This window comes from Triturus cristatus, chromosome 1_1 (genome assembly GCF_964204655.1).
Source record: "Triturus cristatus chromosome 1_1, aTriCri1.1, whole genome shotgun sequence".
Taxonomy (NCBI): domain Eukaryota; kingdom Metazoa; phylum Chordata; class Amphibia; order Caudata; family Salamandridae; genus Triturus; species Triturus cristatus.
Window position 1 is genome coordinate 589398806 of NC_140579.1, and position 72089 is coordinate 589470894.

Below are 72089 nucleotides of genomic sequence, written 5' to 3' on the forward strand. Positions count from 1 at the left end.
CAATAGTTCCTTTTGCATTTGTCACCCCGAGTGGGACGGGTATGCTCAGACGTGAGTCCCGTGCTCTCCATGCCACTGGAACCAAGCTACCCTGGCTGAAGAAGGGTGAAACCCCGAAACCGGTCCTAGGATGCTTGTTTCAAGTCCGGGGGGGACCTGGCCTGGCAGATCGGGCTGGACTGTTCCCATTGGGCACAGGGTCAAGACTGATTTGCATATGGCTGGGTCCAAACTGGAATGGCATGGTGAGCAAAAAAACGATGGAATTAGGCCCAGATCTCTGTACTGGGGTGAATGTATGACATTGTTCTGCATTCTGTCCATCAATAGTTCTTTTTGCATTTGTCACCCCGAGTGGGACGGGTATGCTCAGACGTGAGTCCCGTGCTCTCCATGCCACTGGAATTAAGCTACCCTGGCTGAAGAGGGGTGAAACCCCGAAACCGGTCCTAGGATGCTTGTTTCCAGTCCAGGGAGGACCTGGCCTGGCAGTTCGGGCTGGACTGTTCCCATTGGGCACAGGGTCAAGACTGATTTGCATATGGCTTGGTCCAAACTGGAATGGCATGGTGAGCAAAAAAACAATGGAATTAGGCCCAGATCTCAGTACTGGGGTGAATGTATGACATTGTTCTGCATTCTGTCCATCAATAGTTCTTTTTGCATTTGTCACCCCGAGTGGGACGGGTATGCTCAGACGTGAGTCCCGTGCTCTCCATGCCACTGGAATCAAGCTACCCTGGCTGAAGAGGGGTGAAACCCCGAAACCGGTCCTAGGATGCTTGTTTCCAGTCCAGGGAGGACCTGGCCTGACAGTTCGGGCTGGACTGTTCCCATTGGGCACAGGGTCAAGACTGATTTGCATTTGGCTGTGTACAAACTGGAATGGCATAATGAGCAAAAAAAGGATGGAATTAGGCCCAGATCTGTGTACTGGGGTGAATGTATGACATTGTTCTGCATTATGTCCATCAATAGTTCTTTTTGCATTTGTCACCACGAGTGGGACGGGTATGCTCAAACGTGAGTCCCGTGCTCTCCATGCCACTGCAATCAAGCTACCCTGGCTGAAGAGGGCTGAAACCCCGAAACCGGTCCTAGGATGCTTGTTTCCAGTCCAGGGAGGACCTGGCCTGGCAGTTCGGGCTGGACTGTTCCCATTGGGCACAGGGTCAAGACTGATTTGCATTTGGCTGTGTACAAACTGGAATGGCATAGTGAGCAAAAAAAGGATGGAATTAGGCCCAGATCTCTGTACTGGGGTCAATGTATGACATTGTTCTGCATTCTGTCCATCAATAGTTCCTTTTGCATTTGTAACCCCGAGTGGGACGGGTATGCTCAGACGCGAGTCCCATGCTCTCCATGCCACTGGAATCAAGCTACCCTGGCTGAAGAGGGGTGAAACACCAAAACCGGTCCTAGGATGCTTGTTTCCAGACCGGGGGGGACCTGGCCTGGCAGATCGGGCTGGACTGTTCCCATTGGGCACAGGGTCAAGACTGATTTGCATATGGCTGGGTCCAAACTGGAATGGCATGGTGAGCAAAAAAACAATGGAATTAGGCCCAGATCTCTGTACTGGGGTGAATGTATGACATTGTTCTGCATTCTGTCCATCAATAGTTCTTTTTGCATTTGTCACCCCGAGTGGGACGGGTATGCTCAGACGTGAGTCCCGTGCTCTCCATGCCACTGGAATCAAGCTACCCTGGCTGAAGAAGGGTGAAACCCCAAAACCGGTCCTAGGATGCTTGTTTCCAGTCCAGGGAGGACCTGGCCTGGCAGTTTGGGCTGGACTGTTCCCATTGGGCACAGGGTCAAGACTGATTTGCATATGGCTGGGTCCAAACTGGAATGGCATGGTGAGCAAAAATACGATGGAATTAGGCCCAGATCTCTGTACTGGGGTGAATGTATGACATTGTTCTGCATTCTGTCCATCAATAGTTCTTTTTGCATTTGTCATCCCGAGTGGGACGGGTATGCACAGACGTCAGTCCCATGCTCTCCATGCCACTGTAATCAAGCCACATTGGCCGAAGAGGGCTGAAACCCCGAAACCGGACCTAGGTTGCTTGTTTCCAGTCCAGGGAGGACCTTACCTGGCAGTACAGGCTGGACTGTTCCCATTGGGCACAGGGTCAAGACTGATTTGCATATGGCTGGGTCCATACTGGAATGGCATGGTGAGCAAAAATACGATGGAATTAGGCCCAGATCTCTGTACTGGGGTGAATGTATGACATTGCTCTGCATTCTGTCCATCAATAGTTCTTTTTGCATTTGTCACACCGAGTGGGACAGGTATGCTCAGACGTCAGTCCCATGCTCTCCATGCCACTGGAATCAAGCCACACTGGCCGAAGAGGGGTGAAACCCAGAAACCGGACCTAGGTTGCATGTTTCCAGTCCAGGGAGAACCTGACCTGGCAGTTCAGGCTGGACTGTTCCCATTGGGCACAGGGTCAAGACTGATTTGCATATGGCTGGGTCCAAACTGGAATGGCATGGTGAGCAAAAATACGATGGAATTAAGCCCAGATCTCTGTACTGGGGTGAATGTATGACATTATTCTGCATTCTGTCCATCAATAGTTCTTTTTGCATTTGTCACCCCGAGTGGGACGGGTATGCTCAGACGGGAGTCCCATGCTCTCCATGCCACTGGAATCAAGCTACCCTGGCTGAAGAGGGGTGAAACCCCAAACCCGGTCCTAGGATGCTTGTTTCCACTCCAGGGAGGACCTGACCTGGCAGTTTGGGCTGGACTGTTCCCATTGGGCACAGGGTCAAGACTGATTTGCATATGGCTGGGTCCAAACTGGAATGGCATGGTGAGCAAAAATACGATGGAATTAGGCCCAGATCTCTGTACTGGGGTGAATGTATGACATTGTTCTGCATTCTGTCCATCAATAGTTCCTTTTGCATTTGTCACCCCGAGTGGGACGGGTATGCTCAAACGTGAGTCGTGTGCTCTCCATGCCACTGGAACCAAGCTACCCTGGCTGAAGAAGGGTGAAACCCCGAAACCGGTCCTAGGATGCTTGTTTCAAGTCCGGGGGGGACCTGGCCTGGCAGATCGGGCTGGACTGTTCCCATTGGGCACAGGGTCAAGACTGATTTGCATATGGCTGGGTCCAAACTGGAATGGCATGGTGAGTAAAAAAACAATGGAATTAGGCCCAGATCTCTGTACTGGGGTGAATGTATGACATTGTTCTGCATTCTGTCCATCAATAGTTCTTTTTGCATTTGTCACCCCGAGTGGGACGGGTATGCTCAGACGTGAGTCCCGTGCTCTCCATGCCACTGGAATCAAGCTACCCTGGCTGAAGAAGGGTGAAACCACGAAACCGGTCCTAGGATGCTTGTTTCCAGTCCAGGGAGGACCTGGCCTGGCAGTTCGGGCTGGACTGTTCCCATTGGGCACAGGGTCAAGACTGATTTGCATATGGCTGGATCCAAACTGGAGTGGCATGGCGAGCAAAAAAACGATGGAATTAGGCCCAGATCTCTGTACTGGGGTGAATGTATGACATTGTTCTGCATTCTGTCCATCAATAGTTCTTTTGCATTTGTCACCCCGAGTGGGATGGGTATGCTCAGACGTCAGTCCCATGCTCTCCATGCCACTGGAATCAAACCACACTGGCCGAAGAGGGGTGAAACCCCGAAACTGGACCTAGGTTGCTTGTTTCCAGTCCAGGGAGGACCTGACCTGGCAGTTCGGGCTGGACTGTTCCCATTGGGCACAGGGTCAAGACTGATTTGCATATGGCTGGGTCCAAACTGGAATGGCATGATGAGCAAAAATAAGATGGAATTAGGCCCAGATCTCTGTGCTGGGGTGAATTTATGACATTGTTCTGCATTCTGTCCATCAATAGTTCTTTTTGCATTTGTCACCCCGAGTGGGACGGGTATGCTCAGACGTGAGTCCCGTGCTCTCCATGCCACTGGAATCAAGCTACCCTGGCTGAAGAGGGGTGAAACCCCAAAACCGGTCCAAGGATGCTTGTTTCCAGTGCAGGGAGGACCTGACCTGGCAGTTCGGGCTGGACTGTTCCCATTGGGCACAGGGTCAAGACTGATTTGCATATGGCTGGGTCCAAACTGGAATGGCATGGTGAGCAAAAAAACGATGGAATTAGGCCCAGATCTCTGTACTGGGGTGAATGTATGACATTGTTCTGCATTCTGTCCATCAATAGTTCTTTTGCATTTGTCACCCCGAGTGGGACGGGTATGCTCAGACGTCAGTCCCATGCTCTCCATGCCACTGGGCTCAAGCCACACTGGCCGAAGAGGGGTGAAACCCTGAAACCGGACCTAGGTTGCTTGTTTCCACTACAGGGAGGACCTGGCCTGGCAGTTCGGGCTGGACTGTTCCCATTGGGCACAGGGTCAAGACTGATTTGCATTTGGCTGTGTACAAACTGGAATGGCATAATGAGCAAAAAAGGATGGAATTAGGCCCAGATCTGTGTACTGGGGTGAATGTAGGACATTGTTCTGCATTATGTCCATCAATAGTTCTTTTTGCATTTGTCACCACGAGTGGGACGGGTATGCTCAAACGTGAGTCCCGTGCTCTCCATGCCACTGCAATCAAGCTACCCTGGCTGAAGAGAGCTGAAACCCCAAAACCGGTCCTAGGATGCTTGTTTCCAGTCCAGGGAGGACCTGGCCTGGCAGTTCGGGCTGGACTGTTCCCATTGGGCACAGGGTCAAGACTGATTTGCATTTGGCTGTGTACAAACTGGAATGGCATAGTGAGCAAAAAAAGGATGGAATTAGGCCCAGATCTCTGTACTGGGGTCAATGTATGACATTGTTCTGCATTCTGTCCATCAATAGTTCCTTTTGCATTTGTAACCCCGAGTGGGACGGGTATGCTCAGACGCGAGTCCCATGCTCTCCATGCCACTGGAATCAAGCTACCCTGGCTGAAGAGGGGTGAAACACCAAAACCGGTCCTAGGATGCTTGTTTCCAGTCCGGGGGGGACCTGGCCTGGCATATCGGGCTGGACTGTTCCCATTGGGCACAGGGTCAAGACTGATTTGCATATGGCTGGGTCCAAACTGGAATGGCATGGTGAGCAAAAAAACAATGGAATTAGGCCCAGATCTCTGTACTGGGGTGAATGTATGACATTGTTCTGCATTCTGTCCATCAATAGTTCTTTTTGCATTTGTCACCCCGAGTGGGACGGGTATGCTCAGACGTGAGTCCCGTGCTCTCCATGCCACTGGAATCAATCTACCCTGGCTGAAGAAGGGTGAAACCCCAAAACCGGTCCTAGGATGCTTGTTTCCAGTCCAGGGAGGACCTGGCCTGGCAGTTTGGGCTGGACTGTTCCCATTGGGCACAGGGTCAAGACTGATTTGCATATGGCTGGGTCCAAACTGGAATGGCATGGTGAGCAAAAATACGATGGAATTAGGCCCAGATCTCTGTACTGGGGTGAATGTATGACATTGTTCTGCATTCTGTCCATCAATAGTTCTTTTTGCATTTGTCATCCCGAGTGGGACGGGTATGCTCAGACGTCAGTCCCATGCTCTCCATGCCACTGGAATCAAGCCACATTGGCCGAAGAGGGCTGAAACCCCGAAACCGGACCTAGGTTGCTTGTTTCCAGTCCAGGGAGGACCTTACCTGGCAGTTCAGGCTGGACTGTTCCCATTGGGCACAGGGTCAAGACTGATTTGCATATGGCTGGGTCCAAACTGGAATGGCATGGTGAGCAAAAATACGATGGAATTAGGCCCAGATCTCTGTACTGGGGTGAATGTATGACATTGTTCTGTATTCTGTCCATCAATAGTTCTTTTTGCATTTGTCACCCCGAGTGGGACAGGTATGCTCAGACGTCAGTCCCATGCTCTCCATGCCACTGGAATCAAGCCACACTGGCCGAAGAGGGGTGAAACCCAGAAACCGGACCTAGGTTGCATGTTTCCAGTCCAGGGAGGACCTGACCTGGCACTTCAGGCTGGACTGTTCCCATTGGGCACAGGGTCAAGACTGATTTGCATATGGCTGGGTCCAAACTGGAATGGCATGGTGAGCAAAAATACGATGGAATTAAGCCCAGATCTCTGTACTGGGGTGAATGTATGACATTGTTCTGCATTCTGTCCATCAATAGTTCTTTTTGCATTTGTCACCCCGAGTTGGACGGGTATGCTCAGACGGGAGTCCCATGCTCTCCATGCCACTGGAATCAAGCTACCCTGGCTGAAGAGGGGTGAAACCCCAAAACCGGTCCTAGGATGCTTGTTTCCACTCCAGGGAGGACCTGGCCTGGCAGTTTGGGCTGGACTGTTCCCATTGGGCACAGGGTCAAGACTGATTTGCATATGGCTGGGTCCAAACTGGAATGGCATGGTGAGCAAAAATACGATGGAATTAGGCCCAGATCTCTGTACTGGGGTGAATGTATGACATTGTTCTGCATTCTGTCCATCAATAGTTCCTTTTGCATTTGTCACCCCGAGTGGGACGGGTATGCTCAGACGTGAGTCGCGTGCTCTCCATGCCACTGGAACCAAGCTACCCTGGCTGAAGAAGGGTGAAACCCCGAAACCGGTCCTAGGATGCTTGTCTCAAGTCCGGGGGGGACCTGGCCTGGCAGATCGGGCTGGACTGTTCCCATTGGGCACAGGGTCAAGACTGATTTGCATATGGCTGGGTCCAAACTGGAATGGCATGGTGAGTAAAAAAACGATGGAATTAGGCCCAGATCTCTGTACTGGGGTGAATGTATGACATTGTTCTGCATTCTGTCCATCAATAGTTCTTTTTGCATTTGTCACCCCGAGTGGGACGGGTATGCTCAGACGTGAGTCCCGTGCTCTCCATGCCACTGGAATCAAGCTACCCTGGCTGAAGAAGGGTGAAACCCCGAAACCGGTCCTAGGATGCTTGTTTCCAGTCCAGGGAGGACCTGGCCTGGCAGTTCGGGCTGGACTGCTCCCATTGGGCCGAGGGTCAAGACTGATTTGCATATGGCTGGATCCAAACTGGAGTGGCATGGCGAGCAAAAAAACGATGGAATTAGGCCCAGATCTCTGTACTGGGGTGAATGTATGACATTGTTCTGCATTCTGTCCATCAATAGTTCTTTTTGCATTTGTCACCCCGAGTGGGACGGGTATGCTCAGACGGGAGTACCATGCTCTCCATGCCACTGGAATCAAGCTACCCTGGCGGAAGAGGGGTGAAACCCCAAAACCGGTCCTAGGATGCTTGTTTCCAGTCCAGGGAGGACCTGGCCTGGCAGTTTGGGCTGGACTGTTCCCATTGGGCACAGGGTCAAGACTGGAATGGCATGGTGAGCAAAAAAACAATGGAATTAGGCCCAGATCTCTGTACTGGGTTGAATGTATGACATTGTTCTGCATTCTGTCCATCAATAGATCTTTTTGCATTTCTCACCCCGAGTGGGACGGGTATGCTCAGACGTGAGCCCCGTGCTCTCCATGCCACTGGAATCAAACTACCATGGCTGACGAAGGGTGAAACCCCGAAACCGGTCCTAGGATGCTTGTTTCCAGTCCGAGGGGGACCTGGCCTGGCAGATCGAGCTGGACTGTTCCCATTGGGCACAGGGTCAAGACTGATTTGCATATGGCTGGGCCCAAACTGGAATGGCATGGTGAGCAAAAATACGATGGAATTAAGCCCAGATCTCTGTACTGGGGTGAATGTATGACATTGTTCTGCATTCTGTCCATCAATAGTTCTTTTTGCATTTGTCACCCCGAGTGGGACGGGTATGCTCAAACGTGACTCCCGTGTTCTCCATGCCACTGGAATCAAGCTACCCTGGCTGAAGAGGTCTGAAACCCCGAAACCGGTCCTAGGATGCTTGTTTCCAGTCCAGGGAGGACCTGGCCTGGCAGTTCAGGCTGGACTGTTCCCATTGGGCACAGGGTCAAGACAGATTTGCATATGGCTGTGTCCAAACTGGAATGGCATGGTGAGCAAAAAACCGATGGAATTAGGCCCTGATCTCTGTACTGGGGTGAATTTTTGACATTGTTCTGCATTCTGTCCATCAATAGTTCTTTTTGCATTTGTCACCCCGAGTGGGACGGGTATGCTCAGACGTGAGTCTTGTGCTCTCCATGCCACTGGAATTAAGCTACCCTGGCTGAAGATGGGTGAAACCCCGAAACCGGTCCTAGGATGCTTGTTTCCAGTCCAGGGAGGACCTGGCCTGGCAGTTCGGGCTGGACTGTTCCCATTGGGCACAGGGTCAAGACTGATTTGCATATGGCTTGGTCCAAACTGGAATGGCATGGTGAGCAAAAAAACGATGGAATTAGGCCCAGATCTCTGTACTGGGGTGAATGTATGACATTGTTCTGCATTCTGTCCATCAATAGTTCCTTTTGCATTTGTCACCCCGAGTGGGACGGGTATGCTCAGACGTGAGTCCCGTGCTCTCCATGCCACTGGAACCAAGCTACCCTGGCTGAAGAAGGGTGAAACCCCGAAACCGGTCCTAGGATGCTTGTTTCAAGTCCGGGGGGGACCTGGCCTGGCAGATCGGGCTGGACTGTTCCCATTGGGCACAGGGTCAAGACTGATTTGCATATGGCTGGGTCCAAACTGGAATGGCATGGTGAGCAAAAAAACGATGGAATTAGGCCCAGATCTCTGTTCTGGGGTGAATGTATGACATTGTTCTGCATTCTGTCCATCAATAGTTCTTTTTGCATTTGTCAACCCGAGTGGGACGGGTATGCTCAGACGTGAGTCCCGTGCTCTCCATGCCACTGGAATCAAGCTACCCTGGCTGAAGAGGGGTGAAACCCCGAAACCGGTCCTAGGATGCTTGTTTCCAGTCCAGGGAGGACCTGGCCTGGCAGTTCGGGCTGGACTGTTCCCATTGGGCACAGGGTCAAGACTGATTTGCATTTGGCTGTGTACAAACTGGAATGGCACAATGAGCAAAAAAGGATGGAATTAGGCCCAGATCTGTGTACTGGGGTGAATGTATGACATTGTTCTGCATTATGTCCATCAATAGTTCTTTTTGCATTTGTCACCCCGAGTGGGACGGGTATGCTCAAACGTGAGTCCCGTGCTCTCCATGCCACTGCAATCAAGCTACCCTGGCTGAAGAGGGCTGAAACCCCGAAACCGGTCCTAGGATGCTTGTTTCCAGTCCAGGGAGGACCTGGCCTGGCAGTTCTGGCTGGACTGTTCCCATTGGGCACAGGGTCAAGACTGATTTGCATTTGGCTGTGTACAAACTGGAATGGCATAGTGAGCAAAAAAAGGATGGAATTAGGCCCAGATCTCTGTACTGGGGTCAATGTATGACATTGTTCTGCATTCTGTCCATCAATAGTTCCTTTTGCATTTGTAACCCCGAGTGGGACAGGTATGCTCAGACGCGAGTCCCATGCTCTCCATGCCACTGGAATCAAGCTACCCTGGCTGAAGAGGGGTGAAACACCAAAACCGGTCCTAGGATGCTTGTTTCCAGTCCGGGGGGGACCTGGCCTGGCAGATCGGGCTGGACTGTTCCCATTGGGCACAGGGTCAAGACTGATTTGCATATGGCTGGGTCCAAACTGGAATGGCATGGTGAGCAAAAAAACAATGGAATTAGGCCCAGATCTCTGTACTGGGGTGAATGTATGACATTGTTCTGCATTCTGTCCATCAATAGTTCTTTTTGCATTTGTCACCCCGAGTGGGACGGGTATGCTCAGACGTGAGTCCCGTGCTCTCCATGCCACTGGAATCAAGCTACCCTGGCTGAAGAAGGGTGAAACCCCAAAACCGGTCCTAGGATGCTTGTTTCCAGTCCAGGGAGGACCTGGCCTGGCAGTTTGGGCTGGACTGTTCCCATTGGGCACAGGGTCAAGACTGATTTGCATATGGCTGGGTCCAAACTGGAATGGCATGGTGAGCAAAAATACGGTGGAATTAGGCCCAGATCTCTGTACTGGGGTGAATGTATGACATTGTTCTGCATTCTGTCCATCAATAGTTCTTTTTGCATTTGTCATCCCGAGTGGGACGGGTATGCTCAGACGTGAGTCCCGTGCTCTCCATACCACTGGAATCAAGCTACCCTGGCTGAAGAGGGGTGAAACTCAGAAACCGGTCCTAGGATGCTTGTTTCCAGTCCAGGGAGGACCTGGCCTGGCAGTTTGGGTTGGACTGCTCCCATTGGGCACAGTGTCAAGACTGATTTGCATATGGCTTGGTCCAAACTGGAATGGCATAGTGAGCAAAAAAAGGATGGAATTAGGCCCAGATCTCTGTACTGGGGTCAATGTATGACATTGTTCTGCATTCTGTCCAGCAATAGTTCCTTTTGCATTTGTAACCCCGAGTGGGACGGGTATGCTCAGACGCGAGACCCATGCTCTCCATGCCACTGGAATCAAGCTACCCTGGCTGAAGAGGGGTGAAACACCAAAACCGGTCCTAGGATGCTTGTTTCCAGTCCGGGGGGGACCTGGCCTGGCAGATCGGTCTGGACTGTTCCCATTGGGCACAGGGTCAAGACTGATTTGCATATGGCTGGGTCCAAACTGGAATGGCATGGTGAGCAAAAAAACAATGGAATTAGGCCCAGATCTCTGTACTGGGGTGAATGTATGACATTGTTCTGCATTCTGTCCATCAATAGTTCTTTTTGCATTTGTCACCCCGAGTGGGACGGGTATGCTCAGACGTGAGTCCCGTGCTCTCCATGCCACTGGAATCAAGCTACCCTGGCTGAAGAAGGGTGAAACCCCGAAACCGGTCCTAGGATGCTTGTTTCCAGTCCGGTGGGGACCTGGCCTGGCAGATCGGGCTGGACTGTTCCCATTGGACACCGGGTCAAGACTGATTTGCATATGGCTGGGTCCAAACTGCAATGGCATGGTGAGCAAAAATACGATGGAATTAGGCCCAGATCTCTGTACTGGGGTGAATGTATGACATTGTTCTGCATTCTGTCCATCAATAGGTCTTTTTGCATTTGTCATCCCGAGTGGGACGGGTATGCTCAGACGTGAGTCCCGTGCTCTCCATGACACTAGAAATAAGCTACCCTGGCTGAAGAGGGGTGAAACCCCGAAACCGGTCCTAGGATGCTTGTTTCCAGTCCAGGGATGACCTGGCCTGGCAGTTCGGGCTGGACTGTTCCCATTGGGCACAGGGTCAAGACTGATTTGCATATAGCTGGGTCCATACTGGAATGGCATAGTGAGAAACAAAACAATGGAATTAGGCCCAGATCTCTGTACTGGGGTGAATGTATGACATTGTTCTGCATTCTGTCCAACAATAGTTCTTTTTGCATTTGTCACCCCGAGTGGAACGGGTATGCTCAGACGTGAGTCCCGTGCTCTCTATGCCACTGGAATCAAGCTACCCTGGCTGAAGAGGGGTAAAACCCCGATACCGGTCCTAGGATGCTTGTTTCCAGTCCAGGGAGGACCTGGCCTGGCAATTCGGGCTGGACTGTTCCCATTGGGCAAAGGGTCAAGACTGATTTGCATATAGCTAGGTCCATACTGGAATGGCATAGTGAGAAACAAAACAATGGAATTAGGCCCAGATCTCTGTACTGGGGTGAATGTATGACATTGTTCTGTATTCTGTCCAACAATAGTTCTTTTTGCATTTGTCACCCCGAGTGGAACGGGTATGCTCAGACGTGAGTCCCATGCTCTCCATGCCACTGGAATCAAGCTAACCAGGCTGAAGATGGGTGAAACCCCGAAACTGGTCCTAGGATGCTTGTTTCCAGTCCAGGGAGGACCTGGCCTGGCAGTTTGGGCTGGACTGTTCCCATTGGGCACAGGGTCAAGACTGATTTGCATTTGGCTGTGTACAAACTGGAATGGCATAGTGAGCAAAAAAAAGATGGAATTAGGCCCAGAGCTCTGTACTGGGGTGAATGTATGACATTGTTCTGCATTCTGTCCATCAATAGTTCTTTTTGCATTTGTCACCCCGAATGGGACGGGTATGCTCAGACGTGAGTCCCGTGCTCTCCATGCCACTGGAATCAAGCTACCCTGGCTAAAGAGGGGTGAAACCCCGAAACCGGTCCTAGGATGCTTGTTTCCAGTCCAGGGATGACCTGGCCTGGCAGTTCGGGCTGGACTGTTCCCATTGGGCACAGGGTAAGACTGATTTGCATATGGCTGGGTCCAAACTGGAATGGCATGGTGAGCAAAAAAACGATGGAATTAGGCCCAGATCTCTGTACTGGGGTGAATGTATGACATTGTTCTGCATTCGGTCCATCAATAGTTCTTTTTGCATTTGTCACCCAGAGTGGAAAGGGTATGCTCAGACGTGAGTCCCGTGCTCTCTATGCCACTGGAATCAAGCTACCCTGGCTGAAGAGGGTTGAAACCCCGAAACCGGTCCTAGGATGCTTGTTTCCAGTCCGGAGGGGACCTGGCCTGGCAGATCGGGCTGGACTGTTCCCATTGGGCACAGGGTCAAGACTGATTTGCATATGGCTGGGTCCAAACTGGAATGGCATGGTGAGCAAAAAAACAATGGAATTAGGCCCAGATCTCTGTACTGGGGTGAATGTATGACATTGTTCTGCATTCTGTCCATCAATAGTTCTTTTTGCATTTGTCACCCCGAGTGGGACGGGTATGCTCAGACGTGAGTCCCGTGCTCTCCATGCCACTGGAATCAAGCTACCCTGGCTGAACAAGGGTGAAACCCCGAAACCGGTCCTAGGATGCTTGTTTCCAGTCCGGGGGGGACCTGGCCTGGCAGATCGGGCTGGACTGTTCCCATTGGACACCGGGTCAAGACTGATTTGCATATGGCTGGGTCCAAACTGGAATGGCACGGTGAGCAAAAAAACGATGGAATTAGGCCCAGATCTCTGTACTGGGGTGAATGTATGACATTGTTCTGCATTCTGTCCATCAATAGTTCTTTTTGCATTTGTCACCCCGAGTGGGACGGGTATGCTCAGACGTGAGTCCCGTGCTCTCTATGCCACTGGAATCAAGCTACCCTGGCTGAAGAGGGGTGAAACCCCGAAACCGGTCCTAGGATGCTTGTTTCCAGTCCAGGGAGGACCTGGCCTGGCAGTTTGGGTTGGACTGTTCCCATTGGGCACAGGTTCAAGACTGATTTGCATATGGCTTGGTCCAAACTGGAATGGCATGGTGAGCAAAAAAACGATGGAATTAGGCCCAGATCTCTGTACTGGGGTGAATGTATGACATTGTTCTGCATTCTGTCCATCAATAGTTCCTTTTGCATTTGTCACCCCGAGTGGGACGGGTATGCTCAGACGTGAGTCCCGTGCTCTCCATGCCACTGGAACCAAGCTACCCTGGCTGAAGAAGGGTGAAACCCCGAAACCGGTCCTAGGATGCTTGTTTCAAGTCCGGGGGGACCTGGCCTGGCAGATCGGGCTGGACTGTTCCCATTGGGCACAGGGTCAAGACTGATTTGCATATGGCTGGGTCCAAACTGGAATGGCATGGTGAGCAAAAAAACGATGGAATTAGGCCCAGATCTCTGTACTGGGGTGAATGTATGACATTGTTCTGCATTCTGTCCATCAATAGTTCTTTTTGCATTTGTCACCCCGAGTGGGACGGGTATGCTCAGACGTGAGTCCCGTGCTCTCCATGCCACTGGAATTAAGCTACCCTGGCTGAAGAGGGGTGAAACCCCGAAACCGGTCCTAGGATGCTTGTTTCCAGTCCAGGGAGGACCTGGCCTGGCAGTTCGGGCTGGACTGTTCCCATTGGGCACAGGGTCAAGACTGATTTGCATATGGCTTGGTCCAAACTGGAATGGCATGTGAGCAAAAAAACGATGGAATTAGGCCCAGATCTCTGTACTGGGGTGAATGTATGACATTGTTCTGCATTCTGTCCATCAATAGTTCTTTTTGCATTTGTCACCCCGAGTGGGACGGGTATGCTCAGACGTGAGTCCCGTGCTCTCCATGCCACTGGAATCAAGCTACCCTGGCTGAAGAGGGGTGAAACCCCGAAACCGGTCCTAGGATGCTTGTTTCCAGTCCAGGGAGGACCTGGCCTGGCAGTTCGGGCTGGACTGTTCCCATTGGGCACAGGGTCAAGACTGATTTGCATTTGGCTGTGTACAAACTGGAATGGCATAATGAGCAAAAAAAGGATGGAATTAGGCCCAGATCTGTGTACTGGGGTGAATGTATGACATTGTTCTGCATTATGTCCATCAATAGTTCTTTTTGCATTTGTCACCCCGAGTGGGACGGGTATGCTCAAACGTGAGTCCCGTGCTCTCCATGCCACTGCAATCAAGCTACCCTGGCTGAAGAGGGCTGAAACCCCGAAACCGGTCCTAGGATGCTTGTTTCCAGTCCAGGGAGGACCTGGCCTGGCAGTTCGGGCTGGACTGTTCCCATTGGGCACAGGGTCAAGACTGATTTGCATTTGGGTGTGTACAAACTGGAATGGCATAGTGAGCAAAAAAAGGATGGAATTAGGCCCAGATCTCTGTACTGGGGTCAATGTATGACATTGTTCTGCATTCTGTCCATCAATAGTTCCTTTTGCATTTGTAACCCCGAGTGGGACGGGTATGCTCAGACGCGAGTCCCATGCTCTCCATGCCACTGGAATCAAGCTACCCTGGCTGAAGAGGGGTGAAACACCAAAACCGGTCCTAGGATGCTTGTTTCCAGTCCGGGGGGGACCTGGCCTGGCAGATCGGGCTGGACTGTTCCCATTGGGCACAGGGTCAAGACTGATTTGCATATGGCTGGGTCCAAACTGGAATGGCATGGTGAGCAAAAAAACAATGGAATTAGGCCCAGATCTCTGTACTGGGGTGAATGTATGACATTGTTCTGCATTCTGTCCATCAATAGTTCTTTTTGCATTTGTCATCCCGAGTGGGACGGGTATGCTCAGACGTCAGTCCCATGCTCTCCATGCCACTGGAATCAAGCCACATTGGCCGAAGAGGGCTGAAACCCCGAAACCGGACCTAGGTTGCTTGTTTCCAGTCCAGGGAGAACCTTACCTGGCAGTTCAGGCTGGACTGTTCCCATTGGGCACAGGGTCAAGACTGATTTGCATATGGCTGGGTCCAAACTGGAATGGCATGGTGAGCAAAAATACGATGGAATTAGGCCCAGATCTCTGTACTGGGGTGAATGTATGACATTGTTCTGCATTCTGTCCATCAATAGTTCTTTTTGCATTTGTCACCCCGAGTGGGACAGGTATGCTCAGACGTCAGTCCCATGCTCTCCATGCCACTGGAATCAAGCCACACTGGCCGAAGAGGGGTGAAACCCAGAAACTGGACCTAGGTTGCATGTTTCCAGTCCAGGGAGGACCTGACCTGGCAGTTCAGGCTGGACTGTTCCCATTGGGCACAGGGTCAAGACTGATTTGCATATGGCTGGGTCCAAACTGGAATGGCATGGTGAGCAAAAATACGATGGAATTAAGCCCAGATCTCTGTACTGGGGTGAATGTATGACATTGTTCTGCATTCTGTCCATCAATAGTTCTTTTTGCATTTGTCACCCCGAGTGGGACGGGTATGCTCAGACGGGAATCCCATGCTCTCCATGCCACTGGAATCAAGCTACCCTGGCTGAAGAGGGGTGAAACCCCAAAAACGGTCCTAGGATGCTTGTTTCCACTCCAGGGAGGACCTGGCCTGGCAGTTTGGGCTGGACTGTTCCCATTGGGCACAGGGTCAAGACTGATTTGCATATGGCTGGGTCCAAACTGGAATGGCATGGTGAGCAAAAAAACAATGGAATAAGGCCCAGATCTCTGTACTGGGGTGAATGTATGACATTGTTCTGCATTCTGTCCATCAATAGTTCTTTTTGCATTTGTCATCCCGAGTGGGACGGGTATGCTCAGACGTGAGTCCCGTGCTCTCCATGCCACTAGAAATAAGCTACCCTGGCTGAAGAGGGGTGAAACCCCGAAACCGGTCCTAGGATGCTTGTTTCCAGTCCAGGGATGACCTGGCCTGGCAGTTCGGGCTGGACTGTTCCCATTGGGCACAGGGTCAAGACTGATTTGCATATGGCTGGGTCCAAACTGGAATGGCATGGTGAGCAAAAAAACAATGGAATTAGGCCCAGATCTCTGTACTGGGGTGAATGTATGACATTGTTCTGCATTCTGTCCATCAATAGTTCTTTTTGCATTTGTCACCCCGAGTGGGATGGGTATGCTCAGACGTGAGTCCCGTGCTCTCCATGCCACTGGAATCCTGCTACCCTGGCTGAAGAGGGGTGAAACCCCGAAACCGGTCCTAGGATGCTTGTGTCCAGTCCAGGGAGGACCTGGCCTGGCAGTTCGGGCTGGACTGTTCCCATTGGGCAAAGGGTCAAGACTGATTTGCATATAGCTGGGTCCATACTGGAATGGCACAGTGAGAAACAAAACAATGGAATTAGGCCCAGATCTCTGTACTGGGGTGAATGTATGACATTGTTCTGCATTCTGTCCAACAATAGTTCTTTTTGCATTTGTCACCCCGAGTAGAACGGGTATGCTCAGACGTGAGTCCTGTGCTCTTTTTGCCACTGGAATCAAGCTACCCTGGCTGAAGAGGGGTGAAACCCCGAAACCGGTCCTAGGATGCTTGTTTCCAGTCCAGGGAGGACCTGGCCTGGCAGTTTGGGCTGTACTGTTCCCATTGGGCACAGGGTCAAGACTGATTTGCATTTGGCTGTGTACAAACTGGAATGGCATAGTGAGCAAAAAAACGGATGGAATTAGGCCCAGATCTCTGTACTGGGGTGAATGTACGACATTGTTCTGCATTATGACCATCAATAGTTCCTTTTGCATTCGTCACCCCGAGTGGGATGGGTATGCTCAGACGTGAGTCCCATGCTCTCCATGCCACTGGAATCAAGCTAACCAGGCTGAAGAGGGGTGAAACCCCGAAACTGGTCCTAGGATGCTTGTTTCTAGTCCAGGGAGGACCTGGCCTGGCAGTTTGGGCTGGACTGTTCCCATTGGGCACAGGGTCAAGACTGATTTGCATTTGGCTGTGTACAAACTGGAATGGCATAGTGAGCAAAAAAACAATGGAATTAGGCCCAGATCTCTGTACTGGGGTGAATCTATGAAATTGTTCTGCATTCTGTCCATCAATAGTTCTTTTTGCATTTGTCACCCCGAGTGGGACGGGTATGCTCAGACGTGAGTCCCGTGCTCTCCATGCCACTGGAATCAAGCTACCCTGGCTAAAGAGGGGTGAAACCCCGAAACCGGTCCTAGGATGCTTGTTTCCAGTCCAGGGATGACCTGGCCTGACAGTTCGGGCTGGACTGTTCCCATTGGGCACAGGGTCAAGACTGATTTGCATATGGCTGGGTCCAAACTGGAATGGCATGGTGAGCAAAAAAACGATGGAATTAGGCCCAGATCTCTGTACTGGGGTGAATGTATGACATTGTTCTGCATTCTGTCCATCAATAGTTCTTTTTGCATTTGTCACCCAGAGTGGAAAGGGTATGCTCAGACGTGAGTCCCGTGCTCTCTATGCCACTGGAATCAAGCTACCCTGGCTGAAGAGGGGTGAAACCCCGAAACCGGTCCTAGGATGCTTGTTTCTAGTCCGGAGGGGACCTGGCCTGGCAGATCGGGCTGGACTGTTCCCATTGGGCACAGGGTCAAGACTGATTTGCATATGGCTGGGTCCAAACTGGAATGGCATGGTGAGCAAAAAAACAATGGAATTAGGCCCAGATCTCTGTACTGGGGTGAATGTATGACATTGTTCTGCATTCTGTCCATCAATAGTTCTTTTTGCATTCGTCACCCCGAGTGGGACGGGTATGCTCAGACGTGAGTCCCGTGCTCTCCATGCCACTGGAATCAAGCTACCCTGGCTGAACAAGGGTGAAACCCCGAAACCGGTCCTAGGATGCTTGTTTCCAGTCCGGGGGGGACCTGGCCTGGCAGATCGGGCTGGACTGTTCCCATTGGACACCGGGTCAAGACTGATTTGCATATGGCTGGGTCCAAACTGGAATGGCACGGTGAGCAAAAAAACTATGGAATTAGGCCCAGATCTCTGTACTGGGGTGAATGTATGACATTGTTCTGCATTCTGTCCATCAATAGTTCTTTTTGCATTTGTCACCCCGAGTGGGACGGGTATGCTCAGACGTGAGTCCCGTGCTCTCCATCCCACTGGAATTAAGCTACCCTGGCTGAAGAGGGGTGAAACCCCGAAACCGGTCCTAGGATGCTTGTTTCCAGTCCAGGGAGGACTTGGCCTGGCAGTTCGGGCTGGATTGTTCACCTTTGGGCACAGGGTCAAGACTGATTTGCATATGGCTTGGTCCAAACTGGAATGGCATGGTGAGCAAAAAAACGATGGAATTAGGCCCAGATCTCTGTACTGGGGTGAATGTATGACATTGTTCTGCATTCTGTCCCATCAATAGTTCTTTTTGCATTTGTCACCCCGAGTGGGACGGGTATGCTCAGACGGGAGTCCCATGCTCTGCATGCCACTGGAATCAAGCTACCCTGGCTGAAGAGGGGAGAAACCCCGAAACCGGTCCTAGGATGCTTGTTTCCAGTCCAGGGAGGACCTGGCCTGGCAGTTCAGGCTGGACTGTTCCCATTGGGCACAGGGTCAAGACTGATTTGCATATGGCTCTGTCCAAACTGGAATGGCATGGTGAGCAAAAAAACGATGGAATTAGGCTCAGATCTATGTACTGGGGTGAATAAATGACATTGTTCTGCATTCTGTCCATCAATAGTTCTTTTTGCATTTGTCACCCAGAGTGGAACGGGTATGCTCAGGCGTGAGTCTCGTGCTCCCCATGCCACTGGAATTAAGCTACCCTGGCGGAAGAGGGGTGAAACCCCAAAACTGGTCCTAGGATGCTTGTTTCTAGTCCAGGGAGGACCTGGCCTGGCAGTTTGGGCTGGACTGTTCCCATTGGGCACAGGGTCAAGACTGATTTGCATATGGCTGGGTCCAAACTGAAATGGCATGGTGAGCAAAAATACGATGGAATTAGGCCCAGATCTCTGTACTGGGGTGAATGTATAACATTGTTCTGCATTCTGTCCATCAATAGTTCTTTTTGCATTTGTCATCCCGAGTGGGACGGGTATGCTCAGACGTGAGTCCCGTGCTCTCCATGCCACTGGAATCAAGCTACCCTGGCTGAAGAGGGGTGAAACCCTGAAACCGGTCCTAGGATGCTTGTTTCCAGTCCAGGGAGGACCTGGCCTGGCAGTTTGGGTTGGACTGTTCCCATTGGGCACAGGTTCAAGACTGATTTGCATATGGCTTGGTCCAAACTGGAATGGCATGGTGAGCAAAAAAACGATGGAATTAGGCCCAGATCTCTGTACTGGGGTGAATGTATGACATTGTTCTGCATTCTGTCCATCAATAGTTCCTTTTGCATTTGTCACCCCGAGTGGGACGGGTATGCTCAGACGTGAGTCCCGTGCTCTCCATGCCACTGGAACCAAGCTACCCTGGCTGAAGAAGGGTGAAACCCCGAAACCGGTCCTAGGATGCTTGTTTCAAGTCCGGGGGGGACCTGGCCTGGCAGATCGGGCTGGACAGTTCCCATTGGGCACAGGGTCAAGACTGATTTGCATATGGCTGGGTCCAAACTGGAATGGCATGTTGAGCAAAAAAACGATGGAATTAGGCCCAGATCTCTGTACTGGGGTGAATGTATGACATTGTTCTGCATTCTGTCCATCAATAGTTCTTTTTGCATTTGTCACCCCGAGTGGGACGGGTATGCTCAGACGTGAGTCCCGTGCTCTCCATGCCACTGGAATTAAGCTACCCTGGCTGAAGAGGGGTGAAACCCCGAAACCGGTCCTAGGATGCTTGTTTCCAGTCCAGGGAGGACCTGGCCTGGCAGTTCGGGCTGGACTGTTCCCATTGGGCACAGGGTCAAGACTGATTTGCATATGGCTTGGTCCAAACTGGAATGGCATGGTGAGCAAAAAAACGATGGAATTAGGCCCAGATCTCAGTACTGGGGTGAATGTATGACATTGTTCTGCATTCTGTCCATCAATAGTTCTTTTTGCATTTGTCACCCCGAGTGGGGCGGGTATGCTCAGACGTGAGTCCCGTGCTCTCCATGCCACTGGAATCAAGCTACCCTGGCTGAAGAGGGGTGAAACCCCGAAACCGGTCCTAGGATGCTTGTTTCCAGTCCAGGGAGGACCTGGCCTGACAGTTCGGGCTGGACTGTTCCCATTGGGCACAGGGTCAAGACTGATTTGCATTTGGCTGTGTACAAACTGGAATGGCATAATGAGCAAAAAAAGGATGGAATTAGGCCCAGATCTGTGTACTGGGGTGAATGTATGACATTGTTCTGCATTATGTCCATCAATAGTTCTTTTTGCATTTGTCACCACGAGTGGGACGGGTATGCTCAAACGTGAGTCCCGTGCTCTCCATGCCACTGCAATCAAGCTACCCTGGCTGAAGAGGGCTGAAACCCCGAAACCGGTCCTAGGATGCTTGTTTCCAGTCCAGGGAGGACCTGGCCTGGCAGTTCGGGCTGGACTGTTCCCATTGGGCACAGGGTCAAGACTGATTTGCATTTGGCTGTGTACAAACTGGAATGGCATAGTGAGCAAAAAAAGGATGGAATTAGGCCCAGATCTCTGTACTGGGGTCAATGTATGACATTGTTCTGCATTCTGTCCATCAATAGTTCCTTTTGCATTTGTAACCCCGAGTGGGACGGGTATGCTCAGACGCGAGTCCCATGCTCTCCATGCCACTGGAATCAAGCTACCCTGGCTGAAGAGGGGTGAAACACCAAAACCGGTCCTAGGATGCTTGTTTCCAGTCCGGGGGGGACCTGGCCTGGCAGATCGGGCTGGACTGTTCCCATTGGGCACAGGGTCAAGACTGATTTGCATATGGCTGGGTCCAAACTGGAATGGCATGGTGAGCAAAAAAACAATGGAATTAGGCCCAGATCTCTGTACTGGGGTGAATGTATGACATTGTTCTGCATTCTGTCCATCAATAGTTCTTTTTGCATTTGTCACCCCGAGTGGGACGGGTATGCTCAGACGTGAGTCCCGTGCTCTCCATGCCACTGGAATCAAGCTACCCTGACTGAAGAAGGGTGAAACCCCAAAACCGGTCCTAGGATGCTTGTTTCCAGTCCAGGGAGGACCTGGCCTGGCAGTTTGGGCTGGACTAATTTGCATATGGCTGGGTCCAAACTGGAATGGCATGGTGAGCAAAAATACGATGGAATTAGGCCCAGATCTCTGTACTGGGGTGAATGTATGACATTGTTCTGCATTCTGTCCATCAATAGTTCTTTTTGCATTTGTCATCCCGAGTTGGACGGGTATGCTCAGACGTCAGTCCCATGCTCTCCATGCCACTGGAATCAAGCCACATTGGCCGAAGAGGGCTGAAACCCCGAAACCGGACCTAGGTTGCTTGTTTCCAGTCCAGGGAGGAACTTACCTGGCAGTTCAGGCTGGACTGTTCCCATTGGGCACAGGGTCAAGACTGATTTGCATATGGCTGGGTCCAAACTGGAATGGCATGGTGAGCAAAAATACGATGGAATTAGGCCCAGATCTCTGTACTGGGGTGAATGTATGACATTGTTCTGCATTCTGTCCATCAATAGTTCTTTTTGCATTTGTCACACCGAGTGGGACAGGTATGCTCAGACGTCAGTCCCATGCACTCCATGCCACTGGAATCAAGCCACACTGGCCGAAGAGGGGTGAAACCCAGAAACCGGACCTAGGTTGCATGTTTCCAGTCCAGGGAGAACCTGACCTGGCAGTTCAGGCTGGACTGTTCCCATTGGGCACAGGGTCAAGACTGATTTGCATATGGCTGGGTCCAAACTGGAATGGCATGGTGAGCAAAAATACGATGGAATTAAGCCCAGATCTCTGTACTGGGGTGAATGTATGACATTGTTCTGCATTCTGTCCATCAATAGTTCTTTTTGCATTTGTCACCCCGAGTGGGACGGGTATGCTCAGACGGGAGTCCCATGCTCTCCATGCCACTGGAATAAAGCTACCCTGGCTGAAGAGGGGTGAAACCCCAAAACCGGTCCTAGGATGCTTGTTTCCACTCCAGGGAGGACCTGACCTGGCAGTTTGGGCTGGACTGTTCCCATTGGGCACAGGGTCAAGACTGATTTGCATATGGCTGGGTCCAAACTGGAATGGCATGGTGAGCAAAAAAAGGATGGAATTAGGCCCAGATCTCTGTACTGGGGTGAATGTATGACATTGTTCTGCATTCTGTCCATCAATAGTTCCTTTTGCATTTGTCACCCCGAGTGGGACGGGTATGCTCAGACGTGAGTCGCGTGCTCTCCATGCCACTGGAACCAAGCTACCCTGGCTGAAGAAGGGTGAAACCCCGAAACCGGTCCTAGGATGCTTGTTTCAAGTCCGGGGGGGACCTGGCCTGGCAGATCGGGCTGGACTGTTCCCATTGGGCACAGGGTCAAGACTGATTTGCATATGGCTGGGTCCAAACTGGAATGGCATGGTGAGTAAAAAAACGATGGAATTAGGCCCAGATCTCTGTACTGGGGTGAATGTATGACATTGTTCTGCATTCTGTCCATCAATAGTTCTTTTTGCATTTGTCACCCCGAGTGGGACGGGTATGCTCAGACGTGAGTCTCGTGCTCTCCATGCAACTGGAATCAAGCTACCCTGGCTGAAGAAGGGTGAAACCCCGAAACCGGTCCTAGGATGCTTGTTTCCAGTCCAGGGAGGACCTGGCCTGGCAGTTCGGGCTCGACTGTTCCCATTGGGCACAGGGTCAAGACTGATTTGCATATGGCTGGATCCAAACTGGAGTGGCATGGCGAGCAAAAAAATGATGGAATTAGGCCCAGATCTCTGTACTGGGGTGAATGTATGACATTGTTCTGCATTCTGTCCATCAATAGTTCTTTTGCATTTGTCACCCCGAGTGGGACGGGTATGCTCAGACGTCAGTCCCATGCTCTCCATGCCACTGGAATCAAACCACACTGGCCGAAGAGGGGTGAAACCCCGAAACTGGACCTAGGTTGCTTGTTTCCAGTCCAGGGAGGACCTGACCTGGCAGTTCGGGCTGGACTGTTCCCATTGGGCACAGGGTCAAGACTGATTTGCATATGGCTGGGTCCAAACTGGAATGGCATGATGAGCAAAAATAAGATGGAATTAGGCCCAGATCTCTGTACTGGGGTGAATTTATGACATTGTTCTGCATTCTGTCCATCAATAGTTCTTTTTGCGTTTGTCACCCCGAGTGGGACGGGTATGCTCAGACGTGAGTCCCGTGCTCTCCATGCCACTGGAATCAAGCTACCCTGGCTGAAGAGGGGTGAAACCCCGAAACCGGTCCAAGGATGCTTGTTTCCAGTGCAGGGAGGACCTGACCTGGCAGTTCGGGCTGGACTGTTCCCATTGGGCACAGGGTCAAGACTGATTTGCATATGGCTGGGTCCAAACTGGAATGGCATGGTGAGCAAAAAAACGATGGAATTAGGCCCAGATCTCTGTACTGGGGTGAATGTATGACATTGTTCTGCATTCTGTCCATCAATAGTTCTTTGGCATTTGTCACCCCGAGTGGGACGGGTATGCTCAGACGTCAGGCCCATGCTCTCCATGCCACTGGAATCAAGCCACACTGGCCGAAGAGGGGTGAAACCCTGAAACCGGACCTAGGTTGCTTGTTTCCACTACAGGGAGGACCTGGCCTGGCAGTTCGGGCTGGACTGTTCCCATTGGGCACAGGGTCAAGACTGCTTTGCATTTGGCTGTGTACAAACTGGATTGGCATAATGAGCAAAAAAAGGATGGAATTAGGCCCAGATCTGTGTACTGGGGTGAATGTATGACATTGTTCTGCATTATGTCCATCAATAGTTCTTTTTGCATTTGTCACCACGAGTGGGACGGGTATGCTCAAACGTGAGTCCCGTGCTCTCCATGCCACTGCAATCAAGCTACCCTGGCTGAAGAGGGCTGAAACCCCAAAACCGGTCCTAGGATGCTTGTTTCCAGTCCAGGGAGGACCTGGCCTGGCAGTTCGGGCTGGACTGTTCCCATTGGGCACAGGGTCAAGACTGATTTGCATTTGGCTGTGTACAAACTGGAATGGCATAGTGAGCAAAAAAAGGATGGAATTAGGCCCAGATCTCTGTACTGGGGTCAATGTATGACATTGTTCTGCATTCTGTCCATCAATAGTTCCTTTTGCATTTGTAACCCCGAGTGGGACGGGTATGCTCAGACGCGAGTCCCATGCTCTCCATGCCACTGGAATCAAGCTACCCTGGCTGAAGAGGGGTGAAACACCAAAACCGGTCCTAGGATGCTTGTTTCCAGTCCAGGGAGGACCTGGCCTGGCAGTTTGGGCTGGACTGTTCCCATTGGGCACAGGGTCAAGACTGATTTGCATATGGCTGGGTCCAAACTGGAATGGCATGGTGAGCAAAAATACGATGGAATTAGGCCCAGATCTCTGTACTGGGGTGAATGTATGACATTGTTCTGCATTCTGTCCATCAATAGTTCTTTTTGCATTTGTCATCCCGAGTGGGACGGGTATGCTCAGACGTCAGTCCCATGCTCTCCATGCCACTGGAATCAAGCCACATTGGCCGAAGAGGGCTGAAACCCCGAAACCAGACCTAGGTTGCTTGTTTCCAGTCCAGGGAGGACCTTACCTGGCAGTTCAGGCTGGACTGTTCCCATTGGGCACAGGGTCAAGACTGATTTGCATATGGCTGGGTCCAAACTGGAATGGCATGGTGAGCAAAAATACGATGGAATTAGGCCCAGATCTCTGTACTGGGGTGAATGTATGACATTGTTCTGCATTCTGTCCATCAATAGTTCTTTTTGCATTTGTCACCCCGAGTGGGACAGGTATGCTCAGACGTCAGTCCCATGCTCTCCATGCCACTGGAATCAAGCCATACTGGCCGAAGAGGGGTGAAACCCAGAAACCGGACCTAGGTTGCATGTTTCCAGTCCAGGGAGGACCTGACCTGGCAGTTCAGGCTGGACTGTTCCCATTGGGCACAGGGTCAAGACTGATTTGCATATGGCTGGGTCCAAACTGGAATGGCATGGTGAGCAAAAATACGATGGAATTAAGCCCAGATCTCTGTACTGGGGTGAATGTATGACATTGTTCTGCATTCTGTCCATCAATAGTTCTTTTTGCATTTGTCACCCCGAGTGGGACGGGTATGCTCAGACGGGAGTCCCATGCTCTCCATGCCACTGGAATCAAGCTACCCTGGCTGAAGAGGGGTGAAACCCCAAAACCGGTCCTAGGATGCTTGTTTCCACTCCAGGGAGGACCTGGCCTGGCAGTTTGGGCTGGACTGTTCCCATTGGGCACAGGGTCAAGACTGATTTGCATATGGCTGGGTCCAAACTGGAATGGCATGGTGAGCAAAAATACGATGAAATTAGGCCCAGATCTCTGTACTGGGGTGAATGTATGACATTGTTCTGCATTCTGTCCATCAATAGTTCCTTTTGCATTTGTCACCCCGAGTGGGACGGGTATGCTCAGACGTGAGTCGCGTGCTCTCCATGCCACTGGAACCAAGCTACCCTGGCTGAAGAAGGGTGAAACCCCGAAACCGGTCCTAGGATGCTTGTTTCAAGTCCGGGGGGGACCTGGCCTGGCAGATCGGGCTGGACTGTTCCCATTGGGCACAGGGTCAAGACTGATTTGCATATGGCTGGGTCCAAACTGGAATGGCATGTTGAGCAAAAAAACGATGGAATTAGGCCCAGATCTCTGTACTGGGGTGAATGTATGACATTGTTCTGCATTCTGTCCATCAATAGTTCTTTTTGCATTTGTCACCCCGAGTGGGACGGGTATGCTCAGACGTGAGTCCCGTGCTCTCCATGCCACTGGAATTAAGCTACCCTGGCTGAAGAGGGGTGAAACCCCGAAACCGGTCCTAGGATGCTTGTTTCCAGTCCAGGGAGGACCTGGCCTGGCAGTTCGGGCTGGACTGTTCCCATTGGGCACAGGGTCAAGACTGATTTGCATATGGCTTGGTCCAAACTGGAATGGCATGGTGAGCAAAAAAACGATGGAATTAGGCCCAGATCTCAGTACTGGGGTGAATGTATGACATTGTTCTGCATTCTGTCCATCAATAGTTCTTTTTGCATTTGTCACCCCGAGTGGGACGGGTATGCTCAGACGTGAGTCCCGTGCTCTCCATGCCACTGGAATCAAGCTACCCTGGCTGAAGAGGGGTGAAACCCCGAAACCGGTCCTAGGATGCTTGTTTCCAGTCCAGGGAGGACCTGGCCTGACAGTTCGGGCTGGACTGTTCCCATTGGGCACAGGGTCAAGACTGATTTGCATTTGGCTGTGTACAAACTGCAATGGCATAATGAGCAAAAAAAGGATGGAATTAGGCCCAGATCTGTGTACTGGGGTGAATGTATGACATTGTTCTGCATTATGTCCATCAATAGTTCTTTTTGCATTTGTCACCACGAGTGGGACGGGTATGCTCAAACGTGAGACCCGTGCTCTCCATGCCACTGCAATCAAGCTACCCTGGCTGAAGAGGGCTGAAACCCCGAAACCGGTCCTAGGATGCTTGTTTCCAGTCCAGGGAGGACCTGGCCTGGCAGTTCGGGCTGGACTGTTCCCATTGGGCACAGGGTCAAGACTGATTTGCATTTGGCTGTGTACAAACTGGAATGGCATAGTGAGCAAAAAAAGGATGGAATTAGGCCCAGATCTCTGTACTGGGGTCAATGTATGACATTGTTCTGCATTCTGTCCATCAATAGTTCCTTTTGCATTTGTAACCCCGAGTGGGACGGGTATGCTCAGACGCGAGTCCCATGCTCTCCATGCCACTGGAATCAAGCTACCCTGGCTGAAGAGGGGTGAAACACCAAAACCGGTCCTAGGATGCTTGTTTCCAGTCCGGGGGGGACCTGGCCTGGCAGATCGGGCTGGACTGTTCCCATTGGGCACAGGGTCAAGACTGATTTGCATATGGCTGGGTCCAAACTGGAATGGCATGGTGAGCAAAAAAACAATGGAATTAGGCCCAGATCTCTGTACTGGGGTGAATGTATGACATTGTTCTGCATTCTGTCCATCAATAGTTCTTTTTGCATTTGTCACCCCGAGTGGGACGGGTATGCTCAGACGTGAGTCCCGTGCTCTCCATGCCACTGGAATCAAGCTACCCTGACTGAAGAAGGGTGAAACCCCAAAACCGGTCCTAGGATGCTTGTTTCCAGTCCAGGGAGGACCTGGCCTGGCAGTTTGGGCTGGACTGATTTGCATATGGCTGGGTCCAAACTGGAATGGCATGGTGAGCAAAAATACGATGGAATTAGGCCCAGATCTCTGTACTGGGGTGAATGTATGACATTGTTCTGCATTCTGTCCATCAATAGTTCTTTTTGCATTTGTCATCCCGAGTTGGACGGGTATGCTCAGACGTCAGTCCCATGCTCTCCATGCCACTGGAATCAAGCCACATTGGCCGAAGAGGGCTGAAACCCCGAAACCGGACCTAGGTTGCTTGTTTCCAGTCCAGGGAGGACCTTACCTGGCAGTTCAGGCTGGACTGTTCCCATTGGGCACAGGGTCAAGACTGATTTGCATATGGCTGGGTCCAAACTGGAATGGCATGGTGAGCAAAAATACAATGGAATTAGGCCCAGATCTCTGTACTGGGGTGAATGTATGACATTGTTCTGCATTCTGTCCATCAATAGTTCTTTTTGCATTTGTCACACCGAGTGGGACAGGTATGCTCAGACGTCAGTCCCATGCACTCCATGCCACTGGAATCAAGCCACACTGGCCGAAGAGGGGTGAAACCCAGAAACCGGACCTAGGTTGCATGTTTCCAGTCCAGGGAGAACCTGACCTGGCAGTTCAGGCTGGACTGTTCCCATTGGGCACAGGGTCAAGACTGATTTGCATATGGCTGGGTCCAAACTGGAATGGCATGGTGAGCAAAAATACGATGGAATTAAGCCCAGATCTCTGTACTGGGGTGAATGTATGACATTGTTCTGCATTCTGTCCATCAATAGTTCTTTTTGCATTTGTCACCCCGAGTGGGACGGGTATGCTCAGACGGGAGTCCCATGCTCTCCATGCCACTGGAATCAAGCTACCCTCGCTGAAGAGGGGTGAAACCCCAAAACCGGTCCTAGGATGCTTGTTTCCACTCCAGGGAGGACCTGACCTGGCAGTTTGGGCTGGACTGTTCCCATTGGGCACAGGGTCAAGACTGATTTGCATATGGCTGGGTCCAAACTGGAATGGCATGGTGAGCAAAAATACGATGGAATTAGGCCCAGATCTCTGTACTGGGGTGAATGTATGACATTGTTCTGCATTCTGTCCATCAATAGTTCCTTTTGCATTTGTCACCCCGAGTGGGACGGGTATGCTCAGACGTGAGTCGCGTGCTCTCCATGCCACTGGAACCAAGCTACCCTGGCTGAAGAAGGGTGAAACCCCGAAACCGGTCCTAGGATGCTTGTTTCAAGTCCGGGGGGGACCTGGCCTGGCAGATCGGGCTGGACTGTTCCCATTGGGCACAGGGTCAAGACTGATTTGCAAATGGCTGGGTCCAAACTGGAATGGCATGGTGAGTAAAAAAACGATGGAATTAGGCCCAGATCTCTGTACTGGGGTGAATGTATGACATTGTTCTGCATTCTGTCCATCAATAGTTCTTTTTGCATTTGTCACCCCGAGTGGGACGGGTATGCTCAGACGTGAGTCTCGTGCTCTCCATGCAACTGGAATCAAGCTACCCTGGCTGAAGAAGGGTGAAACCCCGAAACCGGTCCTAGGATGCTTGTTTCCAGTCCAGGGAGGACCTGGCCTGGCAGTTCGGGCTCGACTGTTCCCATTGGGCACAGGGTCAAGACTGATTTGCATATGGCTGGATCCAAACTGGAGTGGCATGGCGAGCAAAAAAATTATGGAATTAGGCCCAGATCTCTGTACTGGGGTGAATGTATGACATTGTTCTGCATTCTGTCCATCAATAGTTCTTTTGCATTTGTCACCCCGAGTGGGACGGGTATGCTCAGACGTCAGTCCCATGCTCTCCATGCCACTGGAATCAAACCACACTGGCCGAAGAGGGGTGAAACCCCGAAACTGGACCTAGGTTGCTTGTTTCCAGTCCAGGGAGGACCTGACCTGGCAGTTCGGGCTGGACTGTTCCCATTGGGCACAGGGTCAAGACTGATTTGCATATGGCTGGGTCCAAACTGGAATGGCATGATGAGCAAAAATAAGATGGAATTAAGCCCAGATCTCTGTACTGGGGTGAATTTATGACATTGTTCTGCATTCTGTCCATCAATAGTTCTTTTTGCATTTGTCACCCCGAGTGGGACGGGTATGCTCAGACGTGAGTCCCGTGCTCTCCATGCCACTGGAATCAAGCTACCCTGGCTGAAGAGGGGTGAAACCCCGAAACCGGTCCAAGGATGCTTGTTTCCTGTGCAGGTAGGACCTGACCTGGCAGTTCGGGCTGGACTGTTCCCATTGGGCACAGGGTCAAGACTGATTTGCATATGGCTGGGTCCAAACTGGAATGGCATGGTGAGCAAAAAAACGATGGAATTAGGCCCAGATCTCTGTACTGGGGTGAATGTATGACATTGTTCTGCATTCTGTCCATCAATAGTTCTTTTGCATTTGTCACCCCGAGTGGGACGGGTATGCTCAGACGTCAGGCCCATGCTCTCCATGCCACTGGAATCAAGCCACACTGGCCGAAGAGGGGTGAAACCCTGAAACCGGACCTAGGTTGCTTGTTTCCACTACAGGGAGGACCTGGCCTGGCAGTTCGGGCTGGACTGTTCCCATTGGGCACAGGGTCAAGACTGATTTGCATTTGGCTGTGTACAAACTGGAATGGCATAATGAGCAAAAAAAGGATGGAATTAGGCCCAGATCTGTGTACTGGGGTGAATGTATGACATTGTTCTGCATTATGTCCATCAATAGTTCTTTTTGCATTTGTCACCACGAGTGGGACGGGTATGCTCAAACGTGAGTCCCGTGCTCTCCATGCCACTGCAATCAAGCTACCCTGGCTGAAGAGGGCTGAAACCCCAAAACCGGTCCTAGGATGCTTGTTTCCAGTCCAGGGAGGACCTGGCCTGGCAGTTCGGGCTGGACTGTTCCCATTGGGCACAGGGTCAAGACTGATTTGCATTCGGCTGTGTACAAACTGGAATGGCATAGTGAGCAAAAAAAAGATGGAATTAGGCCCAGATCTCTGTACTGGGGTCAATGTATGACATTGTTCTGCATTCTGTCCATCAATAGTTCCTTTTGCATTTGTAACCCCGAGTGGGACGGGTATGCTCAGACGCGAGTCCCATGCTCTCCATGCCACTGGAATCAAGCTACCCTGGCTGAAGAGGGGTGAAACACCAAAACCGGTCCTAGGATGCTTGTTTCCAGTCCAGGGAGGACCTGGCCTGGCAGTTTGGGCTGGACTGTTCCCATTGGGCACAGGGTCAAGACTGATTTGCATATGGCTGGGTCCAAACTGGAATGGCATGGTGAGCAAAAATACGATGGAATTAGGCCCAGATCTCTGTACTGGGGTGAATGTATGACATTGTTCTGCATTCTGTCCATCAATAGTTCTTTTTGCATTTGTCATCCCGAGTGGGACGGGTATGCTCAGACGTCAGTCCCATGCTCTCCATGCCACTGGAATCAAGCCACATTGGCCGAAGAGGGCTGACACCCCGAAACCGGACCTAGGTTGCTTGTTTCCAGTCCAGGGAGGACCTTACCTGGCAGTTCAGGCTGGACTGTTCCCATTGGGCACAGGGTCAAGACTGATTTGCATATGGCTGGGTCCAAACTGGAATGGCGAGCAAAAATACGATGGAATTAGGCCCAGATCTCTGTACTGGGGTGAATGTATGACATTGTTCTGCATTCTGTCCATCAATAGTTCTTTTTGCATTTGTCACCCCGAGTGGGACAGGTATGCTCAGACGTCAGTCCCATGCTCTCCATGCCACTGGAATCAAGCCACACTGGCCGAAGAGGGGTGAAACCCAGAAACCGGACCTAGGTTGCATGTTTCCAGTCAAGGGAGGACCTGACCTGGCAGTTCAGGCTGGACTGTTCCCATTGGGCACAGGGTCAAGACTGATTTGCATATGGCTGGGTCCAAACTGGAATGGCATGGTGAGCAAAAATACGATGGAATTAAGCCCAGATCTCTGTACTGGGGTGAATGTATGACATTGTTCTGCATTCTGTCCATCAATAGTTCTTTTTGCATTTGTCACCCCGAGTGGGACGGGTATGCTCAGACGGGAGTCCCATGCTCTCCATGCCACTGGAATCAAGCTACCCTGGCTGAAGAGGAGTGAAACCCCAAAACCGGTCCTAGGATGCTTGTTTCCACTCCAGGGAGGACCTGGCCTGGCAGTTTGGGCTGGACTGTTCCCATTGGGCACAGGGTCAAGACTGATTTGCATATGGCTGGGTCCAAACTGGAATGGCATGGTGAGCAAAAATACGATGAAATTAGGCCCAGATCTCTGTACTGGGGTGAATGTATGACATTGTTCTGCATTCTGTCCATCAATAGTTCCTTTTGCATTTGTCACCCCGAGTGGGACGGGTATGCTCAGACGTGAGTCGCGTGCTCTCCATGCCACTGGAACCAAGCTACCCTGGCTGAAGAAGGGTGAAACCCCGAAACCGGTCCTAGGATGCTTGTTTCAAGTCCGGGGGGGACCTGGCCTGGCAGATCGGGCTGGACTGTTCCCATTGGGCACAGGGTCAAGACTGATTTGCATATGGCTGGGTCCAAACTGGAATGGCATGGTGAGTAAAAAAACGATGGAATTAGGCCCAGATCTCTGTACTGGGGTGAATGTATGACATTGTTCTGCATTCTGTCCATCAATAGTTCTTTTTGCATTTGTCACCCCGAGTGGGACGGGTATGCTCAGAGGTGAGTCCCGTGCTCTCCATGCCACTGGAATCAAGCTACCCTGGCTGAAGAAGGGTGAAACCCCGAAACCGGTCCTAGGATGCTTGTTTCCAGTCCAGGGAGGACCTGGCCTGGCAGTTCGGGCTGGACTGTTCCCATTGGGCCGAGGGTCAAGACTGATTTACATATGGCTGGATCCAAACTGGAGTGGCATGGCGAGCAAAAAAACGATGGAATTAGGCCCAGATCTCTGTACTGGGGTGAATGTATGACATTGTTCTGCATTCTGTCCATCAATAGTTCTTTTGCATTTGTCACCCCGAGTGGGACGGGTATGCTCAGACGTCAGTCCCATGCTCTCCATGCCACTGGAATCAAACCACACTGGCCGAAGAGGGGTGAAACCCCGAAACTGGACCTAGGTTGCTTGTTTCCAGTCCAGGGAGGACCTGACCTGGCAGTTCGGGCTGGACTGTTCCCATTGGGCACAGGGTCAAGACTTATTTGCATATGGCTGGGTCCAAACTGGAATGGCATGATGAGCAAAAATAAGATGGAATGAGGCCCAGATCTCTGTACTGGGGTGAATTTATGACATTGTTCTGCATTCTGTCCATCAATAGTTCTTTTTGCATTTGTCACCCCGAGTGGGACGGGTATGCTCAGACGTGAGTCCCGTGCTCTCCATGCCACTGGAATCAAGCTACCCTGGCTGAAGAGGGGTGAAACCCCGAAACCGGTCCAAGGATGCTTGTTTCCAGTGCAGGGAGGAACTGGCCTGGCAGTTCGGGTTGGACTGTTCCCATTGGGCACAGGGTCAAGACTGATTTGCATATGGCTGGGTCCAAACTGGAATGGCATGGTGAGCAAAAAAACGATGGAATTAGGCCCAGATCTCTGTACTGAGGTGAATGTATGACATTGTTCTGCATTCTGTCCATCAATAGTTCTTTTTGCATTTGTCACCCCGAGTGGGACGGGTATGCTCAGACGTGAGTCCCGTGCTCTCCATGCCACTGGAATCAAGCTACCCTGGCTGAAGAGGGGTGAAACCCCGAAACCAGTCCTAGGATGCTTGTTTCCAGTCCAGGGAGGACCTGGCCTGGCAGTTCGGGCTGGACTGTTCCCATCGGGCACAGGGTCAAGACTGATTTGCATATGGCTGGGTCCAAACTGGAATGGCATGGTGAGTAAAAAAACGATGGAATTAGGCCCAGATCTCTGTACTGGGGTGAATGTATGACATTGTTCTGCATTCTGTCCATCAATAGTTCTTTTTGCATTTGTCACCCCGAGTGGGACGGGTATGCTCAGACGTGAGTCCCGTGCTCTCCATGCCACTGGAATCAAGCTACCCTGGCTGAAGAAGGGTGAAACCCCGAAACCGGTCCTAGGATGCTTGTTTCCAGTCCAGGGAGGACCTGGCCTGGCAGTTCGGGCTGGACTGTTCCCATTGGGCCGAGGGTGAAGACTGATTTGCATATGGCTGGATCCAAACTGGAGTGGCATGGCGAGCAAAAAAACGATGGAATTAGGCCCAGATCTCTGTACTGGGGTGAATGTATGACATTGTTCTGCATTCTGTCCATCAATAGTTCTTTTGCATTTGTCACCCCGAGTGGGACGGGTATGCTCAGACGTCAGTCCCATGCTCTCCATGCCACTGGAATCAAACCACACTGGCCGAAGAGGGGTGAAACCCCGAAACTGGACCTAGGTTGCTTGTTTCCAGTCCAGGGAGGACCTGACCTGGCAGTTCGGGCTGGACTGTTCCCATTGGGCACAGGGTCAAGACTGATTTGCATATGGCTGGGTCCAAACTGGAATGGCATGATGAGCAAAAATAAGATGGAATTAGGCCCAGATCTCTGTACTGGGGTGAATTTATGACATTGTTCTGCATTCTGTCCATCAATAGTTCTTTTTGCATTTGTCACCCCGAGTGGGACGGGTATGCTCAGACGTGAGTCCCGTGCTCTCCATGCCACTGGAATCAAGCTACCCTGGCTGAAGAGGGGTGAAACCCCGAAACCGGTCCAAGGATGCTTGTTTCCAGTGCAGGGAGGAACTGGCCTGGCAGTTCGGGTTGGACTGTTCCCATTGGGCACAGGGTCAAGACTGATTTGCATATGGCTGGGTCCAAACTGGAATGGCATGGTGAGCAAAAAAACGATGGAATTAGGCCCAGATCTCTGTACTGGGGTGAATGTATGACATTGTTCTGCATTCTGTCCATCAATAGTTCTTTTGCATTTGTCACCCCGAGTGGGACGGGTATGCTCCGACGTCAGTCCCATGCTCTCCATGCCACTGGAATCAAGCCACACTGGCCGAAGAGGGGTGAAACCCTGAAACCGGACCTAGGTTGCTTGTTTCCAGTCCAGGGAGGACCTGACCTGGCAGTTCGGGCTGGACTGTTCCCATTGGGCACAGGGTCAAGACTGATTTGCAGATGGCTGGGTCCAAACTGGAATGGCATGGTGAGCAAAAAAACGATGGAATTAGGCCCAGATCTCTGTACTGGGGTGAATGTATGACATTGTTCTGCATTCTGTCCATCAATAGTTCTTTTTGCATTTGTCACCCTGAGTGGGACGGGTATGCTCAGACGTGAGTCCCGTGCTCTCCATGCCACTGGAATCAAGCTACCCTGGCTGAAGAGGGGTGAAACCCTGAAACCGGTCCTAGGATGCTTGTTTCCAGTCCAGGGAGGACCTGGCCTGGCAGTTCGGGCTGGACTGTTCCCATCGGGCACAGGGTCAAGACTGATTTGCATATGGCTGGGTCCAAACTGGAATGGCATGATGAGCAAAAAAACGATGGTATCAGGCCCTGATCTCTGTACTGGGGTGAATGTATGACATTGTTCTGCATTCTGTCCATCAATAGTTCTTTTTGCATTTGTCACCCCGAGTGGGACAGGTATGCTCAGAAGTGAGTCCAGTGCTCTCCATGCCACTGGAATCAAGCTACCCTGGCTGAAGAGGGGTGAAACCCCGAAACCGGTCCTAGGATGCTTGTTTCCAGTCCAGGGATGACCTGGCCTCGCAGTTCGGGCTGGACTGTTCCCATTGGGCACAGGGTCAAGACTGATTTGCATATGGCTGGGTCCAAACTGGAATGGCATGGTGAGCAAAAAAACGATGGAATTAGGCCCAGATCTCTGTACTGGGGTGAATGTATGACATTGTTCCGCATTCTGTCCATCAATAGTTCTTTTTGCATTTGTCAACCCGAGTGGGACGGGTATGCTCAGACGTGAGTCCCGTGCTCTCCATGCCACTGGAATCAAGCTACCCTGGCTGAAGAGGGGTGAAACCCCGAAACCGGTCCAAGGATGCTTGTTTCCAGTGCAGGGAGGAACTGGCCTGGCAGTTCGGGTTGGACTGTTCCCATTGGGCACAGGGTCAAGACTGATTTGCATATGGCTGGGTCCAAACTGGAATGGCATGGTGAGCAAAAAAACGATGGAATTAGGCCCAGATCTCTGTACTGGGGTGAATGTATGACATTGTTCTGCATTCTGTCCATCAATAGTTCTTTTGCATTTGTCACCCCGAGTGGGACGGGTATGCTCCGACGTCAGTCCCATGCTCTCCATGCCACTGGAATCAAGCCACACTGGCCGAAGAGGGGTGAAACCCTGAAACCGGACCTAGGTTGCTTGTTTCCAGTCCAGGGAGGACCTGACCTGGCAGTTCGGGCTGGACTGTTCCCATTGGGCACAGGGTCAAGACTGATTTGCAGATGGCTGGGTCCAAACTGGAATGGCATGGTGAGCAAAAAAACGATGGAATTAGGCCCAGATCTCTGTACTGGGGTGAATGTATGACATTGTTCTGCATTCTGTCCATCAATAGTTCTTTTTGCATTTGTCACCCTGAGTGGGACGGGTATGCTCAGACGTGAGTCCCGTGCTCTCCATGCCACTGGAATCAAGCTACCCTGGCTGAAGAGGGGTGAAACCCTGAAACCGGTCCTAGGATGCTTGTTTCCAGTCCAGGGAGGACCTGGCCTGGCAGTTCGGGCTGGACTGTTCCCATCGGGCACAGGGTCAAGACTGATTTGCATATGGCTGGGTCCAAACTGGAATGGCATGATGAGCAAAAAAACGATGGTATCAGGCCCTGATCTCTGTACTGGGGTGAATGTATGACATTGTTCTGCATTCTGTCCATCAATAGTTCTTTTTGCATTTGTCACCCCGAGTGGGACAGGTATGCTCAGAAGTGAGTCCAGTGCTCTCCATGCCACTGGAATCAAGCTACCCTGGCTGAAGAGGGGTGAAACCCCGAAACCGGTCCTAGGATGCTTGTTTCCAGTCCAGGGATGACCTGGCCTCGCAGTTCGGGCTGGACTGTTCCCATTGGGCACAGGGTCAAGACTGATTTGCATATGGCTGGGTCCAAACTGGAATGGCATGGTGAGCAAAAAAACGATGGAATTAGGCCCAGATCTCTGTACTGGGGTGAATGTATGACATTGTTCCGCATTCTGTCCATCAATAGTTCTTTTTGCATTTGTCAACCCGAGTGGGACGGGTATGCTCAGACGTGAGTCCCGTGCCCTCCATGCCACTGGAATCCAGCTACCCTGGCTGAAGAGGGGTGAAACCCCGAAACCGGTCCTAGGATGCTTGTTTCCAGTCCAGGGAGGACCTGGCCTGGCAGTTCGGGCTGGACTGTTCCCATTGGGAAAAGGGTCAAGACTGATTTGCATATAGCTGGGTCCATACTGGAATGGCATAGTGAGAAACAAAACGATGGAATTAGGCCCAGATCTCTGTACTGGGGTGAATGTATGACATTGTTCTGCTTTCTATCCATCAATAGTTCTTTTTGCATTTGTCACCCCGAGTGGAACGGGTATGCTCAGACGTGAGTCCCGTTCTCTCTATGCCACTGGAATCAAGCTACCCTGGCTGAAGAGGGGTGAAACCCCGAAACCGGTCCTAGGATGCTTGTTTCCAGTCCAGGGAGGACCTGGCCTGGCAATTTGGGCTGGACTGTTCCCATTGGGCACAGGGTCAAGACTGATTTGCATTTGGCTGTGTACAAACTGGAATGGCATAGTGAGCAAAAAAACGGATGGAATTAGGCCCAGATCTCTGTACTGGGGTGAATGTATGACATTGTTCTGCATTATGTCCATCAATAGTTCCTTTTGCATTTGTCACCCCGAGTGGGACGGGTATGCTCAGACGGGAGTCCCATGCTCTCCATGCCACTGGAATCAAGCTACCCTGGCTGAAGACGGGTGAAACCCCGAAACCGGTCCTAGGATGCTTGTTTCCAGTCCAGGGAGGACTTGGCCTGGCAGTTCGGGCTGGACTGTTCCCATTTGGCACAGGGTCAAGACTGATTTGCACATGGCTTGGTCCAAACTGGAATGGCATGGTGAGCAAAAAAACGATGGAATTAGGCCCAGATCTCTGTACTGGGGTGAATGTATGACATTGTTCTGCATTCTGTCCCATCAATAGTTCTTTTTGCATTTGTCACCCCGAGTGGGACAGGTATGCTCAGACGTCAGTCCCATGCTCTCCATGCCACTGGAATCAAGCCACACTGGCCGAAGAGGGGTGAAACCCAGAAACCGGACCTAGGTTGCATGTTTCCAGTCAAGGGAGGACCTGACCTGGCAGTTCAGGCTGGACTGTTCCCATTGGGCACAGGGTCAAGACTGATTTGCATATGGCTGGGTCCAAACTGGAATGGCATGGTGAGCAAAAATACGATGGAATTAAGCCCAGATCTCTGTACTGGGGTGAATGTATGACATTGTTCTGCATTCTGTCCATCAATAGTTCTTTTTGCATTTGTCACCCCGAGTGGGACGGGTATGCTCAGACGGGAGTCCCATGCTCTCCATGCCACTGGAATCAAGCTACCCTGGCTGAAGAGGGGTGAAACCCCAAAACCGGTCCTAGGATGCTTGTTTCCACTCCAGGGAGGACCTGGCCTGGCAGTTTGGGCTGGACTGTTCCCATTGGGCACAGGGTCAAGACTGATTTGCATATGGCTGGGTCCAAACTGGAATGGCATGGTGAGCAAAAATACGATGAAATTAGGCCCAGATCTCTGTACTGGGGTGAATGTATGACATTGTTCTGCATTCTGTCCATCAATAGTTCCTTTTGCATTTGTCACCCCGAGTGGGACGGGTATGCTCAGACGTGAGTCGCGTGCTCTCCATGCCACTGGAACCAAGCTACCCTGGCTGAAGAAGGGTGAAACCCCGAAACCGGTCCTAGGATGCTTGTTTCAAGTCCGGGGGGGACCTGGCCTGGCAGATCGGGCTGGACTGTTCCCATTGGGCACAGGGTCAAGACTGATTTGCATATGGCTGGGTCCAAACTGGAATGGCATGGTGAGTAAAAAAACGATGGAATTAGGCCCAGATCTCTGTACTGGGGTGAATGTATGACATTGTTCTGCATTCTGTCCATCAATAGTTCTTTTTGCATTTGTCACCCCGAGTGGGACGGGTATGCTCAGAGGTGAGTCCCGTGCTCTCCATGCCACTGGAATCAAGCTACCCTGGCTGAAGAAGGGTGAAACCCCGAAACCGGTCCTAGGATGCTTGTTTCCAGTCCAGGGAGGACCTGGCCTGGCAGTTCGGGCTGGACTGTTCCCATTGGGCCGAGGGTCAAGACTGATTTACATATGGCTGGATCCAAACTGGAGTGGCATGGCGAGCAAAAAAACGATGGAATTAGGCCCAGATCTCTGTACTGGGGTGAATGTATGACATTGTTCTGCATTCTGTCCATCAATAGTTCTTTTGCATTTGTCACCCCGAGTGGGACGGGTATGCTCAGACGTCAGTCCCATGCTCTCCATGCCACTGGAATCAAACCACACTGGCCGAAGAGGGGTGAAACCCCGAAACTGGACCTAGGTTGCTTGTTTCCAGTCCAGGGAGGACCTGACCTGGCAGTTCGGGCTGGACTGTTCCCATTGGGCACAGGGTCAAGACTGATTTGCATATGGCTGGGTCCAAACTGGAATGGCATGATGAGCAAAAATAAGATGGAATTAGGCCCAGATCTCTGTACTGGGGTGAATTTATGACATTGTTCTGCATTCTGTCCATCAATAGTTCTTTTTGCATTTGTCACCCCGAGTGGGACGGGTATGCTCAGACGTGAGTCCCGTGCTCTCCATGCCACTGGAATCAAGCTACCCTGGCTGAAGAGGGGTGAAACCCCGAAACCGGTCCAAGGATGCTTGTTTCCAGTGCAGGGAGGAACTGGCCTGGCAGTTCGGGTTGGACTGTTCCCATTGGGCACAGGGTCAAGACTGATTTGCATATGGCTGGGTCCAAACTGGAATGGCATGGTGAGCAAAAAAACGATGGAATTAGGCCCAGATCTCTGTACTGAGGTGAATGTATGACATTGTTCTGCATTCTGTCCATCAATAGTTCTTTTTGCATTTGTCACCCCGAGTGGGACGGGTATGCTCAGACGTGAGTCCCGTGCTCTCCATGCCACTGGAATCAAGCTACCCTGGCTGAAGAGGGGTGAAACCCCGAAACCAGTCCTAGGATGCTTGTTTCCAGTCCAGGGAGGACCTGGCCTGGCAGTTCGGGCTGGACTGTTCCCATCGGGCACAGGGTCAAGACTGATTTGCATATGGCTGGGTCCAAACTGGAATGGCATGGTGAGTAAAAAAACGATGGAATTAGGCCCAGATCTCTGTACTGGGGTGAATGTATGACATTGTTCTGCATTCTGTCCATCAATAGTTCTTTTTGCATTTGTCACCCCGAGTGGGACGGGTATGCTCAGACGTGAGTCCCGTGCTCTCCATGCCACTGGAATCAAGCTACCCTGGCTGAAGAAGGGTGAAACCCCGAAACCGGTCCTAGGATGCTTGTTTCCAGTCCAGGGAGGACCTGGCCTGGCAGTTCGGGCTGGACTGTTCCCATTGGGCCGAGGGTGAAGACTGATTTGCATATGGCTGGATCCAAACTGGAGTGGCATGGCGAGCAAAAAAACGATGGAATTAGGCCCAGATCTCTGTACTGGGGTGAATGTATGACATTGTTCTGCATTCTGTCCATCAATAGTTCTTTTGCATTTGTCACCCCGAGTGGGACGGGTATGCTCAGACGTCAGTCCCATGCTCTCCATGCCACTGGAATCAAACCACACTGGCCGAAGAGGGGTGAAACCCCGAAACTGGACCTAGGTTGCTTGTTTCCAGTCCAGGGAGGACCTGACCTGGCAGTTCGGGCTGGACTGTTCCCATTGGGCACAGGGTCAAGACTGATTTGCATATGGCTGGGTCCAAACTGGAATGGCATGATGAGCAAAAATAAGATGGAATTAGGCCCAGATCTCTGTACTGGGGTGAATTTATGACATTGTTCTGCATTCTGTCCATCAATAGTTCTTTTTGCATTTGTCACCCCGAGTGGGACGGGTATGCTCAGACGTGAGTCCCGTGCTCTCCATGCCACTGGAATCAAGCCACACTGGCCGAAGAGGGGTGAAACCCTGAAACCGGACCTAGGTTGCTTGTTTCCAGTCCAGGGAGGACCTGACCTGGCAGTTCGGGCTGGACTGTTCCCATTGGGCACAGGGTCAAGACTGATTTGCAGATGGCTGGGTCCAAACTGGAATGGCATTGTGAGCAAAAAAACGATGGAATTAGGCCCAGATCTCTGTACTGGGGTGAATGTATGACATTGTTCTGCATTCTGTCCATCAATAGTTCTTTTTGCATTTGTCACCCTGAGTGGGACGGGTATGCTCAGACGTGAGTCCCGTGCTCTCCATGCCACTGAAATCAAGCTACCCTGGCTGAAGAGGGGTGAAACCCTGAAACCGGTCCTAGGATGCTTGTTTCCAGTCCAGGGAGGACCTGGCCTGGCAGTTCGGGCTGGACTGTTCCCATCGGGCACAGGGTCAAGACTGATTTGCATATGGCTGGGTCCAAACTGGAATGGCATGATGAGCAAAAAAACGATGGTATCAGGCCCTGATCTCTGTACTGGGGTGAATGTATGACATTGTTCTGCATTCTGTCCATCAATAGTTCTTTTTGCATTTGTCACCCCGAGTGGGACAGGTATGCTCAGAAGTGAGTCCAGTGCTCTCCATGCCACTGGAATCAAGCTACCCTGGCTGAAGAGGGGTGAAACCCCAAAACCGGTCCTAGGATGCTTGTTTCCAGTCCAGGGATGACCTGGCCTCGCAGTTCGGGCTGGACTGTTCCCATTGGGCACAGGGTCAAGACTGATTTGCATATGGCTGGGTCCAAACTGGAATGGCATGGTGAGCAAAAAAACGATGGAATTAGGCCCAGATCTCTGTACTGGGGTGAATGTATGACATTGTTCCGCATTCTGTCCATCAATAGTTCTTTTTGCATTTGTCAACCCGAGTGGGACGGGTATGCTCAGACGTGAGTCCCGTGCCCTCCATGCCACTGGAATCCAGCTACCCTGGCTGAAGAGGGGTGAAACCCCGAAACCGGTCCTAGGATGCTTGTTTCCAGTCCAGGGAGGACCTGGCCTGGCAGTTCGGGCTGGACTGTTCCCATTGGGAAAAGGGTCAAGACTGATTTGCATATAGCTGGGTCCATACTGGAATGGCATAGTGAGAAACAAAACGATGGAATTAGGCCCAGATCTCTGTACTGGGGTGAATGTATGACATTGTTCTGCTTTCTATCCATCAATAGTTCTTTTTGCATTTGTCACCCCGAGTGGAACGGGTATGCTCAGACGTGAGTCCCGTTCTCTCTATGCCACTGGAATCAAGCTACCCTGGCTGAAGAGGGGTGAAACCCCGAAACCGGTCCTAGGATGCTTGTTTCCAGTCCAGGGAGGACCTGGCCTGGCAATTTGGGCTGGACTGTTCCCATTGGGCACAGGGTCAAGACTGATTTGCATTTGGCTGTGTACAAACTGGAATGGCATAGTGAGCAAAAAAACGGATGGAATTAGGCCCAGATCTCTGTACTGGGGTGAATGTATGACATTGTTCTGCATTATGTCCATCAATAGTTCCTTTTGCATTTGTCACCCCGAGTGGGACGGGTATGCTCAGACGGGAGTCCCATGCTCTCCATGCCACTGGAATCAAGCTACCCTGGCTGAAGACGGGTGAAACCCCGAAACCGGTCCTAGGATGCTTGTTTCCAGTCCAGGGAGGACTTGGCCTGGCAGTTCGGGCTGGACTGTTCCCATTTGGCACAGGGTCAAGACTGATTTGCACATGGCTTGGTCCAAACTGGAATGGCATGGTGAGCAAAAAAACGATGGAATTAGGCCCAGATCTCTGTACTGGGGTGAATGTATGACATTGTTCTGCATTCTGTCCCATCAATAGTTCTTTTTGCATTTGTCACCCCGAGTGGGACGGGTATGCTCAGACGGGAGTACCATGCTCTGCATGCCACTGGAATCAAGCTACCCTGGCTGAAGAGGGGAGAAACCCCGAAACCGGTCCTAGGATGCTTGTTTCCAGTCCAGGGAGGACCTGGCCTGGCAGTTCGGGCTGGACTGTTCCCATTGGGCACAGGGTCAAGACTGATTTGCATATGGCTCTGTCCAAACTGGAATGGCATGGTGAGCAAAAAAACGATGGAATTAGGCCCAGATCTATGTACTGGGGTGAATGAATGACATTGTTCTGCATTCTGTCCATCAATAGTTCTTTTTGCATTTGTCACCCAGAGTGGAACTGGTATGCTCAGGCGTGAGTCTCGTGCTCTCCATGCCACTGGAATCAAGCTACCCTGGCGGAAGAGGGGTGAAACCCCAAAACCGGTCCACCATGCTTGTTTCCAGTCCAGGGAGGACCTGGCCTGGCAGTTTGGGCTGGACTGTTCCCATTGGGCACAGGGTCAAGATTGGAATGGCATGGTGAGCAAAAAAACAATGGAATTAGGCCCAGATCTCTGTACTGGGGTGAATGTATGACATTGTTCTGCATTCTGTCCATCAATAGATCTTTTTGCATTTCTCACCCCGAGTGGGACGGGTATGCTCAGACGTGAGTCCCGTGCTCTCCATGCCACTGGAATCAAACTACCATGGCTGACGAAGGGTGAAACCCCGAAACCGGTCCTAGGATGCTTGTTTCCAGTCCGGGGGGGACCTGGCCTGGCAGATCGAGCTGGACTGTTCCCATTGGGCACAGGGTCAAGACTGATTTGCATATGGCTGGGCCCAAACTGGAATGGCATGGTGAGCAAAAATACAATGGAATTAAGCCCAGATCTCTGTACTGGGGTGAATGTATGACATTGTTCTGCATTCTGTCCATCAATAGTTCTTTTTGCATTTGTCACCCCGAGTGGGACGGGTATGCTCAAACGTGACTCCCGTGCTCTCCATGCCACTGGAATCAAGCTACCCTGGCTGAAGAGGGCTGAAACCCCGAAACCGGTCCTAGGATGCTTGTTTCCAGTCCAGGGAGGACCTGGCCTGGCAGTTCAGGCTGGACTGTTCCCATTGGGCACAGGGTCAAGACAGATTTGCATATGGCTGTGTCCAAACTGGAATGGCATGGTGAGCAAAAAACCGATGGAATTAGGCCCTGATCTCTGTACTGGGGTGAATGTATGACATTGTTCTGCATTCTGTCCATCAATAGTTCTTTTTGCATTTGTCACCCCGAGTGGGACGGGTATGCTCAGACGTGAGTCCCGTGCTCTCCATGCCACTGGAACCAAGCTACCCTGGCTGAAGAAGGGTGAAACCCCGAAACCGGTCCTAGGATGCTTGTTTCAAGTCCGGGGGGGACCTGGCCTGGCAGATCGGGCTGGACTGTTCCCATTGGGCACAGGGTCAAGACTGATTTGCATATGGCTGGGTCCAAACTGGAATGGCATGGTGAGCAAAAAAACGATGGAATTAGGCCCAGATCTCTGTACTGGGGTGAATGTATGACATTGTTCTGCATTCTGTCCATCAATAGTTCTTTTTGCATTTGTCACCCCGAGTGGGACGGGTATGCTCAGACGTGAGTCCCGTGCTCTCCATGCCACTGGAATTAAGCTACCCTGGCTGAAGAGGGGTGAAACCCCGAAACCGGTCCTAGGATGCTTGTTTCCAGTCCAGGGAGGACCTGGCCTGGCAGTTCGGGCTGGACTGTTCCCATTGGGCACAGGGTCAAGACTGATTTGCATATGGCTTGGTCCAAACTGGAATGGCATGGTGAGCAAAAATACGATGGAATTAGGCCCAGATCTCTGTACTGGGGTGAATGTATGACATTGTTCTGCATTCTGTCCATCAATAGTTCTTTTTGCATTTGTCACCCCGAGAGGGACGGGTATGCTCAGACGTGAGTCCCGTGCTCTCCATGCCACTGGAATCAAGCTACCCTGGCTGAAGAGGGGTGAAACCCCGAAACCGGTCCTAGGATGCTTGTTTCCAGTCCAGGGAGGACCTGGCCTGGCAGTTCGGGCTGGACTGTTCCCATTGGGCACAGGGTCAAGACTGATTTGCATTTGGCTGTGTACAAACTGGAATGGCATAATGAGCAAAAAAAGGATGGAATTAGGCCCAGATCTGTGTACTGGGGTGAATGTATGACATTGTTCTGCATTATGTCCATCAATAGTTCTTTTTGCATTTGTCACCCCGAGTGGGACGGGTATGCTCAAACGTGAGTCCCGTGCTCTCCATGCCACTGCAATCAAGCTACCCTGGCTGAAGAGGGCTGAAACCCCGAAACCGGTCCTAGGATGCTTGTTTCCAGTCCAGGGAGGACCTGGCCTGGCAGTTCGGGCTGGACTGTTCCCATTGGGCACAGGGTCAAGACTGATTTGCATTTGGCTGTGTACAAACTGGAATGGCATAGTGAGCAAAAAAAGGATGGAATTAGGCCCAGATCTCTGTACTGGGGTCAATGTATGACATTGTTCTGCATTCTGTCCATCAATAGTTCCTTTTGCATTTGTAACCCCGAGTGGGACGGGTATGCTCAGACGCGAGTCCCATGCTCTCCATGCCACTGGAATCAAGCTACCCTGGCTGAAGAGGGGTGAAACACCAAAACCGGTCCTAGGATGCTTGTTTCCAGTCCGGGGGGACCTGGCCTGGCAGATCGGGCTGGACTGTTCCCATTGGGCACAGGGTCAAGACTGATTTGCATATGGCTGGGTCCAAACTGGAATAGCATGGTGAGCAAAAAAACAATGGAATTAGGCCCAGATCTCTGTACTGGGGTGAATGTATGACATTGTTCTGCATTCTGTCCATCAATAGTTCTTTTTGCATTTGTCACCCCGAGTGGGACGGGTATGCTCAGACGTGAGTCCCGTGCTCTCCATGCCACTGGAATCAAGCTACCCTGGCTGAAGAAGGGTGAAACCCCAAAACCGGTCCTAGGATGCTTGTTTCCAGTCCAGGGAGGACCTGGCCTGGCAGTTTGGGCTGGACTGTTCCCATTGGGCACAGGGTCAAGACTGATTTGCATATGGCTTGGTCCAAACTGGAATGGCATGGTGAGCAAAAAAACGATGGAATTAGGCCCAGATCTCTGTACTGGGGTGAATGTATGACATTGTTCTGCATTCTGTCCATCAATAGTTCCTTTTGCATTTGTCACCCCGAGTGGGACGGGTATGCTCAAACGTGAATCCCGTGCTCTCCATGCCACTGCAATCAAGCTACCCTGGCTGAAGAGGGCTGAAACCCCGAAACCGGTCCTAGGATGCTTGTTTCCAGTCCAGGGAGGACCTGGCCTGGCAGTTCGGGCTGGACTGTTCCCATTGGGCACAGGGTCAAGACTGATTTGCATTTGGCTGTGTACAAACTGGAATGGCATAGTGAGCAAAAAAAGGATGGAATTATGCCCAGATCTCTGTACTGGGGTCAATGTATGACATTGTTCTGCATTCTGTCCATCAATAGTTCCTTTTGCATTTGTAACCCCGAGTGGGACGGGTATGCTCAGCCGCGAGTCCCATGCTCTCCATGCCACTGGAATCAAGCTACCCTGGCTGAAGAGGGGTGAAACACCAAAACCGGTCCTAGGATGCTTGTTTCCAGTCCGGGGGGGACCTGGCCTGGCAGATCGGGCTTTACTGTTCCCATTGGGCACAGGGTCAAGACTGATTTGCATATGGCTGGGTCCAAACTGGAATGGCATGGTGAGCAAAAAAACAATGGAATTAGGCCTAGATCTCTGTACTGGGGTGAATGTATGACATTGTTCTGCATTCTGTCCATCAATAGTTCTTTTTGCATTTGTCACCCCGAGTGGGACGGGTATGCTCAGACGTGAGTCCCGTGCTCTCCATGCCACTGGAATCAAGCTACCCTGGCTGAAGAAGGGTGAAACCCCGAAACCGGTCCTAGGATGCTTGTTTCCAGTCCGGTGGGGACCTGGCCTGGCAGATCGGGCTGGACTGTTCCCATTGGACACCGGGTCAAGACTGATTTGCATATGGCTGGGTCCAAACTGGAATGGCATGGTGAGCAAAAAAACGATGGAATTAGGCCCAGATCTCTGTACTGGGGTGAATGTATGACATTGTTCTGCATTCTGTCCCATCAATAGTTCTTTTTGCATTTGTCACCCAGAGTGGGACGGGTATGCTCAGACGGGAGTCCCATGCTCTGCATGCCACTGGAATCAAGCTACCCTGGCTGAAGAGGGGTGAAACCCCGAAACCGGTCCTAGGATGCTTGTTTCGAGTCCAGGGAGGACCTGGCCTGGCAGTTCGGGCTGGACTGTTCCCATTGGGCACAGGGTCAAGACTGATTTGCATATGGCTCTGTCCAAACTGGAATGGCATGGTGAGCAAAAAAACGATGGAATTAGGCTCAGATCTATGTACTGGGGTGAATAAATGACATTGTTCTGCATTCTGTCCATCAATAGTTCTTTTTGCATTTGTCACCCAGAGTGGAACGGGTATGCTCAGGCGTGAGTCTCGTGCTCCCCATGCCACTGGAATCAAGCTACCCTGGTGGAAGAGGGGTGAAACCACAAAACCGGTCCTAGGATGCTTGTTTCCAGTCCAGGGAGGACCTGGCCTGGCAGTTTGGGCTGGACTGTTCCCATTGGGCACAGGGTCAAGACTGATTTGCATATGGCTGGGTCCAAACTGGAATGGCATGGTGAGCAAAAATACGATGGAATTAGGCCCAGATCTCTGTACTGGGGTGAATGTATGACATTGTTCTGCATTCTGTCCATCAATAGTTCTTTTTGCATTTGTCATCCCGAGTGGGACGGGTATGCTCAGACGTGAGTCCCGTGCTCTCCATGCCACTAGAAATAAGCTACCCTGGCTGAAGAGGGGTGAAACCCCGAAACCGCTCCTTGGATGCTTGTTTCCAGTCCAGGGATGACCGGGCCTGGCAGTTCGGGCTGGACTGTTCCCATTGGGCACAGGGTCAAGACTGATTTGCATATGGCTGGGTCCAAACTGGAATGACAAAGTGAGCAAAAAAATGATGGAATTAGGCCCAGATCTCTGTACTGGGGTGAATGTATGACATTGTTCTGCATTCTGTCCATCAATAGTTCTTTTTGCATTTGTGACCCCGAGTGGGATGGGTATGCTCAGACGTGAGTCCCGTGCTCTCCATGCCACTGGAATCCAGCTACCCTGGCTGAAGAGGGGTGAAACCCCGAAACCGGTCCTAGGATGCTTGTTTCCAGTCCAGGGAGGACCTGGCCTGGCAGTTCGGGCTGGACTGTTCCCATTGGGCAAAGGGTCAAGACTGATTTGCATATAGCTGGGTCCATACTGGAATGGCATAGTGAGAAACAAAACAATGGAATTAGGCCCAGATCTCTGTACTGGGGTGAATGTATGACATTGTTCTGTATTCTGTCCAACAATAGTTCTTTTTGCATTTGTCACCCCGAGTGGAACGGGTATGCTCAGACGTGAGTCCCGTGCTCTTTATGCCACTGGAATCAAGCTACCCTGGCGGAAGAGGGGTGAAACCACAAAACCGGTCCTAGGATGCTTGTTTCCAGTCCAGGGAGGACCTGGCCTGGCAGTTCGGGCTGGACTGTTCCCATTGGGCAAAGGGTCAAGACTGATTTGCATATAGCTGGGTCCATACTGGAATGGCATAGTGAGAAACAAAACAATGGAATTAGGCCCAGATCTCTGTACTGGGGTGAATGTACGACATTGTTCTGCATTATGACCATCAATAGTTCCTTTTGCATTCGTCACCCCGAGTGGGATGGGTATGCTCAGACGTGAGTCCCATGCTCTCCATGCCACTGGAATCAAGCTATCCAGGCTGAAGAGGGGTGAAACCCCGAAACTGGTCCTAGGATGCTTGTTTCCGGTCCAGGGAGGACCTGGCCTGGCAGTTTGGGCTGGACTGTTCCCATTGGGCACAGGGTCAAGACTGATTTGCATTTGGCTGTGTACAAATTGGAATGGCATAGTGAGCAAAAAAACAATGGAATTAGGCCCAGATCTCTGTACTGGGGTGAATCTATGAAATTGTTCTGCATTCTGTCCATCAATAGTTCTTTTTGCATTTGTCACCCCGAGTGGGACGGGTATGCTCAGACGGGAGTCCCATGCTCTCCATGCCACTGGAATCAAGCTACCCTGGCTGAAGAGGGGTGAAACCCCGAAACCGGTCCTAGGATGCTTGTTTCCAGTCCAGGGAGGACCTGGCCTGGCAATTCGGGCTGGACTGTTCCCATTGGGCACAGGGTCAAGATTGATTTGCATATGGCTGGGTCCAAACTGGAATGGCATGGTGAGCAAAAAAAAGATGGAATTAGGCCCAGAGCTCTGTACTGGGGTGAATGTATGACATTGTTCTGCATTCTGTCCATCAGTAGTTTTTTTTTGCATTTGTCACCCCGAGTGGGACGGGTATGCTCAGACGTGAGTCCCGTGCTCTCCATGCCACTGGAATCAAGCTACCATGGCTGAAGAGGGGTGAAACCCCGAAGCCGGTCCTAGGATGCTTGTTTCCAGTCCAGGGAGTACCTGGCCTGGCAGTTTGGGTTGGACTGTTCCCATCGGGCACAGGGTCAAGACTGATTTGCATATGGCTGGGCCCAAACTGGAATGGCATGGTGAGCAAAAAAACGATGGTATTAGGCCCTGATCTCTGTACTGGGGTGAATGTATGACATTGTTCTGCATTCTGTCCATCAATAGTTCTTTTTGCATTTGTCACCCCGAGTGGGACGGGTATGCTCAGACGTGAGTCCCGTGCTCTCCATGCCACTGGAATCAAGCTACCCTGGCTAAAGAGGGGTGAAACCCCGAAACCGGTCCTAATATGCTTGTTTCCAGTCCAGGGATGACCTGGCCTGGCAGGTCGGGCTGGACTGTTCCCATTGGGCACAGGGTCAAGACTGATTTGCATATGGCTTGGTCCAAACTGGAATGGCATGGTGAGCAAAAAAACGATGGAATTAGGCCCAGATCTCTGTACTGGGGTGAATGTATGACATTGTTCTGCATTCTGTCCATCAATAGTTCTTTTTGCATTTGTCACCCAGAGTGGAAAGGGTATGCTCAGACGTGAGTCCCGTGCTCTCTATGCCACTGGAATCAAGCTACCCTGGCTGAAGAGGGGTGAAACCCCGAAACCGGTCCTAGGATGCTTGTTTCCAGTCCGGAGGGGACCTGGCCTGGCAGATCGGGCTGGACTGTTCCCATTGGGCACAGGGTCAAGACTGATTTGCATATGGCTGGGTCCAAACTGGAATGGCATGGTGAGCAAAAAAACAATGGAATTAGGCCCAGATCTCTGTACTGGGGTGAATGTATGACATTGTTCTGCATTCTGTCCATCAATAGTTCTTTTTGCATTTGTCACCCCGAGTGGGACGGGTATGCTCAGACGTGAGTCCCGTGCTCTCCATGCCACTGGAATCAAGCTACCCTGGCTGAACAAGGGTGAAACCCCGAAACCGGTCCTAGGATGCTTGTTTCCAGTCCGGGGGGGACCTGGCCTGGCAGATCGGGCTGGACTGTTCCCATTGGACACCGGGTCAAGACTGATTTGCATATGGCTGGGTCCAAACTGGAATGGCACGGTGAGCAAAAAAACGATGGAATTAGGCCCAGATCTCTGTACTGGGGTGAATGTATGACATTGTTCTGCATTCTGTCCATCAATAGTTCTTTTTGCATTTGTCACCCCGAGTGGGACGGGTATGCTCAGACGTGAGTCCCGTGCTCTCCATCCCACTGGAATTAAGCTACCCTGGCTGAAGAGGGGTGAAACCCCGAAACCGGTCCTAGGATGCTTGTTTCCAGTCCAGGGAGGACTTGGCCTGGCAGTTCGGGCTGGATTGTTCACCTTTGGGCACAGGGTCAAGACTGATTTGCATATGGCTTGGTCCAAACTAGAATGGCATGGTGAGCAAAAAAACGATGGAATTAGGCCCAGATCTCTGTACTGGGGTGAATGTATGACATTGTTCTGCATTCTGTCCCATCAATAGTTGTTTTTGCATTTGTCACCCCGAGTGGGACGGGTATGCTCAGACGGGAGTCCCATGCTCTGCATGCCACTGGAATCAACCTACCCTGGCTGAAGAGGGGAGAAACCCCGAAACCGGTCCTAGGATGCTTGTTTCCAGTCCAGGGAAGACCTGGCCTGGCAGTTCAGGCTGGACTGTTCCCATTGGGCACAGGGTCAAGACTGATTTGCATATGGCTCTGTCCAAACTGGAATGGCATGGTGAGCAAAAAAAACAATGGAATTAGGCTCAGATCTATGTACTGGGGTGAATAAATGACATTGTTCTGCATTCTGTCCATCAACAGTTCTTTTTGCATTTGTCACCCAGAGTGGAACGGGTATGCTCAGGCGTGAGTCTCGTGCTCCCCATGCCACTGGAATCAAGATACCCTGGCGGAAGAGGGGTGAAACCCCAAAACTGGTCCTAGGATGCTTGTTTCCAGTCCAGGGAGGACCTGGCCTGGCAGTTTGGGCTGGACTGTTCCCATTGGGCACAGGGTCAAGACTGATTTGCATATGGCTGGGTCCAAACTGGAATGGCATGGTGAGCAAAAATACGATGGAATTAGGCCCAGATCTCTGTACTGGGGTGAATGTATGACATTGTTCTGCATTCTGTCCATCAATAGTTCTTTTTGCATTTGTCATCCCGAGTGGGACGGGTATGCTCAGACGTGAGTCCCGTACTCTCCATGGCACTGGAATCAAGCTACCCTGGCTGAAGAGGGGTGAAACCCCGAAACCGGTCCTAGGATGCTTGTTTCCAGTCCAGGGAGGACCTGGCCTGGCAGTTTGGGTTGGACTGTTCCCATTGGGCACAGGTTCAAGACTGATTTGCATATGGCTTGGTCCAAACTGGAATGGCATGGTGAGCAAAAAAACGATGGAATTAGGCCCAGATCTCTGTACTGGGGTGAATGTATGACATTGTTCTGCATTCTGTCCATCAATAGTTCCTTTTGCATTTGTCACCCCGAGTGGGACGGGTATGCTCAGACGTGAGTCCCGTGCTCTCCATGCCACTGGAACCAAGCTACCCTGGCTGAAGAAGGGTGAAACCCCGAAACCGGTCCTAGGATGCTTGTTTCAAGTCCGGGGGGGACCTGGCCTGGCAGATCGGGCTGGACTGTTCCCATTGGGCACAGGGTCAAGACTGATTTGCATTTGGCTGTGTACAAATTGGAATGGCATAGTGAGCAAAAAAACAATGGAATTAGGCCCAGATCTCTGTACTGGGGTGAATCTATGAAATTGTTCTGCATTCTGTCCATCAATAGTTCTTTTTGCATTTGTCACCCCGAGTGGGACGGGTATGCTCAGACGGGAGTCCCATGCTCTCCATGCCACTGGAATCAAGCTACCCTGGCTGAAGAGGGGTGAAACCCCGAAACCGGTCCTAGGATGCTTGTTTCCAGTCCAGGGAGGACCTGGCCTGGCAATTCGGGCTGGACTGTTCCCATTGGGCACAGGGTCAAGATTGATTTGCATATGGCTGGGTCCAAACTGGAATGGCATGGTGAGCAAAAAAAAGATGGAATTAGGCCCAGAGCTCTGTACTGGGGTGAATGTATGACATTGTTCTGCATTCTGTCCATCAGTAGTTTTTTTTTGCATTTGTCACCCCGAGTGGGACGGGTATGCTCAGACGTGAGTCCCGTGCTCTCCATGCCACTGGAATCAAGCTACCATGGCTGAAGAGGGGTGAAACCCCGAAGCCGGTCCTAGGATGCTTGTTTCCAGTCCAGGGAGTACCTGGCCTGGCAGTTTGGGTTGGACTGTTCCCATCGGGCACAGGGTCAAGACTGATTTGCATATGGCTGGGCCCAAACTGGAATGGCATGGTGAGCAAAAAAACGATGGTATTAGGCCCTGATCTCTGTACTGGGGTGAATGTATGACATTGTTCTGCATTCTGTCCATCAATAGTTCTTTTTGCATTTGTCACCCCGAGTGGGACGGGTATGCTCAGACGTGAGTCCCGTGCTCTCCATGCCACTGGAATCAAGCTACCCTGGCTAAAGAGGGGTGAAACCCCGAAACCGGTCCTAATATGCTTGTTTCCAGTCCAGGGATGACCTGGCCTGGCAGGTCGGGCTGGACTGTTCCCATTGGGCACAGGGTCAAGACTGATTTGCATATGGCTGGGTCCAAACTGGAATGGCATGGTGAGCAAAAAAACGATGGAATTAGGCCCAGATCTCTGTACTGGGGTGAATGTATGACATTGTTCTGCATTCTGTCCATCAATAGTTCTTTTTGCATTTGTCACCCAGAGTGGAAAGGGTATGCTCAGACGTGAGTCCCGTGCTCTCTATGCCACTGGAATCAAGCTACCCTGGCTGAAGAGGGGTGAAACCCCGAAACCGGTCCTAGGATGCTTGTTTCCAGTCCGGAGGGGACCTGGCCTGGCAGATCGGGCTGGACTGTTCCCATTGGGCACAGGGTCAAGACTGATTTGCATATGGCTGGGTCCAAACTGGAATGGCATGGTGAGCAAAAAAACAATGGAATTAGGCCCAGATCTCTGTACTGGGGTGAATGTATGACATTGTTCTGCATTCTGTCCATCAATAGTTCTTTTTGCATTTGTCACCCCGAGTGGGACGGGTATGCTCAGACGTGAGTCCCGTGCTCTCCATGCCACTGGAATCAAGCTACCCTGGCTGAACAAGGGTGAAACCCCGAAACCGGTCCTAGGATGCTTGTTTCCAGTCCGGGGGGGACCTGGCCTGGCAGATCGGGCTGGACTGTTCCCATTGGACACCGGGTCAAGACTGATTTGCATATGGCTGGGTCCAAACTGGAATGGCACGGTGAGCAAAAAAACGATGGAATTAGGCCCAGATCTCTGTACTGGGGTGAATGTATGACATTGTTCTGCATTCTGTCCATCAATAGTTCTTTTTGCATTTGTCACCCCGAGTGGGACGGGTATGCTCAGACGTGAGTCCCGTGCTCTCCATCCCACTGGAATTAAGCTACCCTGGCTGAAGAGGGGTGAAACCCCGAAACCGGTCCTAGGATGCTTGTTTCCAGTCCAGGGAGGACTTGGCCTGGCAGTTCGGGCTGGATTGTTCACCTTTGGGCACAGGGTCAAGACTGATTTGCATATGGCTTGGTCCAAACTAGAATGGCATGGTGAGCAAAAAAACGATGGAATTAGGCCCAGATCTCTGTACTGGGGTGAATGTATGACATTGTTCTGCATTCTGTCCCATCAATAGTTGTTTTTGCATTTGTCACCCCGAGTGGGACGGGTATGCTCAGACGGGAGTCCCATGCTCTGCATGCCACTGGAATCAACCTACCCTGGCTGAAGAGGGGAGAAACCCCGAAACCGGTCCTAGGATGCTTGTTTCCAGTCCAGGGAAGACCTGGCCTGGCAGTTCAGGCTGGACTGTTCCCATTGGGCACAGGGTCAAGACTGATTTGCATATGGCTCTGTCCAAACTGGAATGGCATGGTGAGCAAAAAAAACAATGGAATTAGGCTCAGATCTATGTACTGGGGTGAATAAATGACATTGTTCTGCATTCTGTCCATCAACAGTTCTTTTTGCATTTGTCACCCAGAGTGGAACGGGTATGCTCAGGCGTGAGTCTCGTGCTCCCCATGCCACTGGAATCAAGATACCCTGGCGGAAGAGGCGTGAAACCCCAAAACTGGTCCTAGGATGCTTGTTTCCAGTCCAGGGAGGACCTGGCCTGGCAGTTTGGGCTGGACTGTTCCCATTGGGCACAGGGTCAAGACTGATTTGCATATGGCTGGGTCCAAACTGGAATGGCATGGTGAGCAAAAATACGATGGAATTAGGCCCAGATCTCTGTACTGGGGTGAATGTATGACATTGTTCTGCATTCTGTCCATCAATAGTTCTTTTTGCATTTGTCATCCCGAGTGGGACGGGTATGCTCAGACGTGAGTCCCGTGCTCTCCATGGCACTGGAATCAAGCTACCCTGGCTGAAGAGGGGTGAAACCCCGAAACCGGTCCTAGGATGCTTGTTTCCAGTCCAGGGAGGACCTGGCCTGGCAGTTTGGGTTGGACTGTTCCCATTGGGCACAGGTTCAAGACTGATTTGCATATGGCTTGGTCCAAACTGGAATGGCATGGTGAGCAAAAAAACGATGGAATTAGGCCCAGATCTCTGTACTGGGGTGAATGTATGACATTGTTCTGCATTCTGTCCATCAATAGTTCCTTTTGCATTTGTCACCCCGAGTGGGACGGGTATGCTCAGACGTGAGTCCCGTGCTCTCCATGCCACTGGAACCAAGCTACCCTGGCTGAAGAAGGGTGAAACCCCGAAACCGGTCCTAGGATGCTTGTTTCAAGTCCGGGGGGGACCTGGCCTGGCAGATCGGGCTGGACTGTTCCCATTGGGCACAAGGTCAAGACTGATTTGCATATGGCTGGGTCCAAACTGGAATGGCATGGTGAGCAAAAAAACGATGGAATTAGGCCCAGATCTCTGTACTGGGGTGAATGTATGATATTGTTCTGCATTCTGTCCATCAATAGTTCTTTTTGCATTTGTCACCCCGAGTGGGACGGGTATGCTCAGACGTGAGTCCCGTGCTCTCCATGCCACTGGAATTAAGCTACCCTGGCTGAAGAGGGGTGAAACCCCGAAACCGGTCCTAGGATGCTTGTTTCCAGTCCAGGGAGGACCTGGCCTGGCAGTTCGGGCTGGACTGTTACCATTGGGCACAGGGTCAAGACTGATTTGCATATGGCTTGGTCCAAACTGGAATGGCATGTGAGCAAAAAAACGATGGAATTAGGCCCAGATCTCTGTACTGGGGTGAATGTATGACATTGTTCTGCATTCTGTCCATCAATAGTTCTTTTTGCATTTGTCACCCCGAGTGGGACGGGTATGCTCAGACGTGAGTCCCGTGCTCTCCATGCCACTGGAATCAAGCTACCCTGGCTGAAGAGGGGTGAAACCCCGAAACCGGTCCTAGGATGCTTGTTTCCAGTCCAGGGAGGACCTGGCCTGGCAGTTCGGGCTGGACTGTTCCCATTGGGCACAGCGTCAAGACTGATTTGCATTTGGCTGTGTACAAACTGGAATGGCATAATGAGCAAAAAAAGGATGGAATTAGGCCCAGATCTGTGTACTGGGGTGAATGTATGACATTGTTCTGCATTATGTCCATCAATAGTTCTTTTTGCATTTGTCACCCCGAGTGGGACGGGTATGCTCAAACGTGAGTCCCGTGCTCTCCATGCCACTGCAATCAAGCTACCCTGGCTGAAGAGGGCTGAAACCCCGAAACCGGTCCTAGGATGCTTGTTTCCAGTCCAGGGAGGACCTGGCCTGGCAGTTCGGGCTGGACTGTTCCCATTGGGCACAGGGTCAAGACTGATTTGCATTTGGCTGTGTACAAACTGGAATGGCATAGTGAGCAAAAAAAGGATGGAATTAGGCCCAGATCTCTGTACTGGGGTCAATGTATGACATTGTTCTGCATTCTGTCCATCAATAGTTCCTTTTGCATTTGTAACCCCGAGTGGGACGGGTATGCTCAGACGCGAGTCCCATGCTCTCCATGCCACTGGAATCAAGCTACCCTGGCTGAAGAGGGGTGAAACACCAAAACCGATCCTAGGATGCTTGTTTCCAGTCGGGGGGGACCTGGCCTGGCAGATCGGGCCGGACTGTTCCCATTGGGCACAGGGTCAAGACTGATTTGCATATGGCTGGGTCCAAACTGGAATGGCATGGTGAGCAAAAAAACAATGGAATTAGGCCCAGATCTCTGTACTGGGGTGAATGTATGACATTGTTCTGCATTCTGTCCATCAATAGTTCTTTTTGCATTTGTCACCCCGAGTGGGACGGGTATGCTCAGACGTGAGTCCCGTGCTCTCCATGCCACTGGAATCAAGCTACCCTGGCTGAAGAAAGGTGAAACCCCAAAACCGGTCCTAGGATGCTTGTTTCCAGTCCAGGGAGGACCTGGCCTGGCAGTTTGGGCTGGACTGTTCCCATTGGGCACAGGGTCAAGACTGATTTGCATATGGCTGGGTCCAAACTGGAATGGCATGGTGAGCAAAAATACGATGGAATTAGGCCCAGATCTCTGTACTGGGGTGAATGTATGACATTGTTCTGCATTCTGTCCATCAATAGTTCTTTTTGCATTTGTCATCCAGAGTGGGACGGGTATGCTCAGACGTCAGTCCCATGCTCTCCATGCCACTGGAATCAAGCCACATTGGCCGAAGAGGGCTGAAACCCCGAAACCGGACCTAGGTTGCTTGTTTCCAGTCCAGGGAGGACCTTACCTGGCAGTTCAGGCTGGACTGTTCCCATTGGGCACAGGGTCAAGACTGATTTGCATATGGCTGGGTCCAAACTGGAATGGCATGGTGAGCAAAAAAACGATGGAATTAGGCCCAGATCTCTGTACTGGGGTGAATGTATGACATTGTTCTGCATTCTGTCCCATCAATAGTTCTTTTTGCATTTGTCACCCAGAGTGGGACGGGTATGCTCAGACGGGAGTCCCATGCTCTGCATGCCACTGGAATCAAGCTACCCTGGCTGAAGAGGGGTGAAACCCCGAAACCGGTCCTAGGATGCTTGTTTCCAGTCCAGGGAGGACCTGGCCTGGCAGTTCGGGCTGGACTGTTCCCATTGGGCACAGGGTCAAGACTGATTTGCATATGGCTCTGTCCAAACTGGAATGGCATGGTGAGCAAAAAAACGATGGCATTAGGCTCAGATCTATGTACTGGGGTGAATAAATGACATTGTTCTGCATTCTGTCCATCAATAGTTCTTTTTGCATTTGTCACCCAGAGTGGAACGGGTATGCTCAGGCATGAGTCTCGTGCTCCCCATGCCACTGGAATCAAGCTACCCTGGCGGAAGAGGGGTGAAACCACAAAACCGGTCCTAGGATGCTTGTTTCCAGTCCAGGGAGGACCTAGCCTGGCAGTTTGGGCTGGACTGTTCCCATTGGGCACAGGGTCAAGATTGATTTGCATATGGCTGGGTCCAAACTGGAATGGCATGGTGAGCAAAAAAAAGATGGAATTAGGCCCTTAGCTCTGTACTGGGGTGAATGTATGACATTGTTCTGCATTCTGTCCATCAGTAGTTTTTTTTGCATTTGTCACCCCGAGTGGGACGGGTATGCTCAGACGTGAGTCCCGTGCTCTCCATGCCACTGGAATCAAGCTACCATGGCTGAAGAGGGGTGAAACCCCGAAGCCGGTCCTAGGATGCTTGTTTCCAGTCCAGGGAGTACCTGGCCTGGCAGTTTGGGTTGGACTGTTCCCATAGGGCACAGGGTCAAGACTGATTTGCATATGGCTGGGCCCAAACTGGAATGGCATGGTGAGCAAAAAAACGATGGTATTAGGCCCTGATCTCTGTACTGGGGTGAATGTATGACATTGTTCTGCATTCTGTCCATCAATAGTTCTTTTTGCATTTGTCACCCCGAGTGGGACGGGTATGCTCAGACGTGAGTCCCGTGCTCTCCATGCCACTGGAATCAAGCTACCCTGGCTAAAGAGGGGTGAAACCCCGAAACCGGTCCTAATATGCTTGTTTCCAGTCCAGGGATGACCTGGCCTGGCAGTTCGGGCTGGACTGTTCCCATTGGGCACAGGGTCAAGACTGATTTGCATATGGCTGGGTCCAAACTGGAATGGCATGGTGAGCAAAAAAACGATGGAATTAGGCCCAGATCTCTGTACTGGGGTGAATGTATGACATTGTTCTGCATTCTGTCCATCAATAGTTCTTTTTGCATTTGTCACCCAGAGTGGAAAGGGTGTGCTCAGACGTGAGTCCCGTGCTCTCTATGCCACTGGAATCAAGCTACCCTGGCTGAAGAGGGGTGAAACCCCGAAACCGGTCCTAGGATGCTTGTTTCCAGTCCGGAGGGGACCTGGCCTGGCAGATCGGGCTGGACTGTTCCCATTGGGCACAGGGTCAAGACTGATTTGCATATGGCTGGGTCCAAACTGGAATGGCATGGTGAGCAAAAAAACAATGGAATTAGGCCCAGATCTCTGTACTGGAGTGAATGTATGACATTGTTCTGCATTCTGTCCATCAATAGTTCTTTTTGCATTTGTCACCCCGAGTGGGACGGGTATGCTCAGACGTGAGTCCCGTGCTCTCCATGCCACTGGAATCAAGCTACCCTGGCTGAACAAGGGTGAAACCCCGAAACCGGTCCTAGGATGCTTGTTTCCAGTCCGGGGGGGACCTGGCCTGGCAGATCGGGCTGGACTGTTCCCATTGGACACCGGGTCAAGACTGATTTGCATATGGCTGGGTCCAAACTGGAATGGCACGGTGAGCAAAAAAACGATGGAATTAGGCCCAGATCTCTGTACTGGGGTGAATGTATGACATTGTTCTGCATTCTGTCCATCAATAGTTCTTTTTGCATTTGTCACCCCGAGTGGGACGGGTATGCCCAGACGTGGGTCCCGTGCTCTCCATCCCACTGGAATTAAGCTACCCTGGCTGAAGAGGGGTGAAACCCCGAAACCGGTCCTAGGATGCTTGTTTCCAGTCCAGGGAGGACTTGGCCTGGCAGTTCGGGCTGGATTGTTCACCTTTGGGCACAGGGTCAAGACTGATTTGCATATGGCTTGGTCCAAACTAGAATGGCATGGTGAGCAAAAAAACGATGGAATTAGGCCCAGATCTCTGTACTGGGGTGAATGTATGACATTGTTCTGCATTCTGTCCCATCAATAGTTCTTTTTGCATTTGTCACCCCGAGTGGGACGGGTATGCTCAGACGGGAGTCCCATGCTCTGCATGCCACTGGAATCAAGCTACCCTGGCTGAAGAGGGGAGAAACCCCGAAACCGGTCCTAGGATGCTTGTTTCCAGTCCAGGGAGGACCTGGCCTGGCAGTTCGGGCTGGACTGTTCCCATTGGGCACAGGGTCAAGACTGATTTGCATATGGCTCTGTCCAAACTGGAATGGCATGGTGAGCAAAAAAACGATGGAATTAGGCTCAGATCTATGTACTGGGGTGAATAAATGACATTGTTCTGCATTCTGTCCATCAACAGTTCTTTTTGCATTTGTCACCCAGAGTGGAACGGGTATGCTCAGGCGTGAGTCTCGTGCTCCCCATGCCACTGGAATCAAGCTACCCTGGCGGAAGAGGGGTGAAACCCCAAAACTGGTCCTAGGATGCTTGTTTCCAGTCCAGGGAGGACCTGGCCTGGCAGTTTGGGCTGGACTGTTCCCATTGGGCACAGGGTCAAGACTGATTTGCATATGGCTGGGTCCAAACTGGAATGGCATGGTGAGCAAAAATACGATGGAATTAGGCCCAGATCTCTGTACTGGGGTGAATGTATGACATTGTTCTGCATTCTGCCCATCAATAGTTCTTTTTGCATTTGTCATCCCGAGTGGGACGGGTATGCTCAGACGTGAGTCCCGTGCTCTCCATGCCACTGGAATCAAGCTACCCTGGCTGAAGAGGGGTGAAACCCCGAAACCGGTCCTAGGATGCTTGTTTCCAGTCCAGGGAGGACCTGGCCTGGCAGTTTGGGTTGGACTGTTCCCATTGGGCACAGGTTCAAGACTGATTTGCATATGGCTTGGTCCAAACTGGAATGGCATGTTGAGCAAAAAAACGATGGAATTAGGCACAGATCTCTGTACTGGGGTGAATGTATGACATTGTTCTGCATTCTGTCCATCAATAGTTCCTTTTGCATTTGTCACCCCGAGTGGGACAGGTATGCTCGGACGTGAGTCCCGTGCTCTCCATGCCACTGGAACCAAGCTACCCTGGCTGAAGAAGGGTGAAACCCCGAAACCGGTCCTAGGATGCTTGTTTCAAGTCCGGGGGGGACCTGGCCTGGCAGATCGGGCTGGACTGTTCCCATTGGGCACAAGGTCAAGACTGATTTGCATATGGCTGGGTCCAAACTGGAATGGCATGGTGAGCAAAAAAACGATGGAATTAGGCCCAGATCTCTGTACTGGGGTGAATGTATGACATTGTTCTGCATTCTGTCCATCAATAGTTCCTTTTGCATTTGTCACCCCGAGTGGGACGGGTATGCTCAAACGTGAATCCCGTGCTCTCCATGCCACTGCAATCAAGCTACCCTGGCTGAAGAGGGCTGAAACCCCAAAACCGGTCCTAGGATGCTTGTTTCCAGTCCAGGGAGGACCTGGCCTGGCAGTTCGGGCTGGACTGTTCCCATTGGGCACAGGGTCAAGACTGATTTGCATTTGGCTGTGTACAAACTGGAATGGCATAGTGAGCAAAAAAAGGATGGAATTAGGCCCAGATCTCTGTACTGGGGTCAATGTATGACATTGTTCTGCATTCTGTCCATCAATAGTTCCTTTTGCATTTGTAACCCCGAGTGGGACGGGTATGCTCAGACGCGAGTCCCATGCTCTCCATGCCACTGGAATCAAGCTACCCTGGCTGAAGAGGGGTGAAACACCAAAACCGGTCCTAGGATGCTTGTTTCCAGTCCGGGGGGGACCTGGCCTGGCAGATCGGGCTGGACTGTTCCCATTGGGCACAGGGTCAAGACTGATTTGCATATGGCTGGGTCCAAACTGGAATGGCATGGTGAGCAAAAAAACAATGGAATTAGGCCCAGATCTCTGTACTGGGGTGAATGTATGACATTGTTCTGCATTCTGTCCATCAATAGTTCTTTTTGCATTTGTCACCCCGAGTGGGACGGGTATGCTCAGACGTGAGTCCCGTGCGCTCCATGCCACTGGAATCAAGCTACCCTGGCTGAAGAAGGGTGAAACCCCGAAACCGGTCCTAGGATGCTTGTTTCCAGTCCGGTGGGGACCTGGCCTGGCAGATCGGGCTGGACTGTTCCCATTGGACACCGGGTCAAGACTGATTTGCATATGGCTGGGTCCAAACTGGAATGGCATGGTGAGCAAAAAAACGATGGAATTAGGCCCAGATCTCTGTACTGGGGTGAATGTATGACATTGTTCTGCATTCTGTCCCATCAATAGTTCTTTTTGTATTTGTCACCCAGAGTGGGACGGGTATGCTCAGACGGGAGTCCCATGCTCTGCATGCCACTGGAATCAAGCTACCCTGGCTGAAGAGGGGTGAAACCCCGAAACCGGTCCTAGGATGCTTGTTTCCAGTCCAGGGAGGACCTGGCCTGGCAGTTCGGGCTGGACTGTTCCCATTGGGCACAGGGTCAAGACTGATTTGCATATGGCTCTGTCCAAACTGGAATGGCATGGTGAGCAAAAAAACGATGGAATTAGGCTCAGATCTATGTACTGGGGTGAATAAATGACATTGTTCTGCATTCTGTCCATCAATAGTTCTTTTTGCATTTGTCACCCAGAGTGGAACGGGTATGCTCAGGCGTGAGTCTCGTGCTCCCCATGCCACTGGAATCAAGCTACCCTGGCGGAAGAGGGGTGAAACCACAAAACCGGTCCTAGGATGCTTGTTTCCAGTCCAGGGAGGACCTGGCCTGGCAGTTTGGGCTGGACTGTTCCCATTGGGCACAGGGTCAAGACTGATTTGCATATGGCTGGGTCCAAACTGGAATGGCATGGTGAGCAAAAATACGATGGAATTAGGCCCAGATCTCTGTACTTGGGTGAATGTATGACATTGTTCTGCATTCTGTCCATCAATAGTTCTTTTTGCATTTGTCATCCCGAGTGGGACGGGTATGCTCAGACGTGAGTCCCGTGCTCTCCATGCCACTAGAAATAAGCTACCCTGGCTGAAGAGGGGTGAAACTCTGAAACCGGTCCTAGGATGCTTGTTTCCAGTCCAGGGATGACCTGGCCTGGCAGTTCGGGCTGGACTGTTCCCATTGGGCACAGGGTCAAGACTGATTTGCATATGGCTGGGTCCAAACTGGAATGGCATGGTGAGCAAAAAAATAATGGAATTAGGCCCAGATCTCTGTACTGGGGTGAATGTATGACATTGTTCTGCATTCTGTCCATCAATAGTTCTTTTTGCATTTGTGACCCCGAGTGGGATGGGTATGCTCAGACGTGAGTCCCGTGCTCTCCATGCCACTGGAATCCAGCTACCCTGGCTGAAGAGGGGTGAAACCCCGAAACCGGTCCTAGGATGCTTGTTTCCAGTCCAGGGAGGACCTGGCCTGGCAGTTCGGGCTGGACTGTTCCCATTGGGCAAAGGGTCAAGACTGATTTGCATATAGCTGGGTCCATACTGGAATGGCATAGTGAGAAACAAAACAATGGAATTAGGCCCAGATCTCTGTACTGGGGTGAATGTATGACATTGTTCTGTATTCTGTCCAACAATAGTTCTTTTTGCATTTGTCACCCCGAGTGGAACGGGTATGCTCAGACGTGAGTCCCGTGCTCTTTATGCCACTGGAATCAAGCTACCCTGGCTGAAGAGGGGTGAAACCCCGAAACCGGTCCTAGGATGCTTTTTTCCAGTCCAGGGAGGACCTGGCCTGGCAGTTTGGGCTGGACTGTTCCCATTGGGCACAGGGTCAAGACTGATTTGCATTTGGCTGTGTACAAACTGGAATGGCATAGTGAGCAAAAAAACGGATGGAATTAGGCCCAGATCTCTGTACTGGGGTGAATGTACGACATTGTTCTGCATTATGACCATCAATAGTTCCTTTTGCATTCGTCACCCCAAGTGGGATGGGTATGCTCAGACGTGAGTCCCATGCTCTCCATGCCACTGGAATCAAGCTATCCAGGCTGAAGAGGGGTGAAACCCCGAAACTGGTCCTAGGATGCTTGTTTCCAGTCCAGGGAGGACCTGGCCTGGCAGTTTGGACTGGACTGTTCCCATTGGGCACAGGGTCAAGACTGATTTGCATATGGCTTGGTCCAAACTAGAATGGCATGGTGAGCAAAAAAACGATGGAATTAGGCTCAGATCTATGTACTGGGGTGAATAAATGACATTGTTCTGCATTCTGTCCATCAACAGTTCTTTTTGCATTTGTCACCCAGAGTGGAACGGGTATGCTCAGGCGTGAGTCTCGTGCTCCCCATGCCACTGGAATCAAGCTACCCTGGCGGAAGAGGGGTGAAACCCCAAAACTGGTCCTAGGATGCTTGTTTCCAGTCCAGGGAGGACCTGGCCTGGCAGTTTGGGCTGGACTGTTCCCATTGGGCACAGGGTCAAGACTGATTTGCATATGGCTGGGTCCAAACTGGAATGGCATGGTGAGCAAAAATACGATGGAATTAGGCCCAGATCTCTGTACTGGGGTGAATGTATGACATTGTTCTGCATTCTGTCCATCAATAGTTCTTTTTGCATTTGTCATCCCGAGTGGGACGGGTATGCTCAGACGTGAGTCCCGTGCTCTCCATGCCACTGGAATCAAGCTACCCTGGCTGAAGAGGGGTGAAACCCCGAAACCGGTCCTAGGATGCTTGTTTCCAGTCCAGGGAGGACCTGGCCTGGCAGTTTGGGTTGGACTGTTCCCATTGGGCACAGGTTCAAGACTGATTTGCATATGGCTTGGTCCAAACTGGAATGGCATGGTGAGCAAAAAAACGATGGAATTAGGCCCAGATCTCTGTACTGGGGTGAATGTATGACATTGTTCTGCATTCTGTCCATCAATAGTTCCTTTTGCATTTGTCACCCCGAGTGGGACGGGTATGCTCAGACGTGAGTCCCGTGCTCTCCATGCCACTGGAACCAAGCTACCCTGGCTGAAGAAGGGTGAAACCCCGAAACCGGTCCTAGGATGCTTGTTTCAAGTCCGGGGGGGACCTGGCCTGGCAGATCGGGCTGGACTGTTCCCATTGGGCACAAGGTCAAGACTGATTTGCATATGGCTGGGTCCAAACTGGAATGGCATGGTGAGCAAAAAAACGATGGAATTAGGCCCAGATCTCTGTACTGGGGTGAATGTATGACATTGTTCTGCATTCTGTCCATCAATAGTTCTTTTTGCATTTGTCACCCCGAGTGGGACGGGTATGCTCAGACGTGAGTCCCGTGCTCTCCATGCCACTGGAATTAAGCTACCCTGGCTGAAGAGGGGTGAAACCCCGAAACCGGTCCTAGGATGCTTGTTTCCAGTCCAGGGAGGACCTGGCCTGGCAGTTCGGGCTGGACTGTTCCCATTGGGCACAGGGTCAAGACTGATTTGCATATGGCTTGGTCCAAACTGGAATGGCATGTGAGCAAAAAAACGATGGAATTAGGCCCAGATCTCTGTACTGGGGTGAATGTATGACATTGTTCTGCATTCTGTCCATCAATAGTTCTTTTTGCATTTGTCACCCCGAGTGGGACAGGTATGCTCAGACGTGAGTCCCGTGCTCTCCATGCCACTGGAATCAAGCTACCCTGGCTGAAGAGGGGTGAAACCCCGAAACCGGTCCTAGGATGCTTGTTTCCAGTCCAGGGAGGACCTGGCCTGGCAGTTCGGGCTGGACTGTTCCCATTGGGCACAGGGTCAAGACTGATTTGCATATGGCTGTGTACAAACTGGAATGGCATAATGAGCAAAAAAAGGATGGAATTAGGCCCAGATCTGTGTACTGGGGTGAATGTATGACATTGTTCTGCATTATGTCCATCAATAGTTCTTTGTGCATTTGTCACCCCGAGTGGGACGGGTATGCTCAAACGTGAGTCCCGTGCTCTCCATGCCACTGCAATCAAGCTACCCTGGCTGAAGAGGGCTGAAACCCCGAAACCGGTCCTAGGATGCTTGTTTCCAGTCCAGGGAGGACCTGGCCTGGCAGTTCGGGCTGGACTGTTCCCATTGGGCACAGGGTCAAGACTGATTTGCATTTGGCTGTGTACAAACTGGAATGGCATAGTGAGCAAAAAAAGGATGGAATTAGGCCCAGATCTCTGTACTGGGGTCAATGTATGACATTGTTCTGCATTCTGTCCATCAATAGTTCCTTTTGCATTTGTAACCCCGAGTGGGACGGGTATGCTCAGACGCGAGTCCCATGCTCTCCATGCCACTGGAATCAAGCTACCCTGGCTGAAGAGGGGTGAAACACCAAAACCGGTCCTAGGATGCTTGTTTCCAGTCCGGGGGGGACCTGGCCTGGCAGATCGGGCTGGACTGTTCCCATTGGGCACAGGGTCTAGACTGATTTGCATATGGCTGGGTCCAAACTGGAATGGCATGGTGAGCAAAAAAACAATGGAATTAGGCCCAGATCTCTGTACTGGGGTGAATGTATGACATTGTTCTGCATTCTGTCCATCAATAGTTCTTTTTGCATTTGTCACCCCGAGTGGGACGGGTATGCTCAGACGTGAGTCCCGTGCTCTCCATGCCACTGGAATCAAGCTACCCTGGCTGAAGAAGGGTGAAACCCCAAAACCGGTCCTAGGATGCTTGTTTCCAGTCCAGGGAGGACCTGGCCTGGCAGTTTGGGCTGGACTGTTCCCATTGGGCACAGGGTCAAGACTGATTTGCATATGGCTGGGTCCAAACTGGAATGGCATGGTGAGCAAAAATACGATGGAATTAGGCCCAGATCTCTGTACTGGGGTGAATGTATGACATTGTTCTGTATTCTGTCCAACAATAGTTCTTTTTGCATTTGTCACCCCGAGTGGAACGGGTATGCTCAGACGTGAGTCCCGTGCTCTTTATGCCACTGGAATCAAGCTACCCTGGCTGAAGAGGGGTGAAACCCCGAAACCGGTCCTAGGATGCTTTTTTCCAGTCCAGGGAGGACCTGGCCTGGCAGTTTGGGCTGGACTGTTCCCATTGGGCACAGGGTCAAGACTGATTTGCATTTGGCTGTGTACAAACTGGAATGGCATAGTGAGCAAAAAAACGGATGGAATTAGGCCCAGATCTCTGTACTGGGGTGAATGTACGACATTGTTCTGCATTATGACCATCAATAGTTCCTTTTGCATTCGTCACCCCAAGTGGGATGGGTATGCTCAGACGTGAGTCCCATGCTCTCCATGCCACTGGAATCAAGCTATCCAGGCTGAAGAGGGGTGAAACCCCGAAACTGGTCCTAGGATGCTTGTTTCCAGTCCAGGGAGGACCTGGCCTGGCAGTTTGGACTGGACTGTTCCCATTGGGCACAGGGTCAAGACTGATTTGCATATGGCTTGGTCCAAACTAGAATGGCATGGTGAGCAAAAAAACGATGGAATTAGGCTCAGATCTATGTACTGGGGTGAATAAATGACATTGTTCTGCATTCTGTCCATCAACAGTTCTTTTTGCATTTGTCACCCAGAGTGGAACGGGTATGCTCAGGCGTGAGTCTCGTGCTCCCCATGCCACTGGAATCAAGCTACCCTGGCGGAAGAGGGGTGAAACCCCAAAACTGGTCCTAGGATGCTTGTTTCCAGTCCAGGGAGGACCTGGCCTGGCAGTTTGGGCTGGACTGTTCCCATTGGGCACAGGGTCAAGACTGATTTGCATATGGCTGGGTCCAAACTGGAATGGCATGGTGAGCAAAAATACGATGGAATTAGGCCCAGATCTCTGTACTGGGGTGAATGTATGACATTGTTCTGCATTCTGTCCATCAATAGTTCTTTTTGCATTTGTCATCCCGAGTGGGACGGGTATGCTCAGACGTGAGTCCCGTGCTCTCCATGCCACTGGAATCAAGCTACCCTGGCTGAAGAGGGGTGAAACCCCGAAACCGGTCCTAGGATGCTTGTTTCCAGTCCAGGGAGGACCTGGCCTGGCAGTTTGGGTTGGACTGTTCCCATTGGGCACAGGTTCAAGACTGATTTGCATATGGCTTGGTCCAAACTGGAATGGCATGGTGAGCAAAAAAACGATGGAATTAGGCCCAGATCTCTGTACTGGGGTGAATGTATGACATTGTTCTGCATTCTGTCCATCAATAGTTCCTTTTGCATTTGTCACCCCGAGTGGGACGGGTATGCTCAGACGTGAGTCCCGTGCTCTCCATGCCACTGGAACCAAGCTACCCTGGCTGAAGAAGGGTGAAACCCCGAAACCGGTCCTAGGATGCTTGTTTCAAGTCCGGGGGGGACCTGGCCTGGCAGATCGGGCTGGACTGTTCCCATTGGGCACAAGGTCAAGACTGATTTGCATATGGCTGGGTCCAAACTGGAATGGCATGGTGAGCAAAAAAACGATGGAATTAGGCCCAGATCTCTGTACTGGGGTGAATGTATGACATTGTTCTGCATTCTGTCCATCAATAGTTCTTTTTGCATTTGTCACCCCGAGTGGGACGGGTATGCTCAGACGTGAGTCCCGTGCTCTCCATGCCACTGGAATTAAGCTACCCTGGCTGAAGAGGGGTGAAACCCCGAAACCGGTCCTAGGATGCTTGTTTCCAGTCCAGGGAGGACCTGGCCTGGCAGTTCGGGCTGGACTGTTCCCATTGGGCACAGGGTCAAGACTGATTTGCATATGGCTTGGTCCAAACTGGAATGGCATGTGAGCAAAAAAACGATGGAATTAGGCCCAGATCTCTGTACTGGGGTGAATGTATGACATTGTTCTGCATTCTGTCCATCAATAGTTCTTTTTGCATTTGTCACCCCGAGTGGGACAGGTATGCTCAGACGTGAGTCCCGTGCTCTCCATGCCACTGGAATCAAGCTACCCTGGCTGAAGAGGGGTGAAACCCCGAAACCGGTCCTAGGATGCTTGTTTCCAGTCCAGGGAGGACCTGGCCTGGCAGTTCGGGCTGGACTGTTCCCATTGGGCACAGGGTCAAGACTGATTTGCATATGGCTGTGTACAAACTGGAATGGCATAATGAGCAAAAAAAGGATGGAATTAGGCCCAGATCTGTGTACTGGGGTGAATGTATGACATTGTTCTGCATTATGTCCATCAATAGTTCTTTGTGCATTTGTCACCCCGAGTGGGACGGGTATGCTCAAACGTGAGTCCCGTGCTCTCCATGCCACTGCAATCAAGCTACCCTGGCTGAAGAGGGCTGAAACCCCGAAACCGGTCCTAGGATGCTTGTTTCCAGTCCAGGGAGGACCTGGCCTGGCAGTTCGGGCTGGACTGTTCCCATTGGGCACAGGGTCAAGACTGATTTGCATTTGGCTGTGTACAAACTGGAATGGCATAGTGAGCAAAAAAAGGATGGAATTAGGCCCAGATCTCTGTACTGGGGTCAATGTATGACATTGTTCTGCATTCTGTCCATCAATAGTTCCTTTTGCATTTGTAACCCCGAGTGGGACGGGTATGCTCAGACGCGAGTCCCATGCTCTCCATGCCACTGGAATCAAGCTACCCTGGCTGAAGAGGGGTGAAACACCAAAACCGGTCCTAGGATGCTTGTTTCCAGTCCGGGGGGGACCTGGCCTGGCAGATCGGGCTGGACTGTTCCCATTGGGCACAGGGTCTAGACTGATTTGCATATGGCTGGGTCCAAACTGGAATGGCATGGTGAGCAAAAAAACAATGGAATTAGGCCCAGATCTCTGTACTGGGGTGAATGTATGACATTGTTCTGCATTCTGTCCATCAATAGTTCTTTTTGCATTTGTCACCCCGAGTGGGACGGGTATGCTCAGACGTGAGTCCCGTGCTCTCCATGCCACTGGAATCAAGCTACCCTGGCTGAAGAAGGGTGAAACCCCAAAACCGGTCCTAGGATGCTTGTTTCCAGTCCAGGGAGGACCTGGCCTGGCAGTTTGGGCTGGACTGTTCCCATTGGGCACAGGGTCAAGACTGATTTGCATATGGCTGGGTCCAAACTGGAATGGCATGGTGAGCAAAAATACGATGGAATTAGGCCCAGATCTCTGTACTGGGGTGAATGTATGACATTGTTCTGCATTCTGTCCATCAATAGTTCTTTTTGCATTTGTCATCCCGAGTGGGACGGGTATGCTCAGACGTCAGTCCCATGCTCTCCATGCCACTGGAATCAAGCCACATTGGCCGAAGAGGGCTGAAACCCCGAAACCGGACCTAGGTTGCTTGTTTCCAGTCCAGGGAGGACCTTACCTGGCAGTTCAGGCTGGACTGTTCCCATTGGGCACAGGGTCAAGACTGATTTGCATATGGCTGGGTCCAAACTGGAATGGCATGGTGAGCAAAAAAACGATGGAATTAGGCCCAGATCTCTGTACTGGGGTGAATGTATGACATTGTTCTGCATTCTGTCCCATCAATAGTTCTTTTTGCATTTGTCACCCAGAGTGGGACGGGTATGCTCAGACGGGAGTCCCATGCTCTGCATGCCACTGGAATCAAGCTACCCTGGCTGAAGAGGGGTGAAACCCCGAAACCGGTCCTAGGATGCTTGTTTCCAGTCCAGGGAGGACCTGGCCTGGCAGTTCGGGCTGGACTGTTCCCATTGGGCACAGGGTCAAGACTGATTTGCATATGGCTCTGTCCAAACTGGAATGGCATGGTGAGCAAAAAAACGATGGAATTAGGCTCAGATCTATGTACTGGGGTGAATAAATGACATTGTTCTGCATTCTGTCCATCAATAGTTCTTTTTGCATTTGTCACCCAGAGTGGAACGGGTATGCTCAGGCGTGAGTCTCGTGCTCCCCATGCCACTGGAATCAAGCTACCCTAGCGGAAGAGGGGTGAAACCACAAAACCGGTCCTAGGATGCTTGTTTCCAGTCCAGGGAGGACCTGGCATGGCAGTTTGGGCTGGACTGTTCCCATTGGGCACAGGGTCAAGACTGATTTGCATATGGCTGGGTCCAAACTGGAATGGCATGGTGAGCAAAAATACGATGGAATTAGGCCCAGATCTCTGTACTGGGGTGAATGTATGACATTGTTCTGCATTCTGTCCATCAATAGTTCTTTTTGCAATTGTCATCCCGAGTGGGACGGGTATGCTCAGACGTGAGTCCCGTGCTCTCCATGCCACTAGAAATAAGCTACCCTGGCTGAAGAGGGGTGAAACCCCGAAACCGGTCCTAGGATGCTTGTTTCCAGTCCAGGGATGACCTGGCCTGGCAGTTTGGGCTGGACTGTTCCCATTGGGCACAGGGTCAAGACTGATTTGCATATGGCTGGGTCCAAACTGGAATGGCATGGTGAGCAAAAAAATGATGGAATTAGGCCCAGATCTCTGTACTGGGGTGAATGTATGACATTGTTCTGCATTCTGTCCATCAATAGTTCTTTTTGCATTTGTCAACCCGAGTGGGATGGGTATGCTCAGACGTGAGTCCCGTGCTCTCCATGCCACTGGAATCCAGCTACCCTGGCTGAAGAGGGGTGAAACCCCGAAACCAGTCCTAGGATGCTTATTTCCAGTCCAGGGAGGACCTGGCCTGGCAGTTCGGGCTGGACTGTTCCCATTGGGCAAAGGGTCAAGACTGATTTGCATATAGCTGGGTCCATACTGGAATGGCATAGTGAGAAACAAAACAATGGAATTAGGCCCAGATCTCTGTACTGGGGTGAATGTATGACATTGTTCTGTATTCTGTCCAACAATAGTTCTTTTTGCATTTGTCACCCCGAGTGGAACGGGTATGCTCAGACGTGAGTCCCGTGCTCTTTATGCCCCTGGAATCAAGCTACCCTGGCTGAAGAGGGGTGAAACCCCGAAACTGGTCCTAGGATGCTTGTTTCCAGTCCAGGGAGGACCTGGCCTGGCAGTTTGGGCTGGACTGTTCCCATTGGGCACAGGGTCAAGACTGATTTGCATTTGGCTGTGTACAAATTGGAATAGCATAGTGAGCAAAAAAACAATGGAATTAGGCCCAGATCTCTGTACTGGGGTGAATCTATGAAATTGTTCTGCATTCTGTCCATCAATAGTTCTTTTTGCATTTGTCACCCCGAGTGGGACGGGTATGCTCAGACGGGAGTCCCATGCTCTCCATGCCACTGGAATCAAGCTACCCTGGCTGAAGAGGGGTGAAACCCCGAAACCGGTCCTAGGATGCTTGTTTCCAGTCCAGGGAGGACCTGGCCTGGCAATTCGGGCTGGACTGTTCCCATTGGGCACAGGGTCAAGATTGATTTGCATATGGCTGGGTCCAAACTGGAATGGCATGGTGAGCAAAAAAAAGATGGAATTAGGCCCAGAGCTCTGTACTGGGGTGAATGTATGACATTGTTCTGCATTCTGTCCATCAGTAGTTTTTTTTGCATTTGTCACCCCGAGTGGGACGGGTATGCTCAGACGTGAGTCCCGTGCTCTCCATGCCACTGGAATCAAGCTACCATGGCTGAAGAGGGGTGAAACCCCGAAGCCGGTCCTAGGATGCTTGTTTCCAGTCCAGGGAGTACCTGGCCTGGCAGTTTGGGTTGGACTGTTCCCATCGGGCACAGGGTCAAGACTGATTTGCATATGGCTGGGCCCAAACTGGAATGGCATGGTGAGCAAAAAAACGATGGTATTAGGCCCTGATCTCTGTACTGGGGTGAATGTATGACATTGTTCTGCATTCTGTCCATCAATAGTTCTTTTTGCATTTGTCACCCCGAGTGGGACGGGTATGCTCAGACGTGAGTCCCGTGCTCTCCATGCCACTGGAATCAAGCTACCCTGGCTAAAGAGGGGTATAACCCCGAAACGGGTCCTAATATGCTTGTTTCCAGTCCAGGGATGACCTGGCCTGGCAGTTCGGGCTGGACTGTTCCCATTGGGCACAGGGTCAAGACTGATTTGCATATGGCTGGGTCCAAACTGGAATGGCATGGTGACCAAAAAAACGATGGAATTAGGC